This window comes from Momordica charantia (genome assembly GCF_013281855.1).
Source record: "Momordica charantia cultivar OHB3-1 chromosome 9 unlocalized genomic scaffold, Mcharantia_2.0 BLBB01000009.1, whole genome shotgun sequence".
In the NCBI taxonomy this organism is placed as follows: domain Eukaryota; kingdom Viridiplantae; phylum Streptophyta; class Magnoliopsida; order Cucurbitales; family Cucurbitaceae; genus Momordica; species Momordica charantia.
In genome coordinates this window covers 5,947,885-6,004,166 of record NW_028275167.1, presented here as the reverse complement: position 1 = coordinate 6,004,166, position 56,282 = coordinate 5,947,885, and the positions used below count along the sequence as shown (strand labels likewise).

At 30.7% G+C, this 56,282-nt stretch overlaps 4 protein-coding genes and 1 long non-coding RNA gene across 11 annotated transcripts; 1 reads left to right on the top strand and 4 right to left on the bottom strand.

The window, feature by feature from the left end:
• Window positions 1-1,983: 1,983 nt before the first annotated feature.
• Window positions 1,984-2,595, top strand: AGP26 (arabinogalactan protein 26). The gene has a single exon (XM_088117860.1). The coding sequence runs from the start codon at window positions 2,071-2,073 to the stop codon at window positions 2,467-2,469; it is 399 nt and encodes a 132-aa protein (XP_087973986.1). The 5' UTR covers window positions 1,984-2,070; the 3' UTR covers window positions 2,470-2,595.
• Window positions 2,596-5,685: 3,090 nt separating this feature from the next.
• LOC111018452 (sodium/hydrogen exchanger 2) lies at window positions 5,686-11,348 on the bottom strand. Its single transcript, XM_022294544.2, has 15 exons — window positions 11,172-11,348; window positions 10,514-10,714; window positions 10,315-10,433; window positions 10,061-10,158; window positions 9,643-9,702; window positions 9,476-9,522; window positions 9,162-9,356; window positions 8,816-8,862; window positions 8,357-8,423; window positions 8,148-8,248; window positions 7,924-8,025; window positions 7,438-7,576; window positions 7,187-7,249; window positions 6,643-6,726; window positions 5,686-6,059 (listed from the first exon to the last, which is right to left on the bottom strand). Exons 2-15 carry the CDS (start codon window positions 10,682-10,684, stop codon window positions 5,754-5,756), a joined length of 1,599 nt encoding a protein of 532 aa, XP_022150236.1. The 5' UTR covers window positions 10,685-10,714; window positions 11,172-11,348; the 3' UTR covers window positions 5,686-5,753.
• Window positions 11,349-12,621: 1,273 nt separating this feature from the next.
• Window positions 12,622-25,469, bottom strand: LOC111018443 (sodium/hydrogen exchanger 1). Of its 5 annotated transcripts, none has more exons than XM_022294523.2 (15): window positions 25,317-25,469; window positions 24,323-24,537; window positions 24,058-24,176; window positions 22,836-22,933; window positions 22,221-22,280; window positions 21,163-21,209; window positions 20,891-21,085; window positions 19,921-19,967; window positions 19,357-19,423; window positions 19,143-19,243; window positions 18,935-19,036; window positions 18,192-18,330; window positions 17,662-17,724; window positions 14,044-14,127; window positions 12,622-13,265 (listed from the first exon to the last, which is right to left on the bottom strand). In XM_022294523.2, the coding sequence occupies exons 2-15, from the start codon at window positions 24,485-24,487 to the stop codon at window positions 12,945-12,947; spliced, it is 1,608 nt and encodes a 535-aa protein (XP_022150215.2). In that variant the 5' UTR covers window positions 24,488-24,537; window positions 25,317-25,469; the 3' UTR covers window positions 12,622-12,944. The 5 variants fall into 5 exon arrangements, with proteins under 5 accessions (XP_022150215.2, XP_022150216.2, XP_087984484.1 ...); XM_022294524.2 differs by having other exon boundaries at window positions 24,323-24,527; XM_088128358.1 differs by lacking the exon at window positions 22,221-22,280.
• A 2,090-nt stretch (window positions 25,470-27,559) lies between these two features.
• On the bottom strand, window positions 27,560-38,175 carry LOC111018422 (sodium/hydrogen exchanger 2). 3 transcript variants are annotated; one of them, XM_022294498.2, is made up of 15 exons: window positions 38,018-38,175; window positions 37,420-37,568; window positions 36,914-37,032; window positions 36,559-36,656; window positions 35,960-36,019; window positions 33,825-33,871; window positions 33,515-33,709; window positions 33,025-33,071; window positions 31,916-31,982; window positions 31,702-31,802; window positions 31,477-31,578; window positions 30,876-31,014; window positions 30,398-30,460; window positions 28,984-29,067; window positions 27,560-28,146 (listed from the first exon to the last, which is right to left on the bottom strand). In XM_022294498.2, the coding sequence occupies exons 2-15, from the start codon at window positions 37,555-37,557 to the stop codon at window positions 27,841-27,843; spliced, it is 1,566 nt and encodes a 521-aa protein (XP_022150190.1). In that variant the 5' UTR covers window positions 37,558-37,568; window positions 38,018-38,175; the 3' UTR covers window positions 27,560-27,840. The 3 variants fall into 3 exon arrangements, with proteins under 3 accessions (XP_022150190.1, XP_087974248.1, XP_087974247.1); XM_088118122.1 differs by lacking the exons at window positions 36,914-37,032; window positions 37,420-37,568 and having other exon boundaries at window positions 38,018-38,126; XM_088118121.1 differs by lacking the exons at window positions 36,914-37,032; window positions 37,420-37,568; window positions 38,018-38,175 and adding an exon at window positions 36,782-36,894.
• A 4,210-nt stretch (window positions 38,176-42,385) lies between these two features.
• Window positions 42,386-43,685, bottom strand: LOC111018423 (uncharacterized). Its single transcript, XR_002602398.2, has 2 exons — window positions 43,517-43,685; window positions 42,386-43,297 (listed from the first exon to the last, which is right to left on the bottom strand). It is a non-coding gene; the product is annotated as an uncharacterized LOC111018423 (long non-coding RNA).
• Between the last annotated feature and the right edge of the window lie 12,597 nt (window positions 43,686-56,282).

Genomic DNA, 56,282 nt, shown 5'->3' with positions numbered 1-56,282 from the left:
ATGCACTATGAAGCCTTTAAAAAAAAAAAAATAGTCGGTCACAATCTTTTATTATTATTTAAAAAAAAAATTCCAACCCATCAGGGATTCAGGAGGGAACTGAACTATCCCAGAATTGTTTTTGTGTCTCAATTAAATTTTAAAACAAAAATATAAAAATATATATTGAAACTAAAAAGAAAAAAAGTAAGAAACAAATAGGCCACCAAACAATTTGATTTTGAATGGAATAAAAAGAGAGGTGGATTTACGTTGAGCCACAACTTTGCAGAAGTTGTGAAGCCAGTGCAGAATATTATGGAGTCAAAATCGATGAAAAAAAAAAGGATGAACAATGAGTTTGATGCAAGGAAGAAATATGTCGTGGTGAATTAATGATTTTATTTTTTAATATCCATTTGGATTCAAATCTCATTTTAACTCATAAAGCTTATGCTTATTTTGTTTAGGTGGGTAGTCTCTAGACTTTATATACAATAATATTTTAATTTTTTTCATTAATTTATCATAATCTTAGCAAAATCTAACCTGACGTATGTTTTGTTCATAACTCAGCAAATAAATATTTTCTACGCATTAATTATCAGCTTTAGCATATAGCTCAATTCGTTACGGGATAAAATTTTGAGTATGTATTTTTTGATACCTTCTAAATTATTCCAAATTTTTGTGGGAGTTATGAACTACAAATTTGATAAGAAGGACTAAAATAACTTTTTACGTAGAATTTTAAAAAAACTAAATCAGAATAATTAAAGTTGTGTTTGATAACTATTTCGTTTTTTAATTTTTAATTTTTGAAAATTAAGTTTATAATTACCGTAATCATGTCACAAGAGACAGGTTCAATTTATATGTTGTCCAAAGTTGACAAAAAAAATTGCATTAAATGTCCTTAGACTTCATTTATGACGATCTGAAGTTAAAATCAAGTACAGTAAAGGAAGTCGAGTTGCATTAAAGTTAAACTCGGGTTAGAAACTTAAGTCACATTAAGTAAGCTCAAATGTTGTGTCTCATGCAAGATCAAGCATCATTTAATGCAACTAAACTTCAATCTAGCTACTACAACTAACACTTCATAACTTGCTCATGGAAGGTTACAAAAATATTGAAGGCTTACCAAGTGTGACTTCATTCTCGGATTTATGACTCATTTATTGTATTTTTCACTTTTAAATCTTTCATTTGATCTATTTTAGGTTACGTTTTGAGCCTAAAATTACAACCATTCAATTATCTTGGGTTACTTTCAAGGTTTGTTTTGGAGGCTATATATAGTTTAGATTAAAATTTGAGTTTATTGGGTCATGAACTTCTCCTTTTCCATTTCTTGTGTTTTAGTAGAATCATTCAAGTAAGACCAAACCTAATTAACTTGTGGGGTGATTCTAATCTTTCTCTACTCTTAATCTTGATCATCAAGATAAATCCATTCCAACTTCTTCTTAGGGTTGGAATCAAATCGTATTACGGGGTTTTAGCATTTTTAATCCAGCAACACTATAATAGGAATAAGAATGATTATTTTTTTAAAAGTTGAAGTACTAAAATAGATATCTTGAAGGTTCGTGAACCAAAATAGAATAATTTTAAAAGTCTCCGTAATCTAAAATCTAAACCTGAATTTTTCGTGACAGCAGTAAGTACCAACTTGTATTCAACTATAAAAATCTCATGGTGGCATTCACAACACACAACCAACCAAAAAAAACACCAAATGCAAAAAGATAAAACAAAAAATAATTAAAAACAAAAAAACAAAAAGTACCTAAAACCCTAAACATTTCATGTGCTTGAAAGAGATGGAGATCCAACATTTTACACATCAACCTTTGTCTGTTAGCGTCACTTGCCGAGCTGTGTTATCACATCACCTCCCAATCACCTCCTGCCACGTGTCATTCCACCACCACCACCACCACTGCCTCCCCACATCACAGACATCACCCCCTTTTCAGCTTTAATCATAACCCCCTTTTTATTTCTCTCTTTTTTTTTTATTATTTCTCATCGATTTTTCTTCTTCTTCTTCTTCTTCCTCTCAAATTCTCTCTCCCATCATTAAAAATGGCGTCTCCCATTTTCTCTCTCTACTTCCCCATTTTCATGGCCTACTCGGCTTCTCTCGCTCTCGCTTCTTATCCAAATTACTTCCCTCCTTCAATTTCTTCCATTTCCGCCGCGCCGGAGTTTTCGCCGGCGCCGGCGCCGGACATTTCTCCGCTGTTTCCGACCCCCGGAGGCGCCGCACTTCCGCCGGCCGATTCCTCGTTTCCGACCATTCCTTCGAGTCCCAGCCCGCCCAACCCGGATTTCTCGGTCTCGGCTCCGGCGCCGGAGCTGCCTCTTCCGCCGTCTCAGTCGTTGCCCATTTCCGCTGCTGCTGCTCTGAACTCCGGCGGTTGGTACCGGCCGGTTTTGGTGATTCTTACGGCGGCTTTCGCGGCGGAGGTCGGTCGCCGGTGAGCCGTTGGTGGTGTAAAGGTGTAGTAGTGGAATGTTGGGGTGTAGTTGTTTGTCTCATTAGTGAGTGAAGCTGATTCTCATTCCATTACTTTTTTTTTACTAAATATTTATGATTTTATTTTACTATTTGAGTTATATTTCCAATTGGGTATTTAAATTTTGTTTAATAATTATTCATTTCTTTTAATATACCTTTTTCAATCAAATTATTCTTTTGATTTTTGTTGAAACAAATTTAGTACACCGAAAGTGAAAATTACATAATTATTAGGGATTAAATTATATATATTTAGTCTTTCATTTATTTTTTTTCTTGTTTTTTTAATCTTAAATTTAATTGTTAGGATTGACTTTGATGCAAATATTGAACTCTTAGTTTTATGAAAATGTCGATACTTCTCTTATATCAAATATTGAACCTATGAAAATGTCGACGTGTTCATGAAAATTTAATACATTCAATAGAGATAGTACATGACATTTATTTTCTTTTTTTAATATTCGAGAGCGTATGAGACTATTTAAAATTTTTTTATACATTAATAATAAGATAATATTCGCACAAATATAGAATAAACAATCATTTAAATTTTTAATAGAAAAAGTTGGTAAGTATTAGACAAAGATTATACATAAATGTAGAAATTTTCTTCATGGAAAAATTAAGGTTTGTCTAACTACGGTTGGCTTTATTTAAAATCTTGTTCTAAAAATTGACAAGTATTTAAGGATTTTTTTTTTAAAAGTAGATTACAAGATAAAAAGAAAATATTGATTTACAAAAAAGTTATTAATGTCACCAACCAAAATATTTTCTGTTAAACCATCAAAATTCTATTGTCAAGAGACTCGTCCTATTCTACTTGGAATATAAATGTTAGAAAAATATTAATTTATATTTATATCAACGTATTAAATTTCCATTGATTTGTTGATCTCTTCGTCGACATTTTCATGTCTATGGATTCAAAATCGATATGTGACTGAATTTATATTTCCGTAGTATCGCATAAAGATTGACAACGTATAAAAATATCATTAATATAGACATAATATTAATATTAATAAATTTTAGTTTATTTAAATAGAGTGAAAAGTGTTTATTTGTTATTTTAAATATTTATTATGAATTTTTTTATACTTTTAAAAAATATCGATCAACATCGATATTGTTATTTCTAGGGGTATTTCTATAAAATTAATTTATATATTTAGATATGAAAATGACACCATGAGTAAGTGTACCTAAAAGAGCACCTTGAGAAAAAAGAGGGCCTTTTGGCTTTCTTTGCTTTTTCCTCATTTTCCAACATCTCAAAAGTTTGTTTCCTATGTCAAAATTAACCATTACAAGCTTTAAATCTTACTTTAGATCTTGAATTTTAATACTTATTTTATTAGTTTGTCTTTAAATTTAAATTTATAAATCTTCTGTTTTACTAATTCAACTTTCAAATATTTTATTTTAATTTCTAAATTTTGTATAAAAATTCATCAATAGATCTCTAAAATTTTCAATTTTGTGCCTAAGAATTTCATGAATTTTTTAAAATATTAGAGACTGATTAAATATAAAATTGAAAGTTCAAAAACTTATTAGACATAAATTTACAAGTTTAGATCCCTGTTAAACATTTTTTAAAGTCTAAGTATCCAAAAATTATAAGTTCTCAAACTTATTAGACACGTTTTAAAGTTCAATGACTTATTCGATACAAATATAAAAACTCAAAGATTAAATTATAATTTAACCTAAAAGTAGAAAGGGAAATACTATTTAAACTTCATAGTAATAAAAGATAGAAAGATATAAAAAAAAAGTAGTGGAAATTAATTAGATGTGAAATGAACTAGGATCTTGTAGTTCTTGATTATTGGAATTTGTGCCTCTTTAACAATTACTTGCTTTTTATAATTATTTTATTTTTAAGACTTTCACTTCTTAAATCATTACTTAAACATTAGGACAAAGTAGATTTTTGGTTGACTTTGTAAATTTACACATCATGATTAGACACCAAAAAAGAAAAGGAACTAGACTTACTTTATGGACAAATAATTTGAGTCAATACTTGAAAAAGAAAAAAAATTGGGAATTCCCGCGACGAGGAAGGAGGCACGGAAACTTAGCTTTATTCACCTCACCATTAAATATTTGACAAGAAAAGAGAGAAATACAAAAACAAAGATATTTTTTTAAATAATAATGAGTGGTTGAATATTTAATGGTGAAGACAAGACTTCTCTTTCTCTTTATGGTTGAAGAGCCAAATATTTTTCTTTAAGAATTCAAACTGTTTGCTCGATTGGGTTGTACTTTCTAGATATTCATTTTGATTATTGTATTTTAAGTTTAATTCATTTTAGTCCTTCTGCTTTTAAAATGTTTGTTTTGGTTTTTATATTATTAAAAAGTGACAATTTTGGTCTTTTATTTTCATTTTCAAACTCATTTTTTGTATCCTTAAAACATTTCTTGGAAGGAAAATATTTGCCTTCTCAACCATGAGGATGAACTTTGTCCTCCTCACCGCTAAATATTTGACAATTCATTATTATTAAAAAAAAAGTTTATATTTTTGCGTTTTTGTCTCTTAGTTGTCAAACATTTAATGGTGAGGAGGACAAGATTCATATTCATTGTTGAGGAGGTAAGTATTTTCCTTCTTGGAATGTACCCATGACTTTAGATTAAAGAATTTTCAGTGTGAAAATTTTACAAATAAGGATCAAAATAGTAACTTTTTAAAATAAACTATAGAGTCTAAAATGAACCAAAGTTGAAAATAAAGGACAAAAATAAACTAAACATGAACCAAAATAGTATTTATTTTACCTACCATAAAATTATATATACATATCTTTATTTTTATTTAATAGTTTTTTATATTAATTATTTAATAAGAATTATTTGTGTTTGAATAAATTTATCACCCAACCAACATGAACTCAAAAAATCCACATTTGCTTAACTCAAGAAAAGGAAAAAATCTCATGGAAAAAAAACTAATATATACATAATATTTCTACGAAATTATTTGGAAAATAAAAATAAAAAATACCCACCTACACATCCACATCGGTGACCTAATAGGAGCTCCCGCTAAAACTTAAGAGACGTAGTGGAATCCACTTATCTAAAAAAATTTCTCCCGCTAAAACTTATATGACATACTGGAATCCACTTATCTAAAAGAATTTCTACTGACCCGTGTGTAGACAAGTATTTTTCATTCGCTCTTAATTTCTTCGAGTTTTAATATCACTTCTCTACAAGTCTATAATCAAGGGAAATTTTCAGGAGTGTGAGGATCCAATGATGTATCACTCCCTCCAAACACAGGACGCATAAAACACTCATCAAACTTCCGCCAGTAGTGATTGATACATTGAGTTGGAAATCTCAAAAACAACAGGCAACTGTTTGTACGAGGCATGTTTGCTCCATCCATGTCGGATTCGAGATCATCGTCGACGTCGAGCAGGAACGGATCGCTCAATGATTCCAGTGTAGGAAAATCTGCATATGTTGTGTTGTTGACTCTAGGAACCATGATTCTTACTATAGACTTGGTGAACAATCCAAAGACCTAAAGTAAACAGTAAAACAGATCATCAAAAGTGAATATCATTCAGGCTTCATGTATAAACTTAGGACATAACTTCTTAAATACACCGCATTAATAATAACATTGAAACCATAGCATATTAAGGATAAGTTTGGCATATCTTTTACTTTAAGCACGAATTTTTGAACTTATTTTTTAGTAATCATCTCTCAAGTACTAAATCTACACAGTGTCAATCACTTGAAAGTTTTTTTTTTTTTTTTTTTATAATCATCTCTCGTGTGTTTATTCAAAAAGAGTTTTTAAAGCAATTTGATTGAAGATATTTTTTATTGTTACCAAACATTATAGATTTAGAAAAAGAATAACACTTTCAACTATATTCACTTAGAAAACTAAACACGCTCTAAATTAGAAGTTTTTAAAAGAAGTGTTGGTAAGAAAAGTGATTTTATTTAAAAAGTACTTTTTTCAAAAGTCATCCCAAACAAAATAAGTGGGAATTATCGTATCTTGTTAAATAAGCAAATGAAACTGGAATAGAGAGCAAATTGATGATATTATTGTAAGCTTAACATTGCAGCCTTATTTCTCTGTGACTTACCAAATTAGTGAAGAGGACAATTGAAATGGTGCTAGTTATCATCATCGAAGCCCCTCTTATTTGATTTTGCCCTGACATTGTAAACTGCACATAGGACAACATACAAAGCTTAATCACATGCATTCCAAAAGCAAACAATATTTAATAAAAAAAAGGGTCGTAGAGAAGAACCGATATAAGACAACTACAAGGAAAAAGAATATATATGTCACGCAATTAGTTATCTCACAAAGTTCGGAGTTGGAGGTTTCCCAAATTACACACAAGGTCTATCAAGGAGCAGTGTTAAACTACCATTGAGCCCAAGAGCTTAAGCCGATGGGTTACAATAAATTTAATTTTTTATTCACATTTTTAACCCTCCCTTTTGGACTTGAAAATTTGCACACGACCCGACAAGCAATTATCAATATTAATACAAAGTTTGAACACGTGATTTTTTATTGGATTGATACCGCATTAAACTACCATTGAATAACCTGAAAACTTGGTTTCTCATAAAGATATGAGAGGAGGACAGCAAAAATTATTGTTGCAATTGTACCTGATTATAAGCAAGAGCCACAGATACAGCCCCTCTCATGAGCCCAGCCCACCAAATTGTAACCTGCAGAGATTTACCAATTAGTCATCTCTTCCTCAAATAAAGACAAATGCTGGCAAAGGCACCAAGTTAACTCCACTCGTTTAGAAATCTATTTCCGACTAAAACGGTGTGAGTTTGAATCCCCACCCCCACTTGTTGTTGTACTAAAAAAAATGCTGGCAAGGCAACAACATAAAAAGTTAACTTACCTGCTGCTTAAACCCAATACGGTCTTTGTCAGACTTTCTGGTCAAGTTGGATATGAACGAGAGTGGGAATACAAAAGCTCCTCTCCCAACAAGAACAAGACCCAGAAGTATAGAACTTGCTCCAATTGATGTCCCAGGGCTGTGAAAGAGAGGGATAGTTGACAACTTTGAGAATCATTTTTGGACATATTTTCCTATAATTTTAAAATTTTCTAACCTTACCTCTAATAATGATAGTTTATACTAATTATTTTGTTACTTTTTATTAAAATTAAAATAATATTTATGTTCTAAAATTAAAACCACGTTTCGAAATCTTGATCAAATTTTAAAAGTGAAAAGTTTTAGAGATCTATATTTAATTTTTTTAATTGGCTAAGATTTCAAAAATAATTTTTAGAAAACAAAACATGAAATCACTATAAATAAAGTCCTAGAATATAAAAACATAGGTTAAAATACTTGGACTCAACATTTAGGCTTTACCTCATTCTAACAAAACTCCACTTTTCAATATCCAAGGCATCCATACCAACATAAAGGAAGATAAGAGTCTCTGCAACGAAAGACAATGTTGCAAAAATGTGGCTGCAAGTATCAACACATCACAAGAAAATCAGTTGTATGAATACTTCAAGAAGATAAGCTTTAATTGCTTTATCACTTGAAAATGTGGTTTCAAACGAGACCATGGAAACAGTTGACATTACCTACTTATCTGTCTGCAACTTTCAGTCACATTATGCCAAGTGTAGTGAGACATGACAATCCCACAAAAAAACACACTAAGAATACCACTAAGATGCCAGTACTGCAATAATAAACAATGATTATGTCATCCCTAAAGAATTGAAATCTAAATACAAACTGAAGTAACAATAATTATCATTTTGATTTGATAGCTCATAAGAAATCTTACTTCAGCAATCATATATGAAAGGTAGGCCAACAAAATCAACATGACAATTTCACGATATGTAGAGTGCCTGAAATTTTACATAACGAATATTTCAATAAACGAAACACAACGGTTGAAAGTCAATGTTAATAACACACTCTCTTCAATGGGCCCCTTGACATTGGAAAACATATTATGTACAAATAGAAACAACATTTCAAAAATAACACTCCTTGAAATAAGGTTTTTCTCGATGCCTCAAAATATTGGGAGAAGAGGCTTTTCCCGACGAAAATTATAAGCGTCGGGAAAATGGGAATTATCCCGATGAAAATGTGAACGTTGGAAAAAGTTTCGTCGGGATCTGTAAAAATCCTTGTAGTGTGAAGAAGTTCCCAAACGTATGAAGCATGGATATGAATACAAGAGTACCCAGACATTTAAAAAAAAAAACGATAAAAGAAAATTGTACATCCATACCTGCCGAATTGTAGCTTTTTCATGATATATGCAGATAGCAGCCCAACCTCCAAAAAAGAAAATTAAGAATATATAAAGACATAATAACAAATCAATGAAACCCAAATGAATAACATAAAAACAATAGGAAGTAAACAAACATATTATTAGACTATGATTACATCTATTCCCTGGGTCGATTATCATAATCAAAACCCGGCACTGGAAAGTTTCTCCATAGCACAGCCAATAATTTTAGTTAAAGGTTTCCGTTGTAACTTACATTTATAATATTATTAAATATTTTCTTTACGTTTATTAACTTTTTTTCCATAGATTAGTAAATTAATTTATTTTATATACTCACTGCTAATCCCAGCAATGTGCTTCCCAAGAACAAACTTAAGAAACTTCCAGCTAATTGAATGGCATTTGTAGAAGTGATGTGAGAGAGGTCAAATTGCTGGATTGCATTGAAGAGTACCACTGAGGTAGCATCATTGACCACCCCTTCGCCAAAGACTAGACTATAAAGTAAAGGTGTCTCATCTTGATTAAGAACCTGGAACATAACAACATAGTCAAACAGTAAGTGCATCTTTTTTTTCTTAGATAACTGGTCAAACAGCAAGAGCATCTATTATAAGCACAAAGAATCCATTGAAAAACATTTAAATGTACCTGTAGGGTGCAAACACTATCCGTCGCAGTTAAGATTGCTCCAAGTGCTACAAGTAAAACCATTAATAAACAATAAGCAACGAAAAAGTAAGGATGGAAGAACAGAGAAGGTGGGTCGATAAATTAAAGAATCACCAAATTAAACATGATATAGGATTGAAATGTACCAAAATAGTCTTGCATGTCTAAGAAGCCAACATCCAAGTTCTTGAATAAATGGAGGGAACCTGTGTCATTGGTTTTCAAGTTACATTCTTGATAAATCAAAAGATGTTAATCTAAATAGACAATAATCATCATGAACATATGCAGATATGTTCTAATGATAAAAACATATGATCAACTTCCTATATATTTTTAAAGAAAACCCCTATTTGAATTAGCAAGGCAGTGTATCACAAAAATTAGAGAACTTTTATGTTCAATGTATAGCCACAGGTCTAAACAAGATACTCTTCTGCTCAATTAATATATTATTCATGATCTGTGAAGTTTCTATTTCTCTTTTCAAAGAAAATAGGCCAAGCTGAAGGTTGAAAAAATATTATGGATGCCATGAAATACCCGAGATGCAATAATATATACCTAGTGATATAATGACAAACGATATCACACTTCCAAAAGCACCAAACAATATGATTGTCATAAAGTTGCGAAAGAACTGTTTCTTCTTCACCTGAAACCTATATTAGGTGTAAGGTTTAAATTAAACACAGACCAAAAAGTTAAAATCAAAATAAACTGGGAGAAAACTTTTACATATACAAACTATGAAAGACCATTTATTCAATACAATGAAGTTAGTCGAATGATAGTTCAATAAGATTATAGCAATTTACCCGGCATTAAATATTATAGGTGGAAGAAGGTAAATGAAGAAAAGTTGTTCATTGAATACTAGGATGTGAGAACTTTGTCCTCTAGTAGTTAAGAGAATGAGAATTCCAGTGAAAACACCCTAACGATTGGACCATAGAAACAAACAATGTTAGATAATTATGCAATGACGCACGATAAAGCCTTTAAATGCAAACTTACAATGGCTATGGATGTAATTGACTCATTCAGCCAACTTTTCTTCTCAAAAAGATGACCAATCAGAATACAAGCAAGAAGAAGCAACAGAAAAAATGTGACGTGTGTCGCTTTCGGGTATGCTTCCAGCACCAATGGCAGCAGAGCAGTGCTTGGAGTTGGAACTGACTCCATGAACCCAACACCTCACTCTTGAAAATTCGCCTGCAAAAATATTCAAATCTTTCGAGTAAAGTTGTTGTTCAAGGGAAGTTTTAAATATTTAATTCTAACTCTCAAACTTCACATACACCAGTGAACTCGAACCAGCTTAATATAAATCTTATTTGAGTTAAAAAAAAATCTCGATAAAATCTGACTTCAAATTAGGCAAAGGTGCAAGAACGATCGTAAACAGCAAACACAGGCGCTGAATTTTCAAAACAAAATCAAACACATCGACTCAAATTGCGAAACTATTCAGCGTACGAACATCTAACAAAAATCTCCATAATCTTACTTCAAGACAAGCAAAATTCAATAACAATAGTAAACACAACTCAGAATCTTCGATTCTTTCTACTCCAATATTACTAAGAAGAAACTGGCAGTAAACATTAGGTCAAAGGCTCGATGTTGGAAGCAAATTGAAGGCAAAATTTAGCAAGCAAAATACACAAACCTAGAATTCGAATGTTGAGAGAATTCTCGGCGGAAGAAGGCTGATGAAATATAAAGTCCATGGCGTGAAGTAGTGAAAAATTCCTCTCCGGCGACGGAATCCTAATCGCTCTCTGTATCTGATTCTGCAATTCCATGCAGGAGACGGAGATATCTTCTTTGGCTCCAATGCGCGGGGCCACGATTTTGTATGTTATAAAATTTTCAAATTATTTATATTTATATTTATATTTAATCATAGTCCTGTGAAAAAAAAAAATTTAAATTCTGTTTCAGACTCTATCCTCTAAACTTTCATGTTTACGTATTTTAGACTTTAAATATTCAATATTTAAAAATTCTAAATTCTTAACGATTTCGTTTTATTTATTTAATTTCTTTTTTTTTTTATAATTACTTCCTTACAATTTAGTTTGTACGTTTCTAGCAGGAATGTTAAAAAAATAAAAAAATATATAAATAAATCCCATGACTTTGAAAACCCGGATCCAATCTATGTGTTGGATTTGATTGGGTCAAATAAACCAAAACTCTGTTGGCTATATTGGTTCAATGGTTCACACAAGATAAATTTGGACTTAACCGAACCAAATTTATTATTAAAGTTAAAATTATTTATTTTACTTATCATAAAATTATATATTGATATATTTTTAATTTTAATTTTATTTCATTCAATAATTATTTATATACTATTTATTTTCCAATAACTTTTTAAGTTTTTAGAATATAATTTTTTCGCTATATAAATAAATTTTGAACTTGATTAAAGGTTAGAAAATAGATAAATAAAAGTTTAAAAGAGCAGCATTTTTTTTTGTCATATAATATTTTGAATGAGTAATCCAAATCAATTACATTTATTTTGAATGAGTAATCCAAATCAATTACATTCAAATATTTCATGGTTGGATTGAGTTTATTTATTTAATAAGGGATATTTATGTTGAATAAATTTACAATTTAAAACAATTATTTTGAGTCTAAATACTAACAGTTTTCTGAAAGCTACTTCTTCGATAATCATTTTTTTTTTGTTTAGTTTTTTGAAAACTCAAGTTACTTCGAATACAATATGTATGGTGAAAGATCGAACTCACAATCTTTTGAGTTCGCTTTTGACAACTCGACTTTACTTTGTAATCAATTTTTTTTCCTTTTTTCAATTCTTGAGAAACCTAACAGAAATTTGGTTCCTTAACTGTTTTATTGGTTAAATTACAGCCATCAATATCATATTTAATAAGTTTCCTATCTAATAGGTCTTCATCTTTTAATTTTATGTCTCACAAGGTCATTAACTTTAAAAATAATAATAATAAATAAATGTCTAATAAATTTTTAAATTTTTAAAGACCAGACTTATTAGCCACAAACGGCCCCTCACGTTTGAAACAATTCTGAATACACTTCCTTTCATAGTGTAATGATTTGGGAATACTATTTCCACATGAAGTAAATAAGTAATAATTTATGCATTAAAATACATAATAACTTCAATGGGAAGAAAAAGTGGATAATGGATACCAACAAATTACACGAACAACAGCATTACACTATCTTATAAACCTTATACACACTATTTTTTACCCATCTTCTAAGTATATGGTACTCTTCCATTTTTCTCTTGTTCTTTCACTGTCCTATGAACAATATAGCACACTAATTTTCATCCATCTTCAAATTTTGATACTCTACAGCTTCCTTTTTCTCTTGTTATTTCTAAGAGTAGCTAGATTACATAATTTTTCATGTGTTTCTATAGAATCTACCATTAGTGGATATACTTTTCAGTTGGTGAACCAGGGATGAAAGGTACAAAACCTCTTCCACCGAAAACAGGACGCATGTATCGATCATCGAACATCCGCCAATAATAATGGACAGAATGAGTTGGAGATGTAAACATCATCCGTAGGCTGGGTGGACGGGGAATGTTCGATCCTCCAGCTTCGGGTTCGGGATCTTCCCGGTCGGGCAAAAGAGGATCATTCAGCGATTTCAGAGGAGAATCTGCTACCATTGTACCATGAATCTGTCTATTATTCAGCGAAAGCATGTACCTTACAATAGGCTTGGTTAACAGCCCAAATACCTGAAACAAATGTAACACCAAGAAATAAAAAACCATTCCTGAGACTCTTCACATTAGAAATCCTTCGAGAGGGTCCATGAAGATAAGACACCATGCAAATTTGATGATAGAAGAATTGAATAGGACTGCACAACTAATGTCTACAAACCGACGATGGCAGAAACAAGAGGAAACTTGAAGAATTGCATTCTTCAATTAGAGGTAACGCAATAACAATTACTCGATTAGGAATGCCAATAGAGATAATTGTTAGAAATATTATTAAGATAGTCAAGGCACATTCTAGGTACCTTGAATTACTTGGGAGTTATTGCAATTATTTTATCTTTTATCGTCCAATATCATCAGTTTTTCGGTTTTTATCATATTCTACAACATTATTTCATTGCTTGAAACCAAATGAGCGAGAAAGGGTGAAAAAGTACTGTGAATCTGTTGTAACCAGTCTCCATAATACATAGCAAGCAATACCATCAACCAAGAAAAGTCGGGTTCTCAATGTCAAAATTCAAATGGCATATTTGAACAGAGCCCAATTAGTTAAGACATCAAGTAATATCTTTAAGGTGAGAGGTTCAAATCCCTCACCCACCCCTTTTGAACTCAAGAAAAATGTCAAAATTCAGAGGAACTAGGTAGGAGAATGCAAAGAATCGACACCATTATGCAAAAATAGATGCTAAATGTTGGTCATGTCCTTATGTAGTGTCATGTGTGTATGTTTACTATCATGGTTAAGATTAAGTGAAGCAATCCAAACACGGTGTGTTTCCCTTACCACATTAGTAAAGAGAACAACTGTGATTGTGCTAGTAATCATGATCGCATTCCCTTTCAATTGCGTGTGCCCTGATGACGCAAACTGCAAATATGATGAAACACAACCTCAATCACAAAAAATCCCTAATTCTGAAAGTACCCGCAACTTATAGTATGTAAAGAAATTCCAGTCTTATGAAGGATTGCTGGTACAAAATAGATTCTCATATATATATATTTGAATAGAAAATAGATTTTCATATTAGTAACATTCAACCAGATTATAATTACACAGATTCAACATTAAACAAAAACAAAACAAAACAAAAATGTGAACAGTGGGCCATTTATTCAGTTTTAAGTATCATGCCACCTTACAGAGATCCATCTAGCATCTCAATTCAGGTAGCTGTTTCATTTTCCATTTCCCTATGGCACATTTGGTTGGATCACCTCCCATGATCTAATCATTCCCTCCATCTTCCTCCATAGTCCTTAGTCTTAGCACCTCTCTGTTATGCTCCATTGCTTTTGCCAATTCCTTTCTTACATTGGTTTGTTTTCCTTCCAACACCCTTTGCACCACAGATGAATTTTCTCCAACAACTTATCCTTGACTCCCTCTTTTTCTTTTTATTTTTTTTCCCCCTGCTTGCTACCATTCCCAATCATGTGCTTTTTTTCCCTTTTTTCCGACAATCGTCTAACCCTACCACAAGTTGAGTCCTAGGTGACCATGGTTTGAAGACATTCTCTCTAAAGTTTTTACGTTTTTCGTTGGCCCTCATGACCAGGTGATTATGTGCGGATCTAATATCACTTGATAGGAACTGGAGAATAGCTTTTCGTTGACTCAAAAATGGTAACAACAACGAAGTAAAACTGACAAAACTGACAAAATCGAGTCCGATCAAATTGATTTGTCAGTTTAATCGGTTTGTGGTCCAATTAGGTCTATAATATTTTAAAAACCGAAATATTTGGTTTGGTTTCAGTTTGGAGTTAAAAAACCAAATCCAACCCGTATTGTGTATACATATGTTTTAATTTTAAAAAACTATTTTTGCTTTACCATTGTTGTCCATTGACATTGTTAAGGACAACGGCACCCTAAGTACCCCGAGTATCTCCACAATAGTATGATATTGTCCGCTTTGGGCATAGCTCTCACGGCTTTGTTTTTGGTTTCATCCAAAAAGCCTCACACTAATGGAGATAATTGTCCTATCTTATATACTCATGATCATTCTTCCCTAGCCAATGTGAGACTTTATTTGCAATCACCTTACAAACCCAACAGACATTACGCTGACTCGCTGACTATAATCTACGATGGTAATTGAGTGTGATAATTTTTAAAAAAAATCTAAAAAATGAGCGAGTCAAAGGCTTCATCCACACTCTCTCTCTCCTCACATACTCTCACTCCTACACACACAAAACACCTGATTCCTCACATAATCATCTTCTTCTTCCCTCAACTGTAGCCAAAACAACTGCTTCGATGACGTCAACAAATCTTGACTACCCGTGCCATGGTCAATGTCGGAGACAACCCACATAAGTTCCTCCACTCTAACGACGTCAGAAGATTTGATTTCCCCTATCACAAAGCAAACTTGCATTTGGTAGACAGTAGTCTGCAGTGCACCTCATGCTCGTCAAACCACAAAACCAAATTGACAAAAACCGTCGGTTTGCAGTTCGGTTCGAAACAGTTTTCAGTCCATTTTGGTTCGGCGCGGTTTTGCATTTTTATTTTTCTAATAAAATTTGCTCCAAAACCAAGTCGAACCATGAACACCCCTTGTTCCAAGTACAATTTGTTCCCCTGCACCCTCGTTCCAACCACAGATTTACCCAACTAAACAACCCCTTCTCATTTTACCCTTCTACCCCTCTTGTCTCATCTGCAAAGAACGTGTATATGACTGCAACTTGATTCATAGAGATCAACTACTTGTTATATCAATAATAGCATTTTTTGGGATTGGTGGAGCGAAATCGACGTTAGAACGAGTTAGGGGCGAGTCGGGATGAAGAAGCAATGAAAAACAGGTGAAGTGGAGCTGCAAGCTAGAATGGTCGAGGAGGCAACGCCGATGCGCTGGGAGACAACACCACGGCGTTGTCCCGCTGAGGCACATGCATACTTTTTCAGTCTGCAGCGCCATGGCGCTGTATTGATGTTTATAAATATGCAGTTTCAGGTTTTAGGGTTTCCCAGCCAAAATTAGAGCCGTTTTTATAGAAAATTTGTAGCAGTTTTGAGGCAGAGGCTCGGGGTATTGGCAGAAGCGTTGGGGCATATCAAGATCAACATATTCGAGGTACTTAAATCTTGATTCTATTGTGAGTTTTCATTCATGTACCTAAGTATAGTGTGTTATAATACTTGAAGCTAGAGGGCTTTTGTTCGGCCTTCTAGAGGGTGAATATCCGTGGATGAGATATTTGAATGCTTGTATCAAATCTCATTATTAGTAGAACCCGCATCTAAGCGGAAGACTGAACATAGCCCATAAACTATGGGGGTAAACCAGTATAAATTATTGTGTCATTTATTGCTTTCCCTATATTTATCTTTGTGTTGTGTGATTGACTTAGATAATTGGAGATTATTGTGGAAGGGGAAATTGTTAGGAGCGCTTAATTTCCCAACACATTTTCCCTAACTTGCTGCAGAGTTGTAATGTTTAAAGTTGTTACCCGCATTATAAGAATATAATAAAGTAATTTCCATCCTGCTATATATAAAACCAAGATACTGACACTTCAATTTGGATAATGGGTCGATCTTAAACATCCGGCACTTAATTGGACACATGATCAACACCTATTAGCACAACAAACACATGTCGAATACTATCTGTAACCATCACAATCACAAGTTGGTCTAGTGGTTAAGGGCCAACATAAATAGTAAAGGACTTTGAGGGAATTAGTTCAAACCGTAATGGCCACCTACCTAGGATTTAATATCCTACAAATTTCCTTGGCAATCAAATGCATTAGGGTCAGACAATTGTCCCGTGAGATTAACCGAGATGCGCATAAGTTGGTCCGGACAATCACGGATATTAAATAAAAAAAAAATACTAGATGTACAAATTGAATACAAGTCTTACACTTCTTAGGTACACGTCGAGCACTTTTAAGTATAATTAATAAACATAAATGGTAATATAGGACAAAAATAATAAATTTTAAGAGAGAAATATATCAAACTTGTTTTTTGAGCACATAAATGGGTAAGATGACTGAATTTAAATTTCCTTATAGTATAAAATTGATATACTTTTTTTGAAAAACTATATATTATACTAAACGTATCATTGTCGTGTCCATGTCCTAAATTTTCATAAAATAACATGTCACTGTGTCTTTATGTTGGGCTTCTTTGTACAAAAACAAATTGGCCTATTTGACCAACTTTGAACTGTAAACAATCTAATTAAAATGATTTAATTCTGCTTTCCAAGGCCAGCTAGGAACCATAAATATTTTGCCTGAGGCCAATTAGCAATAAGTGTCCTTTATGGTATGCTGATAAGATCTAGCATGAGTCGTTTCACAGTTAGGCAGTAAAATTGTAAGATGTCTACAGTAATGAGGATGATAATTGCCAAAATAGTACCTGACTATAAGCAAGTGCCACTGATACAGCACCTCTCATGAGACCAGCCCACCAAATGGTAACCTGCGAGGAATTGCCCATAAGTAATGAGCAAATACTCGAAACAGGTACATAACATTATAAAATATAAGGTTAAATTACAAATTTTGTCCTTAAACTTTCAAGGTCATGTCTAATGAGTCCCTATACATTTTTAAATAAATTTTTGAACTTGGAATGTTGTGTCTATCTAGTCCATGAAGTTTAAAGAGTTTCTAATAGGTTGTCTAATAGATTCCTACCTGAACTCTACCACCTTAATGCTTGTAATAGCTTATATAGTACAACTGTATCATTTAAGGATTACGTGACGGGTTGATTTTGGACGAGTTTAGATATTTGGTGGTGTAAGCATTAAACTAATAGGGTTAATGACAATGAACTATTAGACGCAAAATTAAAAGCTCAATAAGCTATTAAAAACTTTTTAAAATGCTAGGATTCATTAAGGTTTAGGGACCAAACTTGTATGATAACCAAAATATACTTACCTGCTGCTTAAACCCAATTTTGTCACTCTGAGACTTCATAGTCAAGTTAGATAGAAAAGATAGTGGGAATACAAAAGCTGCTCTCGCAACAAGGACTAGACCTAGCATGATTAGACTCACTCCAGCCGATACCCGAAGCCTGTCAATAGGCAACAGATTATGTAATAAATAAATGCAGATAAACACGGTGTGTTGCATAAATTACATGTGCCTATGTCCAGAAATTCAAAAAGATACATGGTTGACGTTAATGTTAAATCACCATTGAAACCATAAACTTAGGCCAATAGATTATAATGGATTTGATCTTATATTCATATTTTTAACACTCTCATCACTTGTCACTACAATATTAATCAGAAGAGAAAATAACACTATAGAGGTTGGAACACATGACCTCCTGCTCTAATATCATGTTAAATCACCGCTAGAAATTAATAGGTTACAATATATTTAATCTTACATTCATATTCTTTAATATTTAGACGACCCTTCTATGATCCAATCAAGTTTACTAACACTTTTTTTTTGTTGATATCCGTGAGTGTCCGGACCCACTTATGCGCACCTCGACTAATCTCACGAGGTAACCGCTTGACCCTACAACATTTGGTGTTGGGAAACACGTAGGAACTACTAATTCCTAAGGTAGGTGGCCATCATGGGGTTTGAAACAATCATGGTGGATGTATGAACAATGACATCACAACTGCAAATAGACAAAACCAACTTAAACATGTCACCTTTGGCAAACAATTCTCCACTTCTCAATATCCAAGGCATCCATACCAACATATAAGAAGATGAAAATCTCTGAAACAAATGAGAATGTTGCAAAAGTATGCCTACAAGAATCGATAACCAAAAATTATGATCAGTACTTACAAATTATCAAATGCATCGCACTACGAAAAAGAAGTTCCAATGAGACCATAGAAAGAACTAACATACTTGGTGATCACTCTTGAACTTTCAGTCACATTATGCCAAGTGTAATGAGACATGACAATCCCACAAAAGAACATGGTAAGAATACCACTAAAATTGCACAACTGCAATAAATAGGCAATTGCAACCATCATCACAAGTTAGCAAAATTAAAATACAATTTGAATTAAAATTGATATGCATTTTGACTCAATAGTTTATATGATCAAAGTCTTACTTCAGCAGTCATATATGAAAGGTAAGGCATTAAAATCATCAAAGCAACCTCCCGATTAGTCGAGTGCCTGAAATTTTAACAAAAAATGTAAGACCATTACGTGGACCATTAAGTGGAAATGTCTAACTTATGTGTACATTACGTGGACTAAAATAGTTTTTTACATCCGAGTTTTTAGCTAACTTATGCATACCTCAACTAATTTTACAAGACCACTACTAGACCCTACAACATTTGGTTGTCAAGAAAATTCATAGAATTTTAAATTATTGTAATAGCCGCCATGATTGAAGTCATTTCCACTTGGCCCTTTTACTTTTGCACTAGGATCCAATGACCACTAGACCAACCAAAGTGGTTGACTACAATATAATGATTCTGTTTGCCTTCTACCATTCCTTTGAGATCTTATCTAATTCCGAGGAAGGAAAATAACACACAAGCAAACAATTACCAAATAGAAAACAATTACAAATAAGGAAATAAATACAAAGAAATAACTGTTCAACATAATTTTAGAAAACAATTAGTAATTGAGAAAACAGAAAACCAAATTCTTCTTGCCTGCCAAAGTACAGTTTTTTCATGATGTATGCACTGGACAACCCAACCTGTATATTAAAGTAAGAAATTACTATATGGATTTGGAAAATATACAAAATGAGTCTCAAACTTCCTGAGAACCAAAAACCAAATGGTAATACAACCTAACAACTTTAAGTGAGAAATTCCCATGAAACCTATCTTTTACAATCTCTCATTGCAAAATTAGTTTGCAAAACATTTTTCTCACACCCAAACAACCCTTTGTCTTCACGAAAAGAGAGAGAAAGAGAAGAAGAAGAAAAAAACCATGAGACATTTGAAGTTTTTGCACCTTCACTTCCCCTCATTCACCCAAGTTTAGATCATTTTAAATGCATTTCTCAATAGGTGAGAAAATAGATTTTGACACTATTTCTTTTAATATCTATGAGTGTCCATACCAGCTTGCAAGCACTTCGACCAATCTCATGAAACAATCATCTAATGATGCTACATATGGTTGCTAACAAAACTCGTAGAATTTTAAATTCTAAGTAGGTGGACACCATGATATGAACTCATTCCCAGTCCCAAATCTACTTGAAACTCATTAGATATTTGTAAATCTTGCACCCTCGCCTTCTTCAGTTTCTAGTAGAGTTTCAATACTATTATCATTCACACATGTCACGTGATTTCAAACACATTTCTCAATAGGTAATCAAATAGACTTTGACTTAGAGTCTACTATTTTTTTTATATTCGCGAGTGTATGGACCGATTTGTACACATCTCAACTAATCTCACAAGATAGCTGTCTAACTCTACCACATTTGATTACCAAGGAAACTCGTAGTATTTTAAATTCTAGAAAGGTGGCCAACATGATTTGAAATCATTCTCTCTGAACCCCTTTACTTTTTCACCAACCATAATGACTAGAAGACCAACCCATAGTGGTTGACTTTCTCACCAGGATAGGACAAAACATATGCGGAGAGAGACTCACCAATACTCCTAGCAAGGTGCTCGTCGAGAATAAATAGAGAAAACTTCCTAGAAGCTGAATGGCATTGGTTGCGGTGATGTGAGAGAGGTCAAACCTCTGGATTGCTTTGAAAAGTACAACAGAGGTAGCATCATTAACCACGCCTTCACCAAAGACTAAACTATACAGAAAAGGAGTCTCATCCTGGTCAAGCACCTGCAGCATTAGAATCAAAATTAGCAAATTTTGGTACATAGTTAAGTGACATATATTCCACAGAAATCAAGATTTACCTGCAAGGTGCAAACACTATCTGTGGCCGATAAGATTGCTCCAAGGGCTGTGAGTGACAAATTAAACAATGAAGGGTCAAAACGCATCGAAAAGTTGTCAAATAGAACAGAGTAACTGGCTTAAACTGAATAATATTATTAATCCTCTGATAAGAACTTGAGGGTTGACAAACATTCTGCCAACTAAATCATATGAATGCTGACTTTTGCAAAATGGTAAACATAAACATTAGTATTTTTACTCATTAAACGAACAGGTAAAATATAAACTACAAGTTTACATCCAGAAGAGAAGAAAAGAAAAGAAAAAGAGGGAAAAGGAAAAAGAAAATTATACCTAAAATATCCCATGAGAAAAAATAATAAGTTAAATATATGTTTTAGTTTATAATGTTTTGTTTAGATTTATAATAAGTTAAATATATGTTTTAGTTTCTATTGTTTAGATTTTTTTTTTCTTTCCAATTTAGTCTTTATTGTTTAAAAAGTTGTAGTCCATTATATTTTAACTCTGGACATTTTTTCAATTATACTCTTTCAATTGGTAAATGTTAAAATTAGTTGATGATAAACTTACCTATAAAAATTTGGAGGAGAAATTAGAAAATTTTTAAGTGACGCAGAAATTTCATCTTTGGTAGGGGCCTCATTCCGCTCCGAAATTTCTGCCAGTTTACTAAATACCAGGTTATGTAAGCTTATTGTCAGTCTGTCGATGATAAGAAAATAATTCTTGCTATTTTGAAAATGATGAATACAAGGCTAGTCTAAAGAGCAAATATAGGGAAGAAAAAAAAAAGAATGAAAATAGCATACAAGTAAAAAACCAAAATGAAAGAAATAACTGCACAACATAATTTATATTCATTAGCGGGAATGGTATAATAAAAAAATGTTATAAAAATAAAGGACTGAATTAAAACTTTATAAATCAGAGACTAAATTGGAAAAATATCAAACGTTAGGGACTAAAATATATATTTAGCTAAATAATAACAATAAGAATAATGCACAAGGTTTCTAGACACAACTATTAAAAAGGAAGGTTAGAAATATACCAAAATAATCACCCACGTCTAAGAAGCCAATATCTAATGTCTTGAATAAATGGAGTGAACCTGTTTCAAAGGGCTTAACATTACTTTTGAATAAGCATGATGCTGTTTCATCAATTTTGGAGAACATTAATGTTCAAGAAACTGTAATACGTGCCAATACTTTGGGGTATGTACTTTTTTCACACTCTTACCTTTTGCACAAGATCTCACATTTCAAGAAAACTTGTCAATTTGAGCATAGTTAAATGGATAAGGTACCTATTACCCTCAAGACCTTCCTTGAAGTTGAAGATTGTTCAAGATATATCTTTGACGGCATATACTAATAGCAAATTCAATAATTCTGGTGTACAATTTTTTCTTTGTTCTCCTTGGATTCTCTTTTTCTTACTTTGTGAAATGTTATTTCTTGAAATTGAAATGTATGATCATCCCTTCATTATATTTGTAATGAAGTTTTGATTTAAATTTATATAAAATACTTTTAGAGTTGAAAAATTTTTACTTTAACTTCTGAGCTAATTAACTAACTTTGCGTTAAGAATTAACATGTAATTTTGTCCTTTTTTGATAGAAAGCATCATCCAATGTCGTGATCAGGAACAGAGAAAGTACCTATTGATATAATGAAAAATGAGATCACAGTACCACCAGCACCAAACAACATTATCATTAGAAAGTTCCGAAAGAACTGCTTCTTTTTCACCTGAAACCTGAAATAGGAGAAACATATTAAGTTGGAAAGATATCAGCATCTTATAAATAAACAAAACTCGGAATAATGAAAGACAATTTATTATTGAAACTTAAAAGATACCAGTACAAGGTACATCCATAAACAATAGGTCTCCTCACAAATTAAAAATCCTGTTTTAGGCATTCCATGATTTCTGAAGACAAATTAGTTCGTAAGTGAAATTATTTATACAGCAGCAGTATAAGCCTTATTTGTAAAGACAGCATTATGATTTGACATGAAACTAACAATTTACCCTATAAACATATTTACATTATTAAGTTAGAGAATACGTGACAAGTAATACAATTTTAAGAATGCTGTTGCACCAAATTGTTAGTCCATGATTGTAATTGAACTTTTTAACCATAGTTTTTAGAGGAATTGTAATGGGCGGCAAATATTTGTCATATTTACAAGAGCATAATGAATAAAATTTTGCAAATATAGCAATTTTGTAGGGTGACATCTTCCATCTCTATTAGTGATGGACATCTATCACATGTCTACCAATGTCTATCATGGATAGAGTCTATGGAACATCTATAATTGATAGACATTGATAAAAGTCTATCACGTGATATGTTGATGATTTTTTCTAAAAAAGATATCATATTTGCAATTTTTTTTAACTTGTGCTAGATTTGCTATTATTTTGCATAAAATTGCTATATGTGTAACTGCCCTTAGTTCAACCAAATCAAATATCATACATGGATGTTTCTATAAAGGAAGATATCATGAGCCAACACCAACAGCCAAAAACACTTTCACACAAAGCCGAAGCCAGCCAATGCAGAAATGTCTTTTCTTTTTTTTTTTTTTTGTTTTTTTAATATCCATGAGTGTCCTACCCAATTTACCTGCGCCTCAACTAATCTCTGGGGATAACTACCCAGCATTGCTACACTAAGTTGCCAAGAAAACTTGTAGAATAATAAATCCTAGATAGGTGACCATCATAGTTTGAACTCATTCTCTCTAAGCTCTTTACTTTTTTCATTGGCTCTAATGAGCACTCGGCCAACCCATGGTAGTTAACTAATGCAACAATTTTTGTAAGGTAACATAGAAGATGCACTTTATATCCAAAAGATTTACCCAGCATTAAATATTATAGGTGGAAGAACATAAATGAAGAAAAGCTCTTCACTAAACACTAGGATGCGAGAGTTTCTGCCTTGGGTTGTTAACAAGATGAGAGTTCCAGTGAAAAGACCCTACAGAAAGCACAAACAAATATCATGAGTTCAATTACATAGATAGTTAATATAACAAATTTAAATAGCAATTTTCAGGTAGAACGTGCGTATTTATAAATAAACGAAAAGAAAATATCAATAGCAATAATTAAAATGCAACTCACAATGAAAATGGCATTAACTGAATCATTCATCCAACGAATTCTCTCGAGAAGATGTCCAGTTACAATACAAGCACAGAGAAGTAACACAAATAATGCGATAGCATACTCTTCAGGGTCTTCTTTCGAAGCCAATTTCATCACAGCTTTTCCTAAAAATGAATCCATGAAGTTATCTAAACCTCGGGTACTGCAACCTTAATGCTCACTGCAAAAAACTAAAATGAAAGTAAATTGTATGAAACATCCAAAGAACCATAAGAGAGTTAAAATAAATCTCCTATAGTTCTAAGAACTATAGAGTAAACCATTATCCTCCCACTGATTTTACAAAAAAATCAGCATGAGATCATTATTTTTCAATTATCCTTTTTATTTTATTATTATTTTATTATTATTATTTTTTTAGAATTGGGAGTTGGAGCTTTGATCCCCTATGTCAAGGTACCCGCGCCTGTCCCAATGCCTGGACCGGGGAGACATCAAGAGTTTTTGGTATTAAGCTCACCAAATTCTTCGAATTTGAGACCTCTAAGCCAGAAACCCCAAGCCGCCTTAATTAAAACACATATAGTTTTTTTTTTTTAAAGGTGATAAAATAAGACAATGAAATAAAGGGAAAACGCCTCGCGAATCCATTGTAAGAGCCTAGAATAATTTTCTACGAACTCCGCACTCGTTCTTCTGCGTTCACACACGAAATTCAAAGACCATAGGGAGATTACTTAGCCCCTAAGAGTCTACTACTTTACTTTCACTTTACTTTTTTCAGCTACCATACGCACACTAACAACAAAAGAACTTCTGGACAATCAAATCAAACAAACATGCAAAATTATATCATCAATGAATCAATCAATCTTGAAGCATAAGATTCAGAGATTATTTCTCAGTTGCAATCACCACAGACACAGAAATGACGAACACAAGACCGCAAATTCTGTAAGAAAAAGGAAAATCAAGCGGAAATGAAAAGGAGAAAGCAGAATCTAATTACCTCGGATTTGTTCAGCAAGAAAACTCTGAGCATAAAGAATATTAAAAACTGAGAGAGGGAGTTTTGAAAGACCGCGAAAAGTCTGAAGAGAAATCAACCGCTTGAATGCGAAGGAAACAATGAAAATTTTGGCGATGAGATTATGGCCGTAGGATCAGAATACGGCTGTTATAGTGGGAGTGTGACAGGGAATTTTAAAATTTTATTGTGATTGGTTCTCATGTCCCACGCTTTTACACGTGCCCTTAGCAGTAAAACTTGGGGATTTTTTTTTTTCACCTCGACATGTATTAATTTTTACCCTAAACTAATTTATCTGAATTAATAGAAAACGAGACCGATCTCGGGTCTACAATTGTTTCTTCTCCTCTTTTATTTAGGGGTGTTAAAAAAATTCGGTGATCCGGACAATCCAATCCAAATCGTAAGGATTGGGTTGGATTAAAAATACTCGAGTTGGATTGGATTGAAATTTGTAAAAGTTTTATTGCTGTGAGTGATGAATTTTTTTAGTTCAACAACCTATTGAGATGTAAATTTAAGTTTTGCTTAGTTAGCAATATCGGTTAGATTTGTTTCATTGGATGCAACAAAATGTTATAATTTTATTTTAGTTTTTCTAGTACATATGTAGGAGTGTGGGATCCAACTCACAAACTCTTGATTGAACATACGTGTCAATTATCACTAAAATATGATCGTTTGGGTAATGTTCGAAATTTTATTCTTACCCATTTGAGAAACTTTTTAATCAACTTTAGTAAGACAGTGATAGTGTGTCTATATATATATATAATTAAAAGTTTAAAAAATATATATTTGGAATTAATATTGAATATATGGACTAGAAATGTAATTTTAATTATATCGCGATTCCAGAGACCCTCAAATTTATAAGGGCCTATTTGATGACACTGTTTCTCAGGTTCAATTTTATTAAAAATCTAATTATTTAATTTATTTTTCATATCTGTAAAAATATTATCATATAGAAAATTTATTAAAAAAACAGTGTTTCCAATTTACTCCAAAACAATAATAAAATATTGTTTATTATTCTTAGTTTACGGATGTTGGCAGTCTACGAATGTTGGGTCACAACGAGAATGTTACCTAATAGACTAAAAAAATACCAGTCTCCAACGATCATTTGCAAGAGCCAGAATCTCACGGATGACAAGCCTCCAATTGTCATTTCCACCGTCCAACAGTAATTTTTTAGGGAATATTTTCAATTGGATCACGTAAAAGCACCAAAGTAGTGAGGAAGATTGGAGTAAGCTTGAGATGAATACCATCAATTAATTAGGGTGTATTTGGTATACAATTGGAATACTGTTTTTTGGAAAGAGTGGAATTTCATATTTTGAATTTTGGACCTTTTTAAATGCAAAATTACATTAAAAAAATATATTTAATAAATATTATATTTCAGATTAATATAATATATTATAAATTATGTAATACTGTAAAATAATAATTAATACACAAACTATAACGATACATGTTAATAAATTAAGAATATTTATAACGTATATGTTAATAAATTAATGAAATTAATTGGTTGAACCACATAATCATTCCATAATTCCTAATTTAGTTGATATAATTTTATTTTAATAATTTATTTATTTGTTAATATTAAATAAAATTTTATAATAAAAATATTTACTATTAATAAAATAAACTAAAATATTTTATTACTTTAATTAATAATATTAGCATTTTTTGTTGATTAATTTGTAACTAGCTAGAAATAAAGAGAGATGTATTATAGTAATGGTCATATATTTTTATTCCTACTCAAATTATAGACAATTATAATAAACTAACTTCAACTAATTTATGATCTCTATTCCATAAAATTTATAGTAAATAATATTATACAAAAGATATTTTAATCCCAGTTGATTTTCATTTTAGTATACAACACCTTAATGTATTAAAAATCTTTAATTAAGTCATCTAACGGGAAATCTATTAAAATATTACAATAATTATTGTTTGTCAATATATTTGAACATGTAGGCATGAATCCCAACCCGTCCATCAACAAAAGTCCGACCCGCTCTAACGATTTTGACTGGTACCAATTATCGATATTGGGAATCATATCTCCAAAAAAAAGTTAAACAAGCAGTAATTTAGGCAATTGAACTACACTAACTTCAATATCTACAATAGGTGGATAATGTGTATAAACGAATTATACTAATCTTTTATCCAAAAAAAAAAAAAAAACAAGCAAACAAATTATACTCATCACTGCATTATATTGTCCTATAAACCTTATACACACAAATTTTTACCCATCTTCTAATTATGATACTCCTTTTTTTCTCTTGTTCTTGCAATATCAGCATCCCCTTCCACTGTCCTATAAACAATATACACACTAACTTTGATCCATCTTCAAGTTGTGATACTCTATAGCTTTCCTTTTTCTCTCGTTATTCTAAGAACAGCTAGATTACATCATATTTCATGTTTTTTTCTATAGAATCTGCCATCAGTGGATATACATTTAAGTTGGTGAACCAGGGATGAAAGGTACAAAACCTCTTCCACCGAAAATAGGACGCATGTATCGATCATCGAGCATTCGCCAATAGTAATGGACCGAACGAGTTGGAGTTGTCAACAGCATACGTAGGCTGGGTGGACGGGGAATGTTCGATCCTCCAGCATCGGACCCGGGATCCTCATCGTTGTGCAAAAGAGGATGAACAAGCGACTTCGGTGGAGATTCTGCTTCCATTGTACCATCTATCTGTCTATGACTAGGTGGAAGCATGCATCTTACAATAGGCTTAGTTAACAGCCCAAATACCTGTAAAAAATATAACATCAAGAAGTAAAAAAACCATTCCTAAGACTATTCACATTAGAAATCCTTCGAGCACAGGTATATGAGATGAAAATATGCAAATTTGATGGTGTAAGAATTGAATAGGACTTCACAACTAATTTTATGTTGGAAATATTATTAGGGATAGTAAGGACATACTAATAATTATACGAGGAGTTGATTGTAAATGTAGGGGTGGGAGGGGAATGTAGGCAAGTATTAGTTTAGCGGATTTAGGCTTGAGTGCACTCTAATTACTTGGAAGTTATTGTAGTTCTTTTGTCTTTCAATATCATATTGGTTTTTTGGTTTCTATCACACTGTAATACACTGAACTACAGCGTTATTTCATTGCTTCAACCAAATGAGTGAGAAAGGGTGAATGAACTCAGACCCATATGGATTATGCAAAAGTCAAGGTTTCACCACCAAATACTGCAATTTCATTATAATCACAGCCTCCACAATAGCTAGCAATACCATCAACAAGGAAAAAAGTCACGAAGAATGAACTTATCATCGTTCAACTGGTTAAGACACTAAGTAATCTCTTTAAAGGCGGGAGGTTTCAATCCAACCCACTCTTGTTTGAACTAAAATATGTCGAAATTCAGAGGAGCATCAATGCTTATGATTATCTTGGAGGAATTAGTAGGAGATTTAGATGTATAGATGCCGTTATAGAAAACTAGATGATAAATGTCGTTCATGTCATCATGCAGTGTTGTGTGTGTATGTTTGCTATCATGGTTAAGATTAAGTGAAGCAATCAAAACAACGGTGTGTTAATATCTGAACTTTGTACATCATTTCTCTTACCACATTAGTAAAGAGAACAATTGTGATTGTGCTAGTAATCATGATCGCATTTCCTTGCAGTTGCGTGTGGCCTGAATTTGCGAACTGCAAATATGACAAAACACATCCTTAATCACAAAAAGTCCCTACTTTTGAAAGTGTCCACACACAGCTTAATACAAGGTAAAGCAATTCCAGCATATGAGGGATTGCTTGCACATAAGATATATGAAAATATATTAGTACTACTCAATTAGATTGTCAAGAAAACTTGCCTTTTTTTCCTTGCTTGCTACCAATCTCAATCATGTATTATTCGAGTATCTCACAATGAAACTTGCAGGAATAAGTAGGTAGTCAATCATAGTTTGAACTCATTCTCTCCAAGACCTTACTTTTTCTGTTGAAGCCAATGACCACTGGCTTAGTCTGGGTGGTTATGTGTTGTTTTGATATTACTTGGTAGGAACTTGAACAAGGGAAGAGTTTTTCATTGACTCATAAAAGGGTAATAATATGGAAGTAAATTCGAGTCTTCCCAAACTCCCCCCTCAAGCCAATCTATCTTAGAATTTCTCTACCCAATCATTAACCATTTTTCTTGGCTCCAAGTACAATTTATTCCCCCTGCACCCTCTTTCCTGCCACAACTTTCTGTTCCTAACCAAATATACCCAACTAAAACAACCCCTTCTAGTTTTACCCTTCTGCCCTTCATGTCTCTTTTCCCAAGAATCTCGTGTTGACAGGGACTTATCAGAGTAATTTATAAAGATCAACTAAGTGTTGTATCAAAAATAGCATCTTTCCCGACTTGCTGCATAATTGTGATGTTTAAATTTGTTACCCACATTATAAAAATACAAGAAGGTAATTTCTATCATGTTATATATAAAACTAATGATGAACGGACACAGACACTTTATTTTGAGTCACATGTTCATTTTAGACATCTGACACTTGTGAGACACATGACAAACACTTGTTAACACAATAAACATACGTCAAATTCTAGTTGTACAAATTGAATACGAGTTTGACAATAATTATGTACGTTTCGCATATGCTTATTGACTTAAAATTTCCTTCTAGTATATTAAAGACAAGTAAATTTTAACATACATGTTCTTGTCATGTCCATATCCTATACTTTCATAAAATACTGTGTCCCCGTATCTATGTCTTCAGTCTGTGCTTCCTTGTTAAAAACGAATTGATCTATTGACAATCTTTGAATAGTAAGCAATCTAAGTAAATTTATCTAATTTCAATTTCCGAGGCCTATTAGGAACCATTAATGTTTTTCCTAGGTGAGCAGCAATAGGTGTTCTTCATGATATGCAGATAAGATCTAGCATGAGTCCTTTCATAGTTACTAGTTAGGCAAAAAAATTCCAATGCATCAAAGAGGCTGACATAATTGCCACTACAGTACCTGATTGTAAGCAAGTGCCAGTGACACAGCACCTCTCATAAGCCCAGCCCACCAAATTGTAACCTGATAGGAATATTGCCCATAAGTAACAAGAAACTACTCAAAACAGTTAGATAACATAGGGTCAAATTAAAAGATTGGTCTTCAAACTTCTAAGTTTGTGTCTAATAAATCTTCGTACTTTAAAAAGTTTCTAATAAGTTCCTGAACTTTCAAACTGTGTCTATCTAGTTCTTGTAGTTTAAAATGTTTAGTATCTAACACGTTCTTAAACTTTTAATTTTGTGTCTAATAAGTTCCCACACTACATTAACTCTGTCACTTAATAAGCATTAGACTAACAAAACTAATCACAATCACCTATTAGATACTAAATTGAAAGTATAATGAAATTAAAAGCTTTTTAAAGAATAGGAGTTATCAACAAAACCATTGAGGTTTAGAAACCAAACTTGTAATTTAACCAAAATATAATTACCTGCTGCTTAAACCCAATTTTGGCACTCTCAGACTTTCTAGTCAAGTTGGATATAAAAGAGAGTGGAAATACAAAAGCTGCTCTTGCAACAAGGACTAAACCTAGCAGTACCAGACTCACTCGAGCCAATATCCAAAGCCTGTCAAAAGCCAACAGATTATGTAATAAATAAATGCAGACAGAGAAACACCGTGTGTGGCATAATTTACATGTGCATATGTTCACAATATTCAAAAGATACATGGTTGACAACTTCAACATTCAATGTTAGTGTTGAAACCGTAAGCTTAAGGAAATACATTACGGTAAGTTTAATCTTATATTCACATTTTTAACACTCCCTTCACTTGGGAGCTTGGAAATTAGCACAGTACTCAACAAGTGACCATCAATATTAATCAAGGTTTGAACAGAAGACCATTTTCTTGAAAAACTTATTAAATCACCATTGAAGTCATAAGCTTAAGTTATAACCTTAAAATAGGTAAGGGTAAATTTAATTATGATGATCCTATGAATGAACTATTCATTAACACGTGTAAGAATAGCGAATTTATGATTAGTAGCATCACTACTACAAATTGACAAAACCAAATGTCACCTTTGGCGAACAATTCTCCACTTCTCAATATCCAAAGCATCCATACCAACATATGAGAAGATGAAAATCTCTGAAACATATGAGAATGTTGCAAAAGCATGCCTACAAGGATTAATAAAGAAAACAATGGAATGAAAAAAAAAATTATATCAGTACTTGACAACTTTCAAATACATTCTTATGAAAAAGAGGTATCCAAAGAGACCATTGAAAGAATTAGCATACTTGGTGGTAACTCTTGAACTTTCAGTCACATTATGCCACGTATAATGAGACATGACAATCCCACAAAAGAACACGGTAAGAATACCACTAAGATTGCACAACTGCAATAGATAGCAAATTGCAACCATCATCACAAGTTAGGCGAATTCAAATATGATTTGAATTAAAATTGATAGGCATTTTGCATCAATAGTTCATATTTTTTAAGTCTTACTTCAGCAATCATATAGGAAAGGTAAGGCATTAAAATCATCAAGGCAACCTCACGATCAGTCGAGTGCCTGAAATTTTAAAAAACAAAGGTAAGAACAGAGCAAACGGACTTCCCAACTGTATGTAAAATGTAATGATGCATACTTGTCAGCTTCATTTGTATGGATTACAATATAATGGTTGCTTTTTTATATCTATGAGTTTTCGAGCTAGCTTGCACGCATCTCAATTAATCTCACAGGACAACTACTAGATGTTACGATATTTAGTTGCTAAGAAATTCATAGGATTTTAAATCCTAGGTAGATGACTATCATGGTTTGAACTCATTCCTTCTACGACTTTTTACTTTTGCACAATAAAACTACTAGGGGAACCCATAGTGGTTGACTACAGCATAATGTTTGTGTTAACCTTTTACCATTCGTTTAAGATTTTAGTTTCCGAGTTAATAATCTTACGTGTAACTCTGCCAAACTAACCATTTATTTAAGAAAAATAATACTTAGCTGCTGATCTTAGCACCTATCTCACACAAAATTTGACAGCTTAAAATTCGAAAAACAGCAAAATATCCATTTTTCTACGTCTCTCTCTCCTAGCTGTCAAAATTTAATAGGAGTTAGTAAGAGATGATTGCTAATCAGTTAGTACTTAAGTATTGTTCTTTATTTAAATAAAACAAAATTGTTCTGTGGAACTGTAACCAATAATAATTACAAAAAGTGTTAAAAGGATAGTGACACAATCCCAAACCATCGCTCACCTAGAAAGTATTCTTTCTGCAAAATAAAATAACATACATGTTCCAACAATATAGCAGGAACACTAAGTCACAGTAGGTTCTGAACTTCTGATCGATAAGTTGTCATTTAGAAATAAAACTTACAGTATAGCAATCCACTTCAATTTACCCTACTCCAAAATAAGAAAGTTCATCAGCAATTCCGCTAATTCAAAGTTTTATAATAAAATTCTTTCTATCCATGATAAATGTTTGATGGAACACTTTAAGTATAAGAAATGAACTTAATGAACAGAGGGAGGATAAGAATAATATAAATTCAAAAAACTGGTGATTGAGAAAACCAAAAAACAAATTGTTCTTGCCTGCCAAAGTATAGTTTCTTTATGATGAATGCACTGGCCAACCCAACCTGTATGTTAAAGAAAGGAATTACTATATTGGATCTGGAAAATAACAAAAAATGAGTCTCAAACTCTATAAAATATAAAAAAATGTGTCTTAAATCTTAGGTAACTAGCCACCTTAGTTCAAGTATATTCCCAGGCCCCATATCTTCCCAAACCCCATTAGATATTTGTAATTTTTGAATGTTCACTTTCTTAAGATTTTAGTAGAGTTCTGTACTATTCTCGTTCCCACATGTCACACATTTCTCAATGGGTCACCAAATAGATTCTAACTTAAAGATTCTTTTTTTTTTTTTAATATCACACGTCTCAACTAGTCCCTGAGCAGCCATATAATCTTACTGCATTTAGTTGCCAAAAAAACTAACAAGATTTTAAATTCTAGCAAGACTACCACCATAGTTTGAACATGTTCCCTCAAAACATATTTCGAGAGGAGACTCACCAATACTCCCAACGAGCTGCTTGCGAAGAATAAATAGAGAAAACTTCCAAGAAGCTCAAAAGCATTGGTTGAGGTGATGTGGGAGAGGTCAAACCTCTGGATTGCTTTGAAAAGTACAATGGAGGTAGCATCATTAACAACGCCTTCACCAAAGACTAGACTATACAGAAAAGGAGTCTCATCCCGATCAAGCACCTGCATCGTTAGAAGCAAAATTAGCAAATTTTGGTGCATAGTTTTTTTTTTTTTTTGGATAAGGAATTTTGTTACATAGTTAAGTGGCATATATTCCAATGGAATCAAGATTTACCTGCAACGTGCAAACACTATCTGTGGCCGAAAAGATTGCTCCTAGGGCTGCGAGTGACAAATAAACAATGAAGGGTAAAGACGCACAAAGTAACTGGCTAAAACTGAATAATATTATTAATCCTCTTAAAAGAACTTGAGAGTTAGAAGAACATTCTGCCAACTAAAGCATATAAATACTGATGTTGAAAATTGGTAAACTTAAAAGTCAGTAATTTCGCTCGTTTAATGAAGGGGTAATTTTTCTTTCTAGTCCCTAACATTTTTTTGTTTTGTTTTATTTTTTTTTTCTAAGCACAGGAGAGGGTCGAACTCACAATTGGTTGGATATATATGTCAATTGCTGCTCGTTTGTTTGTTTTTAATTTAGTCTTTATGGGTTAAAAAAGTTTCATTTAATCCATTAAGTTTTATCATTCTTCAATAATACTCCTAATTTTGACTAGTGATAAACTTATCTTGAACCAATATAAAATTAAAAGAGGAATTAGGTTATTAAAAGAGAAAATTTTCTAGTTTCTTTTCCAAAGTTCTAAGAGGTTTGCATAAATGTCAACTTTTCTAAATTTTTGACAACTCGCATGTCTGGTAAGCTTATAAACGGTTAATTTTAACATTCATCGATATAAAGAATATAATAGAATAATGTTAAAATATATGGGACCTGGTGGATATAAAACTTTTTGGAGAGGCTGTATAATTTTTTTTTAAAGGTATAAAAATAATTTTGAACATATGGATCATATTTAGTTTATATATTTTGATATTAAATGGTTAAAATATAAGTTCTAGTTAATATATTTTGATATTAAATGGGTTAAAATATAAGTTATGTCCAGCTTTAAAATCATTTATAATAGATCTTTGAATTTTATATAGATCTTTATACTTTCCATATTTGTCTAATAGGTTCATAAATTTTTAAAAAGTCTAATAGGCCCTTAAACTTTCAAACTTGTGTCTAATAAATCATTGAACTTTCAAAAGAGTCTAATAAGTTATAGATCTATTAGACATAAAATTGAAAGCTTGTGAATTTATTATATAAAAATTTGAAATTTTTTAGATCTGTTGGACATTTTTTTTAAGTTTAGAAGCTTTTTCGGGTTAGACACAACTTATAATTTAACCAATTACTTCTTTTTTTTGTTAGTTAAACAATTGTGGGAATGGAAATTGAATCATAGCCTTTTTAGATGGTAATAGGCATCTTATCCACCTAATCATATTCAAATTGACTTTAATTAATTAAATTTATTTAATATAAAGCATAACTACAATTTCTAAATAAATATAGAAGGAAAAAAATGAAACTAGAAATAATAAATCATTTTTTCCTTTAATAGGAATTATAGATATTTTATGCAATTAATTGTTTTTAAAACAATTTAATAACAAATAAAAAATATCTTACCTGCAAATTGACTTTAAGCAATTAAATTTATTCAATAGTAAGTATAACTAAATTTTCTATATAAATATAGAAGAAAGGAAATAAATTTTAAAATAATAAATTATTTTTCTTTTTATAGGAATTCAAGATTTTTTTATGCATTGAATTGTATTTAAAATAATTTAGTAAAAAATGAAATTTTTTTATTTATTTACATTTATATTTGACATCGAGAAAGAATGAATAAAATTTAAAGAATAAACTTATATATATATTTGTGTGTATTGTATTTGAGTCGTCTAAATTATAGTATATTTAAAGATAAAATAAAAAGTTTAAATGATTTCATTTAAATGAAAAAAAAATCTCAAAATAAAAATTGAGTTATAATTTAATTAAAAAAAAATAGTACTAACGCTGCCGTTTGTTTTTTCCTAAAATATATATATATATTATTGTTTCTTTCTTCTGAAAAATATAAAAGCTGCTACAGGGCTAAAACTCGGTATTTAATAGACTACTACAAATATGGCTTTTCTAAAAAAAAATTAATGATGTTCCAACTCAACATAGATCCTCCCCGGTGAGGAACTAAATTAAAATTTTACAAATAATATAGACTAAGTTGAAGAAAATTTAAACATCAATAATTAAAAAATATATTTAGCCAAATAAAAATTTAATCAAAATTATGCACCGGCTTTATAGACACAAATTATTAAGGAAGAAGGCTAGAAATATACCAAAATAATCACCCACTTCTAAGTAGCCAAGGTCCAATGTCTTGAATAAATTGAGTGAACCTGTATCAAAGGTCTCAACGTTATTATTGAATCATTGTTGCTGTTTAATTTCATTAATATTAGACACGATATGTTCTCGTTTCTTATTATTTACCATTTAAGTAAAACATATGTTTTTGGTAACTAATTTGTTTCTCATTTCTCATTTTTAAAAAACGTTTTTAAAATTATGTAAATTTTAGAAATAATAAAATCAAGTTTCTTATTTTTTATTCCATTTTTTGAGTTTTTTTCCAACCAATAATAAATATTTTAAAAAATAAGTATTAAATTTAATTTTTTTAATATTTAATTTAAAAAATAAATTTCATATAAAATTTTTTACTATTTTTTATTTATATTTTTTATTTAAAATTTTAGAAAACCAGAAACAAAAAATTGCTATCAACATGTTTCTTTTTCTTTTTTTAATTAAAAAAAAAGAAAAAGAACAGAAAATATTTTTATTAATTAAAAAGAAAGAAACAATAAAAATGAAAAACTAAAAACGAGAACTATAATCACCCAACTATCCCAACTCTGTATTGTTAAGAAAGTACCTAATGATATAATGAGAAATGAGATCACAGTACCAACAGCACCGAACAACATGATCATCAGAAAATTTCGGAAGAACTGTTTCTTTTTCACCTGAAACCTGAAAAAGTAAATCAAACTCAAAATAATGAAGACAAGTAGTAATTGAAACATACACAACTTGACCCAATTACATTTAGTTGTAAATGAAATTTGTAAGATATTAAATCATAGATAGGTAGTCACCAAAATTTGAACTCGTTCTCTCTAAGTTCTTTACTTTTTTTTATTGGCCCGAGTGACCACCCGACCCGACCAACTTAGAGTGGTTGATGGCCTAGAAGTTGCACTTTATATAAATAATTCCAAAAGATTTACCCAGCATTAAATATTATAGGTGGAAGAACATAAATGAAGAAAAGCTCTTCATTAAACACTAGGATGCGAGAGTGTCTGCCACTGCTTGTTAACAAGATGAAAGTTCCAGTTAAAAGGCCCTACAGAAAACACAAACAAATATCACAACACTGAACAAGTTAATCATCAAAATACTATTTTCTTCTTTAACCTTTCAAAAACTTCGTTTTAGTTTTGTGGTTTTTAAAAGTCATCGGTTCTAGTTCCTTAATTTTATTTTTAATCTCATTTTTTCTATCACAATTTCAACAATTCATCCAATATATTTTTTTAAAGGTAACAATGACATTGTATTAAACGGTTTCGTTACATGTCGAATTTATGTCAAAATTTTGCAAGTAAGGATCAAAATGGACATTTTAAGAATCACAAAAATAAACCAAAGTTAAAATAGCCATGAAAATAGAAACTTAAACCAAATTTGAGGTAGAATCTGTCAACATAGCGTTAAACAAAATGCAACTCACAATGAAAAGGGCAGTGACTGATTCGTTAATCCAACGACTTTCCTCAAGAAGATGACCAATTACAATACAAGCACAGAGAAGCAACACAAATAATGTGATAGCACGCTCTTGAGGGTCTCCTTCCGCACCCAAATTCATCGCAAATTTTCCTAAAAACGAATCCACGAAGTTCTTCAAATCAAAATTATTTAAGTAAATCAAATCTCATACACAGTTCTAAGAACTACAGAGTAGAACCATTAGCATAAATTCAGCATAACAACATCAATTCGTTGAATATAACTTCGTTTTTTCTGTGTTCACACACGAAATCCCAATGCCAGAGGGCGATTACTTAGCCCCTAAGAGTCTACTCTTTTACTGGCCATTCGTACGCTAACAACAAAAGAAGTTCTGAAAAATCATCAGGATGATCAAATCAAACAAACAAGCAAAATTATATCATCAATGAATCGATCAATCTTGAAGCATAAGATTCAGAGATTGTTTTCTCAGTTCAATCGCCACAAACACAGAAATAACGAACACGAGACCGCCATTCTGTAAGGAAACAAAAAAATCAAGCGGAAATGGAAGGATAAAGCAGAAATCTGATTACCTTGGATTTCTTCAGCAAGAAGAGTCTCAAATTAAGAAGATTAAGAAATGAGCGAGAGGCCAAGAGAGGGAGTTTTGAACGGGTGAAAATAGAAATTTTAAGGTTTTTTTTTTTTTTTTTTTAATATTACACGAGGTGAGCTGAGAACAAAAATTAAAACAAATAAAAGCAAGAATATTACCAAACGGCCAAACTGCAAAAAAAAAAAATAATAATAATAATAATAATAATAATAAAAAGGAAATAAAGTCTAAAAAGAAATCAACGGAAAATTTTGGTGATGAAATAATGGCCGTAGGATGAGAATATGGTTTGTTGAGGTGTGAGTATGGCAGGGAATTTGAAAATTGTATGTGATTGGTTCGAGGGTTCCAATATCCCACGCGTTACACGTGGTCTAAGCAGTAAAATTTTTGGAAAGTTTTTTAAGTTTTTTTTTTTTATGTGATTGGTTCTCACGCTTTACACGTGGTGGCATTAGCAATAAAAATTTGGAGGAAAAATCAATTTTATTTTAGGTTTCCTGCACTTCTAATTTTAAATTAGGTAAAGTGTTGGGGTAACCTTTACTTTAAATTTGAATAGATGTTTATTTCAAGAATCGTTACAAATAAAACTCTACAATGCGTTTAATGGTTGAGACTAATTGAGATAGTCGAGAGATTAAAGATCTTCAAAGATGAATCTCGAGAATCAAGATAGGGTTTGATGACCTTACTCTTGCATTATGGTCATAAGCACTTCAATTTTCTTTTCTCCAGTCTCGTGAGTTAATGGTCAGATTTTTTTTTTTAATATCTCTTCGATTTTTCTTTCTCTCTCTTTTTTTAAATTCAATGCAAAACCGTAGAGGTGGAGATTCGAATAACATCTTTTGGTTAATATTATATGTTTTAATCTATGTTTAAGGTAGGCAATATTTATTATATTTATTTCATTCATTATGGGTCCAACTAATATTGGAATTTTATTACTTCTTCCCAAAAAGAGATACTTTAAAATTAACTTTAATTATATATTTATTTTATCAAATATAATTTAAATTATGAAATTGGTCCATGTGGTTTGCACAAAGTTTCACTTTAGTTTTTTATAAATTTCAAATTTAGATTTTATAATTTGAGCTTAGTTTGAATTTGATTGTCGTAGTCTTAAAAGTTTCAATTTGGTACTTGCAGTTTCATTTTTGTTCCTATCGTCTAATTAAATCTATATAGTTGTCCCTAAATTTTGTTATATTCACTGGATGAAACCATCCATTTTCTTTAATTTTTTACTCAGCTTAATTAAACTCTAATACAGTCTGAAATATAAAACTGCCCTATGAAAAAAAAAAATTGGCCAATATGATAGTGACAAAGATGATTTTTGAAGTTCGACTAGACCAATATAAGGACCAATTGATTTTATCACAGGAATTATAATAAAACTAAGTCCAAGCTATAGATATTTAATTTGAACTTTTAAAATCGTAGAGACCAAATTTGTAATTTAACATATATGAACCAGTTGTCAAATAATAATAATATTAAGATTTTTTTAGGTTAAATCATTAATTTAGTCGATTTGGATCTTTGTCCTATAATTTTAAATTTTCATTTTGTTTGTTATTATTTGGTTAAATTTCATAAATCTCTATTATCGCATTCCACTAAAACGAGCACAACTCAACGGATTAAGAGGTTGTAAATTTCAACCACACCCCACAGTTGATAAAAAAAAAGTTATGGATGTTAAAAAAAAACGTTTAGATGAATTATGAAATTTAGTCAAATCATATAGATCAAACTAAACTCAACCACGGGGCTGAAAAACTTTTTAAATCATAGAAAGCAAATTACAATAAAACTCAAATGATAGCAATCAAACTGGTTTCTTCTTTTTTTTTTTCTTTGAAAAATTACCTTTTTACCAAGAAATAGTTTTCCTTTAATTTTTTTCCCTTTAAATTTTGTATTCTTGCACTTTTGTCAAAAGTTTAGAAAATGTTTCATTTTAGTAGTTATTCTAACTCCTTCTTAGTTTTGCTCATAGTTAGATTACAAAAATACCCTCATATTAAGAAAAACAAAATAATTGAATATTGATTGTTTCCAAAATTATCGTTGGTACTCAAGAAATTAAAACAATTAAATAACACAAAATTACAAAACTTGGAAGTGAAAAGAATCAATTTTGGACCATTTTGTTCCTTGTGCGTAGATGAATAAAAACAAAATGGAAGGCCTTCACGGGAAATAAGAATTTTTGGTAAAAACAATAATTTATTAAATGCATGAGATACTATTTTGTCCACAAAATTTGTCTACCAAAATACAGTTGAACGGATGAGAATAATACTAAAATATAGTTCAACTGATAAGACATATATATTCTCGATCCCTGAAAGAAGCCTTTCAAATAATTATTACATTATTTTCAGTCTAGGATCTAATAAATAAAAAAATTTAAGGCGAATGATGGTAACAGGTGCAACAAAGATTAAAACTTTCTAAAATTAAAATCTCCCCACGATTATATCCCAATATTTCTCTAGTGATTTGTTAAAATTTTAAATTATTTTAAGGATTTCTAATAGTATTTTTCATAATTATAAAATTCACTGCCAAGTTAAAGGAAAGGTGTTTATTGTTAGTTTTACGAGTTTCAATGATCGTGTTTGGTCTCACTTGAATGGTGATTTTGGAAAATCAATTCTAATCAAATCTCTTTTACTCACCTTAAAGTTCGAAAAAACGATTCCAATAAATTACACGAATTGGGTCCAATAGAAAAAGTGATGGCGAAAACAAAATTGAAAAAGTAAAGTATATTAGTAGACTACTCAAAAGATGACCAATTAAAGTGGAGTCCACTTAAAATATGACACGTGGCAATCATAATTTTGGTTCATTCACACATGTCGCACCTTGAATCAATTGAGAATCAAATACTTGATTCCCTCAATTTATTGTTGGAAATATCAAAAGAAAAATATTTTTTTACCTTCAATTTATTGTTTTAGCAAAGCAAAGTAACAATATATTTAGAATTGGGAGGAATATTCAAATGCGTTTTAAATTCATTTATGAAACTAATTTCGTAAATTAATAATTTCCATTATTTTATACCTCCGTTACTTGTGAAGTGATGTAAAAAATAGTTATGTAAAAAATAGTTGGGTAAAATACATTTTTATCCCTGGGTTTGAAGAGAAAAATGACAATTTAGTCTCTAACCTTTAAAACTAGTTCTAAATGGTCAGGTTATTTGACCATTAATTGACTAATGGAAGAATGATGTGACACAAATGAATTGACAAATTTTAAACGAAGGTGGCAATATTAAATAATTTTATATTATTTTTATCAATTTTAAACTTTTTTCTCTTCCCATCTCTGATCCCTTCACTTCCTCTACAGATAATGGAAAGGAAGGCTTCTGGTGTGAATTATGGTTGCTCTTCTGGGACTTTTGGTGGTGGTCACTAAATTCGCCGTTGAGGGCATGCAGATTAAGATTAAGATGCTTATTTTTTACTTAGATTTATGTTCGTTTCTTGAGATTGATTGTCTGAAATTTCTTTGGTGGATTTTCTGTTTGGATGATGAGAAAATTTGTGTGAGAGAAATTGAAAGAAAAAGTTGTTGAAAGTTGTGATTATGAACATAAACTTGTATGGTTGAATTTGAAGATCTAATTAGAAATTGTATCAAAAGGAGTTGTTGAATTAGAAATGCAAATTTAGGTATGAAGAAAATGACAAAGAAGGGAAGAGAATTGGAGAAGAAGGGGAGAAACAGCTAAACTTGGAGAAGGAGACGGGAGGAAGAGAGGAAGAGAAGGGATGAGAGAGGGGAAGAGAAAAAAAAAAAAAAGAAAAAATTGGATAAAAGTAAATATTTGATTATTTAATATTACCACCTTATTTAAAATTTGCCCACTCATTTACACGCAAGAACAAAATTGGGAACTGGTCCTTTCACCTTCCTATATTTCACTTTTCAATTAAAACAAGTTTCTACCATTGTGAAATTTATGTACCCCAAATTAGGGTTTCTAGAGAGAGAAACAACAAGAATTGTAAAGTATTTTTTAGTAACAGTTAAACCAAAAAAGTATATTTTACCCAATTTTATCCAAAATAGTTTTACCATAGTTTTACTCCATGGTATTTTACAAATAAACATTCTAAACTCTTTTTAAAATTGCTTTCAAGATAATGAATTTCTAGCACAACCCAACCAAATTATTTTCTATCTAAATTCTCTTTTAGGACCAACAACAACTCCTCCAATATAGTAGACAAATGGTTCATAACCTCAATCGGGATAAATGAAAAAAACACAGGCACACAAAAAACAAGAGTCCACCAAGGGAAAACAACAGTTAAAAGAAGGACTTCCAATCCAAAAGAATTTGATCTAACTAATAAGATAGAACCCCATAAAGAAACATTAAATCTCACAAGCTCCCAAACTGCCTTGTTGTTTCTCTCCACCCCTAAAAATTCTATTGTTCCTTTAGAACCAAATTCCCCATGCCTCCGAAAAAAACAACCTTGCCACAAAAACCTCCCTTCTCACAGAAAGGAGAAGCCAAGAGCACTTCCTCCACCATAACCCCCCAATCTCTAGGCTGGGCCCAAGAAATTTTAAACATTCTCTATGCCGGGCCCAAGAAATTTCAAACATCTCAAACAACTAACTCCAAATCTTCTGGGCAAATTTGCCATGACAAGTGCTCAAGACTCTAGAGTCTTTGAGAGAGTCTTGTTTGCAAAGAAGACACCTAACTGATCATCCTCAATCTCAATTTCCTCTATAGTTTCTATCAATCCTACTTTTTTTTCTTTTATGAAAAGCATGGAATAAATGTTTGTGCTTCAATGAGTAAAAATTTTGTTCGTGTTAAATTTTACATTTCATGAACAAGGCCAAAATTATAGATAGATGAAATCAGCAAAGTTAGAAAAATTTATTTTCAAGATTTGGATCAAAAATCAAAAATCAAAATGTTTTGAGTTAAATTTGTACACATTCTCCCCTGACGCAGAAATAGCTGATAAACAATACTACTCTGCTGATGATGACGAGAATTTTAGCCCTAAATTTGAATAAGTGTTACCAATTTAAACTTTCATCAATTCTAAACTAATCGATGATCCTTTTGTAAAAAGGAAACAGCAAAATTAAGAGCAAGAGAGCCTCAGATTAGCATTTTGGCACATTATTCATCGCAACAACAACCCATGTAGAAATCTTCTACACAGAGCGCAAATCGTATTGCCGCGGCTCATGCCTGAAAAATGTTCGTCATCATCAGCAAGCAACAGGAAAATTGTTTCACGGATTTCTTTCAAAATAAAGAACACACGACCGATTTCGCCTTTGAAATCATCGAAACAACCAACAAAAAGAACGGATCGTAGCCGATAAAGCTCCAGGAGAAACAAGCAGATCCTTGCGTTAGAATCTGAAGTTAAATAATCAAATCACAAGAAGAAGGAAATTGGAATACATGATCGTGGCGGCCGGATTCCATTGCTGCGAAACGATTTTCTCAGCTGCCAAACAGAGCGAAACCCTAACGGCTCTCGAAGGAACTGCGCTAATGACGAACGACGAGTTTCTAGGGCTTCTTGCGAAAGAATGGGTATATATATAAACGATTTTGGGCAATTTACAAAATTTTCTCCAAACTAGTAGTAATTTGATTAATTGCAACGGCTTGAATTTTTAATTTATGGTTTAAAATTTTTGTGCTTCTTTTATTTTCTTCTATAAAAGTTTTTTTTTTAAGTAAGAATTTTAAATGTTGTATTTTATATTTAAAATTAGTTTGGTCCTCCAATACCCTATTTGATCTCTTCCTTTTCCATCGAGCCTTGAATTCGCACTAGTACTAGTATATGGTGATATCCAACTCGAAGTTCGGGGTGACTTCAAAATTCTGGTAACATTTTTCCCTTCCTGCGCGCTGGATCGATTGTGGATGTTCGTGCAGGAAAGGTTATGCTCGGGCATGTGGTCGACGCGTTGAAATGCCTTTGCCATCGAAAATCAAAATCTTTCAACCAGGAGAACTAATTGGATTGTTGCGAGCGGAACGAATGGGATGCTTTTGTCTACTTTCATTTGGTTACGAAGTTGATGTAATTTCACAATGTCAATTCCTTTTAAAACTACGTGGACAAAAACGAACGTTTTAACGTAGTAAGAAGCAAAAATATTTATACCACAAAACTTCAAAAAAAAAAAAAAATTCCTTGTTATCTCGAGTTTGTCCTCATCATATCTATAAATCGGAAAATAACTCGATATCAATGATATCATCAATCCTTAGTTTAAGTAACCTTACAAGTTTATTATTGATAAATTTAATATATCTGTGATAAATATGATTTTAGACACATCATTGATATAGCTAATATACCTAATATAAGTATGTATTAGTTGATATAGGTATATCAATGCAATTTTCTCCATTACAAAAGAACTAGGCCGTTTTAAGGGTTTTAAGGGTATAATCCAGTTTTCCAATGAATTGATAATTCTTAGTTACATTATCTTTATGGATAATTTAGCTGCGAAGTATATTTTATGAACTTTTCAAAAAAAAAAAAAGGATATTTTATGATTTATCTTCAATAATTTTATGTGAATACGACATAGGCCCAATATTGTTAGGCATGAATGGGCCTTGGAAATGAGCCCAATAAGGATGTCTAGATTAACGGGCCTTGGCCACGTCCAGATTAATCAGCCCATAAGAAGTTTCAATGAGGAGATTGCTTTTGATTATTATTGAAACATATTGCTCTTAGTATTACTCTAGTATTACTTTCTCTAATATTATAAACTTTTGTATTTTTTTTAGTAAAAAATGGGGCGGAAGATTTGAATTTATGACCCTATGATCAGAAATAGGTGTCAATTATTATTGAGCTAAACTTAGGTTGACAATATTATAAATTTCTATACTTTAGAAAACAGATAATTTTTTAGGTACAACATGTGAGTGGGGATCGAACTCGCAATCTCTTAGTTTGAAATATATGTCAATTATCGTTGAGCTATGCTCGCTTTGACGAAAAGAGATAATTATATTAGTAACATAGTATAAAATTTAAAATTCTATAAAAGTATCCTGATTTAATCAAAGTCTACCTTAAATATGCCATAAAGTATATATTAGTCATAGTTATACTATATTAAAAAAATGTTGTAAGTGTAATATTTTTAAAAATACATATTAGTTTTATATTGAAAATTTCACTCAGAAAATTATACATTATGCTTTTATTAGAAGACAAATATTACCAATTTCAGTCCAACCTTTTCGTTTTGTACTAAATAGATGGTAAGAACGTACCATTTCTTAAAGTAGAATGATTTATAATTTCAAAAAGAATAATACAGGGAAAAGTTTACTAGCAGACAAAAATATTTTAATAAAATTTCAAATAATTTAGCAACATCTTGTTTTGTATTTTCTTTAATTATTTTATTTGCATTTGACATGATAGATATTTAAAGAAATTTAAAAAGTATGTTTAGGTTATTTTTTTAGAGTAGTTTTTTTTTTCCCTAGAAAACATATTTATATACTCCCAAATCACTCCTGGTTCATCTCCTCAAACAGACGAACACTAAAAAAAATGGTTATATTATTATTTTCATTTGTACATTTTAACCCTAATCTTTTTTTTGTTTTTGTTTATAAAAATTCCAATTTACCAAAGCATTTACGAATCACAAAAATTTAATGAATATTATCCCTCTTCATTTCCGTACAATAAATATGAAGTATGGAAATTTGAACTTTCAACTTAAAAAAAAGAATACTACCGAACTGGATAACTTATTTTTTTTTATCATACTCACAAAATTTAATAGACTTTTAAATGGTAAGGATATAAGATTATTTAGCAGTGCGTGATGAAATAGAAATTTTAAAAATACAAAAAGACAAAATTAGAACCCGAATGAACTCCATGAGCTAATTTTATAAGGAAAAATATAAAGCAAATAAATTTACACATTAATTAAGTGGGGGTCAAGCTAGATAGGTAGGTTATAAACTCGGTACATGTACTTTTGATTTTAGTTCATGTACTTATGACTTTTGTTATTTTTAATTTTTTTTATTTTCAAAATGGTTATTTTAGTTCATGTACTTTTAAAAAGATATCTTTTTTATCCGTATTGGTAACATTTTAACCCAATTTACACACAGTATAAATTAATTATGAAGTGTGATGTTAAAATTGTGGTTGAAAAAATGAGATATAAATGAAAAAGAACGTACCATAATCAGTAGCTGTCTAAAATAAATAAACATTAAAAATATCGAAATGTTTTGAAAATAGATAAAAAATATCTGATCGAAATTGTTTTTTTCTTTTTTATTTCCTGATGTATGAATCATATGCCAAAAAAGAAGTGGGAAAATAAGAAAATGCTTCTCATCATTCTTAGTATTTTAATATTTTTATTTTCAACCTTATACCAAAAAAGTTTTGGGTGTTATTGGGTGGGTTTTCTCCAATGAATCTCTTTGCCTACGGACCACGTTTTTATTTATATGACTACTTTTCAAAATGTCTAGTCGTCCATTTACTAATTTCTTTCATATATTATAATTTAATATACTAACCATTCTAAACTTAGACGTGTAAGTTTTTCTTCATGAGAAGTTGATTCACAGTAATAAGTCCAGTGTTGTATATATAATGAAGTTAATATTGACCAAGAACATAATCAATGCTAGTCATAGACGAAAACGGCGATTACGAAGAGGAAATTGGAGCTAAAGATAGATCATTAGTAGGCGACATGATCGAAGCTTACAAATGAAAATTCGATCGAAAAATGGATTTCAACTCTGATACTATAATAAGACTGAACGAGAACAAATTACTATTCTTATTAACTAATAACATGATACAATTATTCATATAAATACAAGTGTCACTAACTTATCATAACATAAAGAAAGAAGAAAAAAATTAACTAATCAATTACTTAGTGCTTACGATTATTTCAATTTAATGCTAAATCATATCACCTCACCTAAATGAATCATTCAACGAGATTAAAAGTTGAATTCTCTAAACTAGAGGGATAAAATAGTAATTTGATGAAAATATGACAATAACAAAAGTTGGTCGTCGTCCAATTTGTACACATAAAAATCACGAGGTGGGCCCCGTGGTCCAGTCGTCGGAGCACGTCAGACATGGTCAAAAAAGGGCGAGGCTAATCAATCAACGACAACTTCAGCCGTCCGATCAAAATCTGGGCCCCACACGACCGCCCATCGAGAAAATAAAAAGAAATAGAAAAGAGAAAAAAAAGTACCTGCAGATGCAGCGGATAACTCTTAACTCAGAGGGGAAGCAAATATTTCCATTTCCATTTTCTTTCTTTATTTCCTTTAAAGGAGTTTATTTTTATTTTTGAAATAAATAATAATAATTGAGCAGTAAAATATTATTTATTAGTGGGTCCCTCAAGAGCTCCCATTATAGCCAATGATGTAACACTCTCATTAACTAAAAGTTAAAATTACAGATTTGTGGTCTATGAATTGGGCAAAGTTTGAATTTCTCTCCGTAATTTTAATTTGATCGGTCACGATTTGGTTAAATCTCACGGGTTTGTTTATAAATTGAGTTTTATCTCGAAAATTTTACATAATTTCTTCTAATTTTATACTTAGCACTTAATTTTAATACGTTTATGTAACCCATAGAACAATTCTATGTAAAAATAAATGGCAAAAACAATTTGAAATTTTTAAAATTACAAGGCCAAATTCAAATATTTTTTAGTACAATAATATGTAAGAACTGTAAAGTTGGAGATACATATATTAATCAATTGAGTTAGATTTAGATTGGTGATCAAATTCCAAATTTTGTCCAAATGATAGAGACTAAATTTATGTTAAATACTATTTTAGTCCCTATATTTTCAGTCTTGGTTAATTTTAGTCACTATACTTTGGAAAATGTTCATTTTGTTCCTTATACTGTTAACTTTGCTTCATTTTGCTAAAAGCAAGCATAGCTCAACTGTAATTGACATATATCTCGAGGCCGTGAGTTCGATCCTCCACTCCCACATGTTGTATTAAAAAAAAGAAAAAAACCTTGGTTCATTTTTTTCCTCTGTATTTTGAAAATGTTTACAAAATTTTAACACAAATTTTACAAATAACAAAAACTATACAATATAAAGTAAGATTTACATGTTAAAAAATATATCGATTGTAGTGTTATATTGAAATCGTAATAGAATAAAATTTTAAGAATATATAGACTAAAATTAACTAAAGTTAAAAACACATTAGAACATTTTGAAAGTACATGAACTAAAGTCGAAAGTACAAAACCGAACAAATATTTTAACCATAAATTTATAACCTTAACTGAATTTTGAGCATTTAATTTTAGTGTCTTGTCGTTTGATTTTCCATGACCTATATGGAATTAATTGAACTGTCCCCTCACCCGAAAAAAAAATCATTAAATCTAATTTGTTTATTTATTTACATTTATTGTTGCTGCTGTTGTTGGGAAAATTCGTTGGAATCAGATTTTACTTTCAGGTGTCACATTTATGAATAGTCTTAATAACATCATCATAATTTCATATTATTTTGTCTTTTTAATAAAAATTTTAAGGTGTGGTTGCAATTATGTTGCAATTTTTGCCCCCATGTCGATGTCCTAGGTTTAAATCCCGATTTGTTGGTCCCATCTCAATCCTTTAATACGAACTACATTTCTACGAGACATATGGTCCTATGTGTTTTGACCTCTCTTACTTTTTTCCTACAATTTATTTTAAATAAAGTGACACTAGATAGTTCGATCAAACTAGAGATAGTCTTGAGAAGCTAAACATCGAGGTAGGTGTCTAGCCATCTGTAACTATGTAACAAATTCCACACACAGTTTAATCGAATAGAGACAAGGGACCCCTTATATTTCATATATAGACAGAAGAGTCATTTCATACTAAGGTATGCTAATCTGATTCCTCGTCTTTAGAGTATAAGTCAGATTATTACTAACTTGAGCATCATAGTGGTTATTCTCTTTGTGCAGATATTTTCTCACATAGCTCGCTGTGAATAGCTCGATTATATCCACTTCACACGTGTTCTTAGAGCTATTCAAAATCCAGTATATAAACATTAATAATGGGTGAATGCTACAACCCATGTTTGAAATATATATATATATATATATATATATATATAGATACATTCGTGACATCGTATTCTAACGAAACAAACAGAAAATTTCTTATCGAGTTAATTGAAAAAATCCATAAAATGATAGCGCCTTTTTTTTTTTAATGACAAGTCCATATATTATTTCCGTGGAATGCATTTACAATAAAGATGGGGTAAAAGGATGACATTTAAGTTTAACTACGTCAAAATGATGCGTACAGAATAAATACATAAAATGACAACTAAAAACCGACATTATTTGTCTACCTTTTGATGACAGCTACAAACTATCATCTTTGATTTTATTTGCGAAAACTTCCTTTAAAAGAGGCGCATTTTTATAAACCTGTCATCTTTTGGTAGTCTATCGTCATTTATAGAAATTCCAATTGTCATCTAAAGTCGAAATTGTTGGAGTAACAGAATATATTTATTTAGGTTAAGTTTGAAATTTCGCATAGGACTGGGATGTTAGATAATTAGTCTAGCTTTGGTTATTATTTAGGGCCGTTTAATAACTTTTTGGTTTTTGGTTTTTATTATTTTTGGTTTTTGGTTTTCTGTTTTTAAAAAACAAAAACTTTTGTTAATCATTTTTTGTTTTGTTTTTAAAAATCAAAAAACCAAAACATGTTTGGTAACCATTTTTAGTTTTTTGTTTTTAAAAAGTTAAAAAATTGAAAATACATAGAGAAAATTTTATGTAGAGTATAGATGACAATGGTGTGGGTGCGAGTGAGAATGCCCTTCGTCATTCTCGTGCTCGTGAATATTTTTAGTCTCCGTCTCCACCTTGTTCTTGGGTCCGAGAGATGTTCTCGAGAAAAATTATCGATTTTATAATTGTTTTTAATTATTTTTAGAATTTAAGTATAAATAAAGTGTAATAAATATATATTAATTATTTAAAAAATGGAATCGGGGACGGGGTCGGGACATGCATTTCCTATTTTTTTGGATCTGACCCTGTGGAAATTTTTGTCTTCTCCCTAATGTAGAGACATGAAAATACAAGCTTAGAGAGATGTAAATAGAAGATAAATTTTTGAGAGATAAATAAAAATATTTAGAAAAAAAATAGTTAAAAAAAAAGTTAAAGACAAAAATAGAAAATTTTTAGAGAAGAAAATAAAGTCGAGAGGAAAGATATGTTAAAGAAAAAAAATTATAAAGAAAGGGAAAAATTATAGTGGAAACAAATTTAGAGATAATAACAAGATTCAAAATATAATTTTTAGAGAAAATAAATAAATACAAAGATAAATTAAAGTTACAGTGAAAGAAAATTGAACGAGAAAATAAAATATAATTTTCAGATAAGAGAAATAAAAGTTATAAAAGATGAAATTTTAGAGAGAAAAAAGTTAGGAAAAATATTAAATTTTTAGAGAGAAATGAAACGGGTCTATTAGAAAAAAATAAAAATATAGAAACATTTGGAGAGATACAAATAACAATACATATTTAAAATATGAAAATTTTACAAAGAGAAAAATAAAGTTTGTATTGAGAAATTTAGAAATAAAAAAATTTTAGAGTGAAAAATAAATTTTTTAGAGATAAATATGAGAAAGAAAAAAAATTTAGTATTAGAGGAAAAAAAATCAGATTTTGAAAAACAAAAAACAGTTTTTGAAACTACTTTTTTTTTTTAATTTTGAAATTTATATAGAATTTCAAAATGGTTTTGGAAAAGCAAAAAATAACAAATTGAATGAGTTATGAAACAACTCTATTACTTAAAAACTAAAAATCAAAAACTAAAAATAAAAAATGAAATAGATATCGTGAACCGATTCTTGGTATGGGTTTTGCCATATTTTATCATCTCATAAATCTAAGTCAGAGATATATGGATATATCCATGTCATGTCAAAACCGATCCTTTATTTATTTTTATGTGTATATCGTGGGTGGCCCTTATGGGTTTTTTTTTTTTATAAAGATTATCCTTGTCTTTGTTTATGTCTCGGATTGGAACAAATTACCACAATTCGTCTCCGCCTACGTATTAGTTGACATTTTTCACAAATTTTCTGAATGGAGGCCCTTATTTTCATATTTGTCATTCCTTACCTTAATTCCGAATCTAGTTATTGGAAGAAAATAAGTTTCTTGAAATTTTCTATTTTGAATTTTATCTTTAAAAAAAAAAAAAATTGCAAGTGAAAATACTACTTAACCCAAGGCCCTTAGTTAAGTGTTTACATTAAAATTTTATTAAAAGTAATCACAAACTCACTATTAGTTGATGATAAAAAATACTTTTAAAATATCATTTTCATCTCTATACTTTGCAACTACATCCATGTTAATCGTCATACTTTCAAATGTCCAAATTTTAGGCACTATATCCAAATGAGAGGGATTCTGAAATCATGGAAGCATGGTTAAGAAATGCTTAAAAGAATTGATAGTTATTACCTATGCTAACTATGTGCACTTTCCTTTTTGATGGCTCAATCATAGAAACTCCAAAGTTAAGTGTGTTTGGCTTGGATAGGGATAGTTTTTCCTCTTCGAAGTAGCTCAGATAAAGACGATGGCGTAGCCAGATCGCAAGAGATGTAGAGAAATGCCGGGACAATTAGGTGTCGAATCCGAATTCTAAACCCTAGACTAGGGCATTATATTATGGACAACATTTGCTAAAGAAAATTGAGCCTCTATAAAGTTTTCCCTCTAAAAATTTCCGAAATGTATTCACATGGTGTTCTTTCAAGACTATAAATCTCATATAGAAATTAAGTACCAACTAAGTGATTATAAGATTTAATGAATATATATATATACTAAATTTGGATATTTAGAAGTAAAAAACAAAAATAAGTTTAAATATAATAATCAAAATAGTATAGCCAATATATTTCTTAGAATTATCCATAAGTTTATATTAAAGAGTTTCCAATGTGTATAAAATTGGTGTTAAAATTTTGCACCCAGAGAATAAAATGGTTACTTTTAAAGTAAAATGAGTCGAACAGACGTTCTCAAAATACAAAGACTAAAATAAACTAAATAAATCAAGATTAATATTTTAAAAGTTGAGGCTTAAAGTAGTATTATAATTAATTTTTTTCCACAAACGTACACATACTAAATTACTAATTATTTATATCAATATTTACTATAAAGTCAAGGAGTAGCTATAAAAATAGTGTATGATTTAATAACGTAGAGATTGTCAACTAGTTAAACAGGATAAGACATCTATATCCGACGGTGAGATCGATTCGAATTCTCACCTTCATCGTAGGTTAATAGTGAAAATTCCAATTCTTCTTTGATAAAACAAAAGTAGTCCTATCAAAATAATTCTTCTAAAAAATTAAATACTATTTTGATAGGTGTACTTTCAAAATATGTATTTGGGTCTAATTTGTACTTTAAATTTTAATTTAGTTCAGTCATTGTCTAATTTTTGTCTTTGTATTTTTTAAAAGTGACCGATTTAGTTTCTATATACAGTTTTAACAAGAATTCTATATATACAGTGGAAACGTTTTGATTGAAATTTACGGTTAATACCTGAAGAAATTAAGAGCCCATTTGGTAATTTTTTCTTTTTTTTTGTTTTGTTTATATTTCCTCATTTTTAATAAAGAAAAATAGAATTGCATGGCTCCAAGTCCAACATCCATGAATTGAATAATGATAAAACAACATTATTTATATTGGAACAAATTATTGGAAATGAGAACAAAAAACAAGAAACTCGTTTTTGTTGTCTCCAACATTTCTATACAATTTTGAGAACGTTTCTAAAAAATGAGAAATAATAAATATAAACAGCTGTCCAATGTTTAGATTTCTTAATATAATTGGGATTGATAAACAAAAAATGGAAAGGTTACCAAATCGGTACTTAGTAAGTGAAACGTCATGTTAAAATTATCATCTAAATAAATAAGATAGAAATAAACAAAAGGGAGATAAAAATAAACAAAATGATCAAAATGATTACTTTTAGAAGTATAATAACAAAAAAAAAATCAAATGATAGTTTAACTACTTTCGTTCCTAATAAGATGAATAAATTAATAATGGCCAACCCATCAATCAGATGTTGACATGCAAGTACACCCCAAATGATCGGTGTGCTACTATCGGAGACCTTAATATTAGTATGAATCATTTTGGTCGATTGTGTAAAATTTAGTAGATAAGAGATAGACTTATTATCTTTCGTAAGGATAAATGTTCGATCTTCGACTTTACCTGACATTTCTATCCCCAAACGATGGTTAGAGATGATAAAGTTTTATTCTGATATTTGAAAATTTACCTTTATTATATATCGATGCTCTTACTTTTAAGCCTTTTATTTTTTGTCCATCAAGTTTGTTTTAATTGTTTTTGTTGAATTTTACATCATGTATTTTAATAAGATTTTATAAAATACCGTATAGACTTGCATGAAGTTATATATATTTTATATTAAAAAAATATACATGATTTAAATTTTGTCTTTGTATAATAGTTGCAAAGTTTGAAGATTTGAAGACAAGGATTGAAATACTAATTCCATAGGTTGTCTTAATAATTAGCTAAATTTTCTTTTAAATTATAAAAGAATTTGGAAACAAAATCCTATCATAAAGATTGAAAATGAAAGATAACTCAGATGAGATTTATAATTGAGTTTTAAAATAATTATAGGTCTATTTGATAATAATTTTATTTTTAATTTTAAGTTTGGAAAAATTATCTTTTGAAAATCATAGCCAAAAGTTGTTTTATGTAACAAAAATGTTTTTCAATGTCTTTTTAAAATATGGAAAATAATTCAAGTATTTTTAAAAAGAAAAAAGAAAAAAATTTATAAATTTATCTTAAGGTTGTTACTTTATTTATTTCTCTCTTTTTTTTACTTTTAAATACTTACTAACGAGTACAAGTTTTATAATTTTTTTTCCAGTTCAACAATATAGGTGTGAAAATTTGAACATCTAACTTTTAGGAAAGACAAATGTATAATGTCTTAACCAGTTGAGCAATTCTCATGTTGACACGAAACTTTAATTTAATGAAACAAACCTAACATTTAGGAATGATAAAAATTTACCCTTAGACTTGACAATGTGTTTATTTTTATTAACTTTTAGTTTCGTCAAATTGAAGCCCAGTTTAGATAAGTGTTGCAATTATTTACATATGTTAAATTTTCACTAATTCATTTACTAATTTTAATAAAAAGTGATATACATCTCCGAAACGTACTTATTTCAATGAAAACAAAGCTTCGTTCAAATTTAAATTTGGTGCACAATATCACTATTGAATAAGAGAAGAAAGAATGAAAAAAGAAAACAGCAAGTAAAAAAATCAGTAATAATCCTCAGTATAGACTGGTGATAAGGTCATGCCCGTCACGAATGCAAAGTGGCGAATAAGGAACCTGGTGTCAACCCGTTACCGAGAATGGCAGAAGCAGATGATTATTCATCTGCTTCTCACGTTCCGTGAACAGTTGAGACGACCCCGGTAACAAAGAAGGAATCCATAAAAATTTTGATATATCTACCATTTGAGTCTCCAATAATTACATAGGAACAAAAACATCATGACAATAACGACTATGTGTAAATGGAAAGTTGGTTGTAAACCCTCTTTCAAAGCTGTGACGAAAGAAATTCTATAAGATGGGTATTTTCTACCTTAGCTCCTCTTCCAATGATCAATAAACTACTGCTAAAACATGGAAGAATTGAAATTCCAGTTCTTTTGGGGTTAAATGCTCTCAATGGTGAATCATCATTCGATATCCTTTGACTTATGAGAGGACGAAATAGAATAACAATGCCAAAACTCATAACTCATACATTTCAGTAAATAAAAGTTAAAATATTGTTTTTGTCTAAAATCCGATCAATTTTGTACCGTATATATAGTCTCAATCTATTGAATGCACGTAACAATACTTTTTTAAAAATAATTTTTTTAGCTGAAAATTTATTGCCAACACTTTTTCTAGATATTATGATGAAATTGAAAATTGGGTATAAAAATGGATGCATATCGTCAAGTTGGAATTTTATTATTTAGTTTTTTCCTCTAAAATACAATAACTATATTAATTGAATTTGCAAGAGTAAGTTGAAATAAATAAATAATAAAAACATGGTTGGGAAAAGAACAGTTGGAGGAATGAAGAGGAAAAATGGGAGTGAAGAATTTTTGATTGGACAGAAGAAGGCAATATGGGTTGGGGTTGTCAGCCCCTTTTTTATAGCCACCTACCCTACGAAACTCTGGACCCTATTATCTTAGGGTCTCCCTAAACGCCAAAAATATATATATATATATATCAACTGTGATAATTTGACGCAGGTATTATTTTGGTTCATCTACTTTCGATTTTGGTTTATTTTGATCTATATACTTTCTAAACGTCTATTTTAATATTTGTACTTTAAAAAGTGACAATTTTGATCCAATTATTTTCATTTTATCTCATTTCTTTTTATCATAATTTTAGTAGCCATAAATTTGTATTAAATTTTGTAAAGCAGACGTGATGATGAACAAAAATTGAGAGTGCAGATACTAAAATGAATGATTTGAAGATATAGTGATCAAAATCAACCAAGGGACTAAAATAGCATTTAAGCTTAATGACTTGTAACAAATTTAAAGTAATTTAAACCCTACTTTCTAAGTGTTGGTTAAACTATTGTTTTAGGGTGTATTTGATTCAAATTTGGTCCTTATTAACTTGGTTAGATTTTCCAAAATATTATGGACATCATTAAAGGGTTGACAAATGTTTTCCCTTTTTCTCTATTACGAGCTCAATATTCATATGCGTACCATATGAGCCATTCGATAATAAATAAATAAAAATTGCAAAGTGAGAATCGAGATAAAATGATACGGAAGTGACATAAAGAAAAGTAGATAAAGAAAATAAGATAATAATTTCAACTTGGACAAATAAAAAGAAAAAAAATGGTATGTATATATATATATAATTTGATGACAAAATAATGTGGTATTCACTGGGGAAATCCAATCATTATATTCATCCCTACAGTGGACT

Excerpts from the sequence above, each read along its gene's own strand:
- LOC111018443 (XM_022294523.2), bottom strand. The coding sequence starts at position 24,487 with ATGGATTCATTTTTAGGAAAAGCTGTGATGAAATTGGCTTCGAAAGAA. Across the intron at positions 19,968-20,890 it reads GCACCTTGCTAGGAGTATTG|GTTGGGTTGTCCAGTGCATA; the intron begins GTGAGTCTCTCT and ends TTTAATATACAG. Across the intron at positions 18,331-18,934 it reads TGGAGAATTGTTTGCCAAAG|GCTTCGGGTATCGGCTGGAG; the intron begins GTGACATGTTTA and ends GCCTATTGACAG.
- LOC111018422 (XM_022294498.2), bottom strand. The coding sequence starts at position 37,557 with ATGAATTTGGGTGCGGAAGGAGACCCTCAAGAGCGTGCTATCACATTA. Across the intron at positions 36,020-36,558 it reads ATTTCTCATTATATCATTAG|GTTCACTCAATTTATTCAAG; the intron begins GTACTTTCTTAA and ends CCTTTGATACAG. Across the intron at positions 28,147-28,983 it reads TTGTTCTCTTTACTAATGTG|GTATTTGGGCTGTTAACTAA; the intron begins GTAAGAGAAATG and ends TATTTTTTACAG.
- AGP26 (XM_088117860.1), top strand. The coding sequence starts at position 2,071 with ATGGCGTCTCCCATTTTCTCTCTCTACTTCCCCATTTTCATGGCCTAC.
- LOC111018452 (XM_022294544.2), bottom strand. The coding sequence starts at position 10,684 with ATGGAGTCAGTTCCAACTCCAAGCACTGCTCTGCTGCCATTGGTGCTG. Across the intron at positions 8,863-9,161 it reads GCACATTGCTGGGATTAGCA|GTTGGGCTGCTATCTGCATA; the intron begins GTGAGTATATAA and ends TCTTTTTTGGAG. Across the intron at positions 8,026-8,147 it reads AGTTGCAGACAGATAAGTAG|CCACATTTTTGCAACATTGT; the intron begins GTAATGTCAACT and ends TGATACTTGCAG.